The sequence below is a fragment of the Chiloscyllium plagiosum genome, chromosome 17, assembly GCF_004010195.1.
Source record: "Chiloscyllium plagiosum isolate BGI_BamShark_2017 chromosome 17, ASM401019v2, whole genome shotgun sequence".
In the NCBI taxonomy this organism is placed as follows: Eukaryota; Metazoa; Chordata; class Chondrichthyes; order Orectolobiformes; family Hemiscylliidae; genus Chiloscyllium; species Chiloscyllium plagiosum.
Genome location: NC_057726.1, coordinates 65,721,095 through 65,793,183, shown reverse-complemented (window position 1 = coordinate 65,793,183; position 72,089 = coordinate 65,721,095). Strand labels below are relative to the sequence as shown.

Here is a 72,089-nt window from a genome sequence, read left to right as displayed (position 1 = left end):
AAGATGTTTTTGTTAATTTACGACAATATATCCCCCACAAACTGTTTTTTCAGGGGAAATCTAAACCAAAACAGTTGAAGTTGAGTGATTCTAATTTAGTGGATGATGAACTAATGCAGCAGTTCCCATTTGAGAATCTGACAACAAATTAAGAAGGAATAAATCTGAGCATTTCCAAAAGGTTAAAGATCAAATAAACTCTATTTGTTCAGCCTCACACAGCCATGCACAGATTGTAAATTAGCCCATCTACTCGACATGTACACACATATCTTCTCTTACAAACCCCTCACGCATTCAGCAACCACGCGATCTATTGTTACCAGCACTGCCCGGCCTTGTTTCTCAGTCCAAGAATAATCTTTTTTTCAGTATAGGATTCAACCATGTTTTTATTCTCATCAGGAAAGATTCGGCATAATTGTTGATGCAGGAATAATATTCTGACTCGTTTGCTATTCAAAGATTGTGGTCTCCAAGCCTTGAGCTTGACCCTTGGTGCAACAGAGAACCAAGCTTTTCTGATATCACAGCTAAATTTAAATTGAACAAATAAGCAAGAATGCAAAGCAGTGTACTCAAAGATGGGTTTTAATCAAATATTTATTAATCTCTTTGACCCAATCCTATTTAGACATGGGTACCTGCAATGTAATCTTCGTCAATGCTTCTTTGGCAATTTACTGACCTGAGCTAAAGACTGACAAAAATGTGATCTTTAGCTGGCTCAAAATGAGTTTTTTCTTTAATGTGTGGTTTAATGCCACATCAATGAGTCTGAATTCAAAATGAAAGGTGAAGCCAAGAATGATTCTTCAGGGTTAGGCATCATTACGACTAATATACAGTAAAACTAAATTTTACAATGCATGGTAATCAGAGAAAAAGCACAGGTTCTAATATTGTTATAGAGTCATAGAGATGTACAGCATGGAAACTGACCCTTCGGTCCAACCTGTCCATACCGACCAGATATCCCAACCCAATCTACTCCCACCTGCCAGCACCCGGCCCATATCCCTCCAAACCCTTCCTATTCATATATCCATCCAAATGCCTCTTAAATGTTGCAATTGTAATGGCCTCCACCACTTCCCCTGGCAGTTCATTCCATACACATACCACCTTCTGTGTGAAAACGTTGCCCCATAGGTCTCTTTTATATCTTTTCCCTCTTTCCCTCTCAACCTATGCCCTCTAGTTCTGGACTCCCCAACCCCAGGGAAAAGACTTTGTCTATTTATCCTATCCATGCCGCTCATAATTTTGTAAACCTCTATAAAGGTCATGCCTCAACCTCCAACGGTCCAGGGAAAACAGCCCCAGCCTGTTCAGCCTCTCCCTGTAGCTCAAATCCTCCAACCCTGGCAACATCCTTGTAAATCTTTTCTGAACCTTTTCAAGTTTCACAACATCTTTCCGATAGGAAGGAGACCAGAATTACGCTAAATGTCTTCAAGGCAGAAATTGATAAATTCTTGATGTCACAAGGAATTAAGGGCTACGGGGAGAATGCGGGTAAGTGGAGTTGAAATGCCCATCAGCTATGATTGAATGGCGGAGTGGACTCGATGGGCCGAATGGCCTTACTTCCACTCCTATGTCTTATGGTCTTATGGTCTTAAAAAGTAGAGGACCCAGCACCAATCCTTGTGGTCACAGGCCTTCAGTCTGAAAAACAATCCTCCACCACCACACTCTGTCTTCTACCTTTGAGCCAGTTCTATATACAAGTGGCTAGTTTTCTAGTAATCCATGAGATCTAATCTTACTAATCAGCCTCCTATGGGGAGCCTTGTCGAATGCTTTACTGAAGTCCATATAGTTCACATCTACCGCTCTGCCCTCATCAATCCTCTTTGTTACTTCTTCAAAAAACTCAATCAAGTTTGTGAGACATGATTTCCCACACACAAAGCCATGTTGACTATCCCTAATCAGTCCCTGCCTTTCCAAATACATGTACATCCTGTCCTTCAGGATTCCCTCCAACATCTTGCCCACCACCGACGTCAGGCTCATTGGTTCCCTGGCTTGTCCTAACTACCCTTTCTTAAACAGTGGCACCATGTTAGCCAACCTTCAGTCTTCCAACACCTCACCTGTGACTATCGATGATACAAATATCTCAGCAAGAGGCCCAGCGATTACTTCTCTAGCTTCCCACAGAGTTCTAGGATACACCTAATCAGGTCCTGGGGATTTATCTACCTTTACCCGTTTCAAGACATCCGGCACTCCGTCTTCTGTAATATGGACATTTTGTAAGATGTTACCATGTATTTCCCTACAGTCTATATCTTCCATATCATTTTCCACAGTAAATACTGATGCAAAATACTAATTTAGTATCTCCCCCCTTTTCTGCGGCTCCACACAAAGGCCACCTTGCTGATCTTTGAGGGGCCCTATTCTCTCCCGAGTTACCATTTTGTCCTTAATGTATTGTAAAAACTCTCTGATTCTCCCTAATTCTATTTGCCAAAGCTATCTCATGTCCCCTTTTTGCCCTCCTGATTTCCCTCTTAAGTATACTCCTACTTCCTTTATATTCTTCTAAGGATTCACTCGATCTATCCTGTCTATACCTTACATATACTTCCTTCTTTTTCTTAACTAAACCCTCAATTTCTTTAGTCATCCAGCATTCCCTATACCTACCAGCCTTCCCTTTCACCCTAACAGGAAGATACTGTCTCTGGATTCTTGTTATCTCATTTCTGAAGACTTCCCATTTTCCCACCGTGCCTTTACCTGCTGTTACATAATTGAAAAACTATTTCTTCTTTTTAAAGAGTCACGTCTATGAGTGTCAAAATTTATATGCGCATTTCCTGCATATGCTTTCTCAAATATTCATTCACTTCACACACGCTATGTTGTTTATGCCCTATGAGCTCCATGACATCACCATAAGGTTGCACCTTAAGATACTAAAATACGCATATTGTAAATACACACACATAAATAACTTGCTGTTATTTAACATCTTGCACATCCTCAGGACACCACAACTTGGATTTTCTGGCCACAACTTGGGATTTGGGCTTGTTCCAACAAGCACTCCTCCCAAGGTCATTCCTCCCGGGGTCACTGACCGCACACCACACTCCACTCCTCCCCACGGAGTTACTGACTGAGTACCACACACCCTCCATCCTCGGGTCTCTATCAACCTCTGTCCCTCTTTTATTCACTCCTGAAAACCTATCCCTCTATTTGCCACCATTGTAATATCTGTGTGGTCCAATTTCAAAGGTTGTCCTTGTAGGCACCAACGAAGCATTTTGGGGCATTTTTTCTGACTATGTTAAAGTCACTAAATAAATACAACTTGTTGTTACATGTGGTAAAAGATGAAAAAGTGTTGGGATCTGGTGAGATATATCCAAGGATCTTGAAGGAACCTGCAAGAAATAGCACATATCCCAGGAAAGTACAGTTCAAGGTTTCTATTCTACTGTATTAGGGGAAATTTTAGAGCCTTTAATTAATGTCGAAAGTGTCCAGATAAAGAAAAAAAATAATTTGATGCAGCCAAGAGGCATTTCAAACAGAAAGCTGTCAAGCCTGATTGAGTTCACTGAGTGAAGGGAAAACAAGTGTTTGTGTGGACTTTGAGAACAGAGAACAGCCAGGGAATTCCTAGAGGCATGGCACTCATCCACAGATTCAATCAATAAGCACATCGACCTGGGCCCAATATACAGACCACTGCAGCGGACAGCTGGAACTGACAACCGGAAGCGGCAGATACAAACCACTATAAATGCCGGAGGAAACATCACAGAAGCGCTTCACAGGAGGCTCCCAAGCACTGAGGATGTCACCTAGACAGGGGACGAAATGTCTGCAACACAAATTCCCAGCTCGGCGAACAGAACCACAACAACAATGAGCACCCGAGCTACAAATCTCCCAAACTTTGAACTTTGAGAAATATTTTGTCAAGATACCACAAGGCAATCGTTTGGAGAAAATTAAAAGTTGTGGATCTAGGAAAGGTGGGAAATTTGAATAGAAAGCTGCCTGAAGGTTGAAAACAAAGTATGCAGCTGTTCAATAGTTGGGAGTGGGGCAGTTTCAAACTGTGTCCTTAATTTCTTCTATTCACTATCTGATTTGGATTTTAGCCTAGAGGAAGTATTTTTTTTACAAAATGTAAATGATGAAAGTAGGAGCCATTGTAAATCATGACAAAAGAGAGAACATTATCAAGATGTTTTAAAAAAAGGGCAAAATGTTATAATTTTCTGAGAACAATATGTTCTAGAACCTCAAATAAAGCAAAATATTGTGGATGCTGGAAATCTGAAATTCTAACAGAAAATGATAGTGAAACTCAGCATGTCTGGCAGCTTCTGTGGAAAAAAGGAACAGAATTAACATTTCAAGTCTAAGGTCACTTCTTCAGTGTTTTGAAATTGAAATTTTAACTCCATGAGTTTCTCCAGCACTTGCTATTCTAGAACCAACCAGGGAACAAGCTATTTTACACTTAAAGCAGATTAACAAATAAACTCACAGTTAGGCAAGAGTCACATAACATGATAAAATCTCACATTCAGTTTGAGGATGAGAAATTTGGCTGTAAACCTAATGTCTCTGTACCTTGGGGAAAAGCTAGCTATGATGCCAAAGCCTACTGCCCAGGCTGCAGCATTGACCTATTCACAGTGTGCTCTCTGCCATTTTCAGGTTGATTGAATATGGAAGGCAATGCAGATCACATCTTGGTGCAGTGAGTCTCAGGCTCAGTATGGTAATCAAGCCTCAATGTCCTTTCATTCCTGATCCTCCTTGGTTACACATCAGTACTAACCCTCCTCAAGTTTGTACCATTGTGGAGTTGAAGGCATGTAACATACCTTTAAGACAGAGTGAAAGTTGAAAAGCTAGCAAGTACCTGTCATTTGACTGAGTGCACACAGAGTATGCTGGAAAATTTAAAGATGTAACATTTGAGATTTAGCTCAGGTAATGGGTTGTTTTCACAAACATTCAAAGCCAACCAGTTTTAATTATGCCCAAGATACTAAATCCCAATCAAATTGGAATTTTACTGTTTCGGCAACATCAAACCAATGAGGTGATCTGATGTTTTGGGGATAAAAGCAGGCATTTTGGATTGTTAGCCAGAGAAACAGCACCTTCTGCCATTGAATGACTGTTATTCGAAAACATTCTCTCTGAAAGGTATCTTTTTCATATGAAACATCTTGACAGCAGAAGACCGAAGACGACCCAGGAAAAATCTACAGAGGAGGATCAAGACACCTCGCTGATTTTGAAACTTGATATTTTGTAAATTTAATAGCGGCTTTATAGGAGGTAGATAAATTGTTAAGACAAAGGAGGCTTACAATGTAGATAGTTGTTGTTTAATGTTCTCTTTTGCAGTTAATGAACAAATGGTTACTTTTTCTTTAAATAGTGGAATTTGGGTAGTTCTCTGTCACTCATACTTCAACAGATTACGAGGTGAGGTGAGCTTTTCTGTGTGTCTGGTTTAAATTAGCAGGAGGGTTTAGCCCGTGCCGTAATTGTACATAACACCTCAAATTATAGCTGCAGTTCTCATCGTTACCTCCTGAGCTATGGCACTACAGTTTACTCATGCCCATTACAGGTCTGCACATGCTCTTCAGTGAGGCCACAAAGGTTATTACCACTGATGCCCTCCCCTCCGCAGCACCCCCCCAGCAGTATCCCATGCACTATTGTCTCCCCTTCACAATTATTGTCCCCATTGCATCCCAGCATGCTGCCTCCAGAATTAGAATTAGATTTTATTGTCCAGTGTACTCAAGTATAGGAATGCGGAAGTACAATGAAAAGTGTACAGAGTCGCCATTCTCCAGCACCATCAAGGTTACAAAATGAGAATTAAAACAAAAATAAAAAGCAGGAATAAAAGAAACAGAGCCAAAAGAAAAACATCCAGATCTGAAAAAAAACCAAAACGTCATGATTTTAAAGTCCCTTTTCAATATAGGTGTATGGAACACTCAGCTTCTGACGTAGGCACCCTGGCCTAGCCACGGCCTGTACTCTTTTAGAACATAAAACATAGTACCGCAATACAGGCCCTCGATCTTGCACCGACCTGTGGAACCACTCTGAAGCCCATCTAGCCTACACTATTCCATTTCCATCCATATGCCTATCCAATGACCATTTAAATGCCCTTAAAGTTGGTGAGCAATGACCATTTAAATGCCCTTAAAGTTACTACAGTCACAGGCAGTGCATTCCATGCCCCTACTACTCTGAGTAAACTACCTCTGACATCTGTCCTATACCTATCACCTCTCAATTAAAACTGTGTCTCCTCGTGCTAGCCATCACCATCTGAGGAAAAAGGCTCTCACTGTCCACCCTATGTAACCCTCTGATTATCTTGTATGTCTCTATTAAGTCACCGCTCAACCTTCTTTCCTCTAATGAAAACAGCCTCAAGTCTGTCAGCCTTTCCTCGTAAGTCCTTCTCTTCATGCCAGGCAACATCCTAGTAAATCTCCTCTGAAGCTTCCCCATCCTTCCTATAATGTGGTGACCAGAACGGTGTGCAATACTCCAAATGTGGCCACACCAGAGTTTTGTACAGCTGCAGAATGATCTCATGGTTCCAAAACTCGATCCCTCTGCCAATAAAAGCTAACACACCATATGTCTTCTTAACAACCCTATCAACCTGGGTGGCAAATTTCAAGGATCTGTGTACCTGGACACAGATGTCTCTGTTCAGCTACACTCCCAAGAATCTTACCATTAGCCCAGTACTCTGCATTCCGGTTACTCCTTCTAAATTGAATCATCTAACATTTTTCCACATTAAACTCCATTTGCCACCTCTCAGTCCAGCTCTGCAGCTTATCTATGTCTCCCTGTAACCTACAACATCCTTTGTCACTATCCACAACTCTACCGACTTTAGTATCATCTGCAAATTTATAATCCATCTTTCTATGCTCTCATCCAGGTCATTTATAAAAATGACAAACAGCAGTGGATCAAAAACAGATCCTTGCAGTACCCCACTAGTAACTGAACTCCAGGATAAATATTTCCCATCAACCCCCCACCCTCTGTCTCCTTTCAGCTAGCCAATTTCTGATATAAACTGCTAGATCACCCTCAATCCCATGCCTCCGTATTTTGTGCAATAGCCTGCCGTAGGGAACATTATCAAACCCCTTACAGAAATCCACATACACCACATCAGCCACTTTACCCTCATCCACCTGTTTGGTTACCTTCTTAAAGAGGTTGCTGCCACCACTTGCAATCACCAGAAGAAGCTTTGCTGCCACCTCTAATTGCTGGGAAGACTATTTCTGCTGGTGCCACCTTGGATCCTGCTGCCTCCAATCCATTCTGCAGCCAGCTCACTCTTGCTGCCATGCTGATGCTGATAACTCCACCTCAAAAGGCTCTGCACAATGATCTCAGAGGCTGCATAGGGGTACTTGCACCTTGAACTGTACATATTCACCTTTGTGTTGACTCTGCAAGGATGCTCTTCTTGGGTGACAGGGAACTGGTTGGGTCACGCTCTCAGTGCTCATGCAGCATTCACAAAAAAGATGAAAAAGAGCAAAAGGATAAGGAAAAAGAGAAAAAGCAGGTGGGTGTGGATGAGCTCCGGGCTCAGAAGCCCAAATGCAGTCGTGCTACTCTCCCGACATCTTGACTCTCATCCCCTGCATTGGTTTCTCCCAACTTCCCTATAACAGAATTTTACCCTGATCACTCTCTTGTTCATTCAGATGAACCCTGGGACTGACCGTGGCCCAACCTCTGACTGATTTCTGCGTAGCTTCCTGACTGAGATTCCTTAGACAGCCTGCAGGACTGATTGTGGCCTAATCCTCAAACTGTGGCAATATGTACCCCAGCCATGTCTGCCCCAAATGGTTGACTGACTTTGTCCAAACATGAGAATTGATATTGAATGATACCCTTGACTTACTGAAATGGGATGCCTTCACTGATGGTAGCTCCCCTTGTCATTACTGAGGTCTACACGACTTAGACCTTGAGACATGCCCATTTGGTTGATGCACAAGCAATGTGTTTGCCACATAGGCTGTTGCCACATGATGTAGGTTCCAACAGAGAAGTGTGTAATTGATGTGGCAAGGTGCCATACTGCAACATGTCCAACCTCTTGACTGCATCATTGCTGAGAACCATGACAAACTACCCTGCCTTGTGTCTGTACTAAGCAGCACAGAAAGACTATCTGATGGGGGCAATACAGGGAAACTGGGAGCAATGAAGGCACTGAGTCCTAAGAGAGCAAGCGAGCAGGCCTAAGATACAGCCTGGTCTAATCCATGAGCTGGGTGCTTCCATTCACATGTAAAATGTCCTAACAACAGCATGCAATGAAGTGAAATATAATGGTGCACTCCAAAGTGAATTGCAGATGTGCACTGTAAGTGGCTCAAAGATATGCCATGATGATGCAGTGAAGCTGGAATACATTGGATCCAAAAGTCTGTTGATGTGGTTTGCATGTAAGACATGCCCTGATATGTTAGTGCTTGCTATCCAAGACAGTGGTCTGGGGTGCACATGTTGAGCTGGACTCACCAGGTAACAGCTCTGACTTTCATGCCAGGAATCCTCAGCATCTTATTTCTATCCAGCAGGTGAGATAATGGGAAACTGGATATTAACGAGTGAAATTAGGAATTGATGCATACAAATAGTGAGAATCTCGTCTTGCTATCAAACACTTGATTGCAAAATGGGACTGTTTGCTCTCAACATCGAGCAGCTCTTCACTGGCCATCTCATGACAGCTAACATTCTCTCAGAAATCTGACCCAAGTTTTCCATCAACCTGGGTCTGAAAATCTGATGGCGTGGAAATTGTTTTGTATTTCCTTTAAAAACGTAAACTTTTGTGACACTCCAGGTAAAATGGACCTTGATTTTCAGCCTACTACGCTGATGAGTCATAGCATTGCAAAGACAAAGAATGTGAATTAGCTTTATTGTCACATGTACTCAAATGAGTACAGTGAAACGTTTACAAGCAGTCATATTACTTACACAGATACCTAGGTGTAGATTCTTAAGGACAAATTCTTCAGGAAAACAAATTGGAAAAGTAAAGAAATAAATAAAATTTAGCATTACAAATCATAGGAAACGATTAGAAAAATAATGAAATAAAAAGATCAGAATAATAATCTTTTCAACCCAGTCCATGGCTGAACCTAGCCACCAGAAACTGAAAGGGAGATCTCCACTATGCTGGACCCACTAGCATAGAAGTCACCACACATTAGGCGCCAATTCTTTGCCACTGGGCCACCTTGCTGTTGCCGTGGAACCCACACTTGCCCCCCAACTAGGAGCCCCTTGCTCCACTGCTGCTTTGATGACACCAGGAGTCCCCGTTCTGGCCAATAGCCACCAGGAGTCCTTGGTTCTGCTGCCAGGCCAGGCCACTGCCATGTCAAGAGTCCTAGCTGTCACCTTGCTGGCCCCGCCATCTTGAAGTGTGCGCTGCTGCTGGCACTGTCCCAAATGTCAGGAAGATGCCCTCACTGCCACCACCTCCAATCACTGGGAAAAGTCGTGAATGCCACTCTGCACGCGGCTCGGTCTCACTGCTGCACTGATGCTACTGACCAATCCGCTACAGAAAAGAAAAACAAACAAAGAAAAGAGGAAAGAAAAATGGAAGATAAAGAGCAAAAGCAAAAGGGGAAAGAATAGAAAGAAAGCAGATAAGGCCTGGTTAAGACCCCATACACAACCTTCCCACTCTGCCACCATCTTGAATCCGTTTAATGGATGCAATTTTCTAGAGTTCCCTAGATTCTACATAGGTCCCAATTAATTGGAAAACTGCAAACACTATTCAAGAAAAGAGAAAGACAGGAGGCAGAAAAATATAAGCTCATTAGCTTAACGTCTGTCTTTGGGAAAATACCACAATGTAGCCTGGTGGTAAAACAGAAAACACAATATTAGGTGTGCACACGAGCCTGTTGCTTCCATGATGCTGACATGAAACGATTTAAAGACAGAAAAATTCGGAGAGGCTCATTGTCATTTTTCTAAAATGAAAAGTGATCTTATTCAAACTATATTCTGAAGCAGGAAGGGCTTAACAGGCTCTGCCCTCTTGGAGAATCTAGAACTAAAGAGACACAGTTTCCAAATCTATGGGCTCCCATTTCAGAGACAAGGAGGAATTTTGCTTTAGAGTGTGGTTAGCTTTTAGAATTCGCTTCCCCAGAGAGCACTGGAGGCTGGGGACATTGAATATGTTCAAGGCTAAGTTAGACAGATTTTTGACTCAGAAGCGAGTCAAGGTTATGGGGAGGTGGGAGCCAGAGAAGTGGAATTCATGGAGATCAGCTAAGGGCCTTATTGAATGGTTGAAAGGAGATTTTAGGAAGTGTTTCTTTTCACAGAGTTCTGGAACAGATCTACTAAATCTGCGTCAGACTGTACTGATTCCTTGCAATCATTCAAACAAGCTCCTGAGAGCAAAGGACAACACTGAATTAATACCTAAACATCATTATGAGTCTGGACACAATACCCAAAAAGCATCCCACTCAGCTTCCTATGCTATCTCCAAAACCCTTCATCTCCCTGGGCTAATCCACCCAGCCTTTACCCCTCTGGAGGTAATAATTTAGCATGGCCAATCCATCTTACCTACATGAAACAGGAGCACCTGGTGGAAACCCACACAGACTGGAGAGAACATGCAAACTCCACCCAATCACCCAAGGCTGGAATTGAACCCAGGACCCTGATGCTGGGGCTGTAGTGCTAACCACTGGAGCACTGTGCCGACCTGAAATTTTAATTTCTGTATAACTAGATTTATGAAAAGCAATTTGCTGCACATCTGCGAAGAGAATCACATTTGCTTTATGGAACCTCTTTGATTTCCTTAAGTGCTTTTGTGGTCATATGTTGTTTTGTTCTCCTGCTTTGAATCTCATGTGAGATTATAGATACAAGGCTGTTGGATGGAACATATAGGGGAATGGAAAAACTCTGTGGCACACGAAGATACAGCATAGGTGGGATGGGTTTAATTGATCATTTGGTTTTTACCCATATGTCTATTTAACCCAACTTTATCAGTCCTTGGCACATACTTAAAAAAATTCTTTATGCAGGTCTGTAATCATTTGTGCAGATAGATACAGGGTTAGAGTTTTGAGACCAGTTTGATTCTACTTTAGAGTCTTCTGCAGAAGAGTCAGATTGGACTTGAAATATTAATCTTGTTTCTCTGTTGAAGTGGCCAGATCTACTGAATTCCTCTAGCAGTTCTTGTTTTTATTTCAGATTTCCAGCATCTGAAGTGTTTTGCTTTTGATTGGTATGCACATTGCCTGTATTCTTAGCCATTTTCCTTACATTTGAACTTGCCTGACATTTTCTAGTTGATTTAAATTCTTTCCTGCCTCTTCCTTTTTATTCTCTTCCCTTTACATTTGCCCCTATACATGAATGCAGTTTGATTTTGGATTAATTTTACATATAGTTAAGATTGATTTTGTTGTTGTTTCTTAAGCTATGGCTACTGTTGCCTCGGAGCGAACTTAAGTGTTTACAGAGTAACATACTTTTAAAAGATCACCATCAACAATGATGCAAACATTTCTTTCAAAGTGTCAATTAATTCAAAATTGAAGTTGTTATTATAGATCTTCCCAGTTGCCAAATCTCTGAATTACCTGTTGATGGATATGAACCTTTGTTACTCTGTTGATTGAGTATGACTTATACAAGTCAAGCAGGCTCCAGTGACTCACATTGACGGCAGCATTTTCAAATCGAGTGGGACACTTGCATTCCATTATGTAATTGCTCTTTTGGCCATGAAAATGATAAAATAGCACACAGAAAGAAATATTTGCATTTTTATAGTACCATTCACATCCAGAAGACACCCCAGTGTGCCAACTGCCTTTTAAGTATAGGCATTGTTGCCATGTTAGGGATACATTATTAAATTACAAAAAATTTCATGAGACAATAGCAATAAATGGTGGTAATGAATATAGTGAATTAAAAAAAAGCTTATATTATTACATATAAAGTTTGAAATGCTTCATGAACGGCTAAAGTTACACTGAGGAGAGGTCTTTCAACTGCCTGGACTGCGGCAAATCCTACAAAGATTCCAGAGAACTGAAATCCCATCAACGTGGGCATCACTCTGACAAGACACAGTTCAGGTGCAATTGCTGTGGAACTGAGGTCAGGGATCATCTCAGCTCACTGCACACCAGCGAGTTCACACTGGGTAGAGGTCACTAATCTGTACTGAATGTGGGAAGGGATTCACTCAGTCATCTGGCCCTACTGAGCTTACAAGTAATTGCAGTGGATGGATTTTGCTGTTAATCACATGCAGGCCTGAACCACGATCAATAGGGCAATTTTCCTAATTAACTAACTAATATCAGCCCAGTCGCAGGGGCTAATACTCAGCATAACAATCAGCTTTGGATCACAATGTTGTCCAACCTTTTAGTTCGAGGCACCACGTTTCAATTTTTCTCTCTTTCTCACTCACAGGCCCGGTGAGCAATTCTGGGGGAAAAAAAAAGAGACACTGAAAATTATCAAAGCAACACAAATGGATACCATTCCCGTGCTTTCCCACATCTGTGAGACTTTTTAATATCTCTCACACAAAATATTTCCTTTTCAAAGGGCTCCGCCCCACCACTTCCCTGGTCTCCTCCTTTCTCACCTCCAACAAAAAGTGCAAGGAGCTCACGGAGCTTCTTTGCCACTGAAATGGAGACAATTCAATCAGCTGTCTGTCTTCGCTGCTTCACTTACTTCCAGTAGCCCGTTATGGGCCACGCTGTCTTTGAATTTCCCATTTCCTGACTGAATTTTGAACATTCAGGAAGTTCAATCACATTGCAGCTGACAAACTCAAAGGAGGATATTTTGTTTGAAGAGTAAAGGTGACAAAGTAAAGCACAGCATAGTAGCATCGCTGCCTACCAGCATGAAGGACCCAGGTTCAATCCCAGCCTCAGGTGACTGTCTGTGGAGTTTGCACATTCTCCCTGAGTCTGTGCAGGTTTCCTCTGGCTGCTTCCTCCCACAATCCAAGGGTGTGTAGGTTACGTGGACTGGCCATGCTAAATTGCCCCATAATAAGGGATGTGCAGGCTAAATGGGTTAACCATGGAAAATTCAGGGTTATACTGTAGTGCAGTGGGTTTGGATGGAATAAGTTTCGGAGGGTTGGTGTGGACTCAATGGGCCGAATGGCCTGTTTCTGCGCTGAAGAGATTCTATGACTAAACAAGTCAAGACCAACTCAGTAACATAAGAGGAAAAAGATAAAACACTATGAAGACAGAGGTTTTAATTTAAAGTTGCTGATTGCAAAGGCTATAGAGTACAGAGTCAAAGACATAAGGTATTGTTCCTCAAGTTTGTGTCGAGCTTCACTGTAAGCTTCCACTGGCTCAATAACTCATTTTCATTTCTCTTCAGTTCTGATAAAAGGTAGTCTCTCTGAAACATTAACCCTGCTGCTCTCTTCATAGATGCTGTCTGACCTTTTGTGCCTTTCTAGCCTTGTTTTTGTGGGAAAAAGTAGGCACTGTTTGCTGAAACCCTGACAAGATGAGCCCAGAACCCAGGAAACTAGATAGGATTGCGAGTTGAATGGAGGATGTTTAGGTGATTTAGGCAAACTGAGGGAGTGGCAAAACACATGGCAGATGAAGCACAATGTGGCTAAGTGTAACATGAAATGCTGCAGTGTGAACAACAGAAATGTTACCTGTAGATTAATTCAATGCAAAATTCTGTGGGTACTGGAAATATGAAATCATAAGTATTGGAGAAACTCAAAATGCCTGGCAGCATCTGTGAAGGGAGAAAGAGAGTTAATGTTTTGTATCAATAGATCCATAGGTCAATAAGTTTGCAGATGACACCAAAATAAGAGGTGCAGTGGACAGCAAAGAATGTTACCCCAGAGATCAATAGGACCTTGATCAGATGTGCTGAGGAGTGGCAGATGAAGTTTAAACTAGATAAATGCAAGGTGCTACGTTTTGCAATGGCAAATCAGGGTTAGACTTATACACTTAATGATAAGGTTCTGGGGAGTGTTGCTGAACAAAGAGTGCAGGTTAATAATTCCTTGAAAGTGGAGTTGCAGGTAGATAAGATAGTGAAGAAGGCGTTTGGCATGCTTGCCTTTACTGGTCAGTGCATTGAGTATAGGAGTTTGAAGGTCATGTTGTGGTTGTACAAGACATTGGTTAAGCCACTTTTGGAATACTGTGTTCAATTCTGGTCTCCCTGCTATAGGAAAGATGCTATTAAACTTGAAAAGGTTCAGTAAGGATTTACAAGGATGTTGCCTGGGTTGGAGGCTGAATAGGCTGGGGATATCTTCCCTGGAGCAATGGAGGCTGAGAGGTGACCTTATAGAGGTTTATTAATTCATGAGAGGCATAGGTAGGTACTCGGGGTATTCTCCCCAGGGTACGGGAGTCCAAAATTAGAGGGCATAGATTTAAGGGGAAAGATTTAGAAGGGACCTAAAGATCTGTCTTTTCATGTAGTTGGTGGTATGTGCACGGAATAAACTGCCAGAGGAAGTGGTGGATGCTGAAACAATTATAACAGCTAAAAGGCATCTGGATGGGTATGAATTGGAAGGGTTTGGAAGGATATGGACCAAATGCTGGCAGATGGAACTGGATTAGATTTTTAGATTTTATTGTCATGCATACTCAAGTGCAGAAGTACAGGGAAAAGTGTATGATTTTACCACACACAGTGCCATCTTAGGTACCAAAGCACAAAAAAACTTATGTAAAAAAGTAGTAAGAGAAATGAGACTTAGAAAGGTGAGCATTATTTCACAGAATAGTAGATAAATAAAGAACATAATAACTTACATTAAAGTCTTTCATAGGTTAAACTAGGAAAATAATTGAATAAGTTAGAAGTTCAACAGTCTTGATGAGTCCTCCACTTATCCTCCTCTGCCCTGTCTGTTCTCACTGCTGCAAATACCACTGCTACTGCTGAAACTGCTGCCTCTCCGATCTCTCTCGGTGCCTCAAGTTACATGTCCGGGTAGGATCCACTCACATGCCAAGCCAAGACACTGTCATGAGCCACTGAGAGACCAGCAACAGACAACCAATTAGACTGAGCACCGGCGAGAGATGAGGCTGGAACCCACCACGAGCCACTGAGACATGAGGTTGAGAGCCACCACGCTACCAAGAAACCAAGCTTGCCAAGAGACCAAGCTTGCTCCCACTGCAAGCTGCCGAGAGACCAAGCTGGGACTCACCAAGCGCTGTTGAGAGACAAGGCTAGGAGTCTCCAAGCTGTCGAGAGACCAGGCCAGACCCACCACGAGCCAGCAAGAGACCAGGCTAAGACCCACTGAGAGACAGAGGGGAGAAAGAGAGAAAAAAAAGGGGAAAAGAAAAGAATGAATTGAGGAACTCCCGTTGGAGTATCCTACTCCGCTGCCAGTTTGACTGGAACAATTCAATTTAGGATAGCTGGTTGGTGTGGATGAGTTTGATTGAAGGCTCCGTTTCTGTGCTGTAGATCTCTGCGACTCTGAGCAATAGAGATCTACAGCACAGAAAAAGGCCTTTGGCACATATTGTCTGTACTAGTCAGAAACATCGACTAACTATTCTAATCCCATTTTCCAGAACTTAGCCTATATACTTGTATGTTTTGGCATCACAAATGTAACTCTAAATGCTTCTTAAATGTTATGAGGGTTTTTACCTCTAACACAGGCAGTCAGTTCCAGATTCCCACCAGTCTTGGCAGAAAACATTTTTCCTCACAGCTCCTGTAAATCTTCTGTCCCTTCCCTTAAATTTATGTTCCCTGGTCACTGATCCTTCCATTGAGGGGAAACTTCTACCTTATCTATGCCCCTCATGATTTTATACATCTCAATCATGTGCCTCTCAATCTCCTCAGCTTTAAGGAAAACCCAATTTGTCCAATCTCTGTTTATAATTCAAACTTTCCAGCCCTTGTTTGCTTGTTGTTCTTTTTATGGTTTATTCCCTTTGCCTCTTAACTTACCACTGATTCTTTGCATTATCTCATTACAAATTGGTCCATACCTGGGATATTATTTTTTAATCTCTACCATAAAATGTTCATTTTGTAATATGTTACACACTAGACCTGAACATTCTTTATAAAGCTGGCTCTACTGTCAATAACAGTCATTAGTTGCACCATTATTTCTCCGTGTTTATCTCTGTTTTCCTCACAGGAGTTGACATGGCAGAGTGTGGGGCATAGGAGTGTTAAAAAGGAGCTGGTCAAAATGCTTCTGCATACACTCACCACACCTCCCTCTACAGACCACCTCACCTCTCAAACAACATAGTACAGGATGGGCTGAAGCGCTAGACTTGTTGATAATATTCGACAGCTGTGTGACCTTAAATAAGTTCTGTGAACATTGCTGTACTTGCTGAAGCCAGCAAAATCAGTGTGTTTTTCTGTGCCTTGCTGTTGGAGAGATCGTTTCGTTCCAAGTCGTTGGACTTCACATTGGACCGGGATCGTGAATGGTGCCAGGAACAAACTCGGCCTGTAGAAGATACAGGGGATCCTGAAGGGCGTAAGGCTCATTGTCTTTTTCCTCTCTTTTTCATTCTTTTTATTTCCTTAATAAATGTTCCTTTCTTTTTTGTCTTTGATCATTACTTAAATATTCATTTTTAAGTAAATTGCTGTTGATGAATCTTCTCTTAATTACATTTAACTGAAACTGAAAAGAACTGTTTGGATGCGCTCTGTGATTCAAGACAAACTTCGTTCCCCTCTCAACAACCCTAACTCCCAAGACAACCTCTGCACTACCCCTCCCTCACACCCTGCACTCCAATTTCAAACCTCAGATGGGCCACTATACCATCACCTCCCTCTTCCCCTTACGGCCCACAACAATCCCACATCTCTGCTCGCCCCATTCCCATTTTAATCCCTGCCCTACATTGACACATTAATACACCATCCCTCCCTGTACTGTCTCTTCCCATACGCCACCTCCTCGGAGGTGTCACGTCCCAAAATTTCCCCTTACCTTAGTTTTGAAGTCCCTTGAGAATCCTGACCATAGAATAATGTCTTATATTGGTCAGTTCTATCATTTGGATTGGGTTGTGTTTGTAGTCTGTTCCAACTGTCTGAAACCAATGTCAAATTATTTAACACATTAGAGAATTTGAGCAGTAGTTAACAGGTTCAGTTAGAAGTACATGTGCTTGAAGATAGAGGTTGTGATGTCCCGTTTCTTGCTCTGTGTACAGTTCATCCTTGTTCACTCCATATGTACCTACTAAGGTGCTGATTAGACTCAATGAGGAACCTGCTTAAGAATCTAAGCAGGTAGCCAAAGGAGATAATGCCTGATTTCACATTACCAGAGATGTGGGTGTAGGTTGACAGTTAAGATGAGTGTAAAATGTACCCCATTCATTCCTGTGTAACAATACAGAGCCCAGGTATTGCTGTATATCACTTATATTCTTGTGACTCGTATATCAGTCATATACATAAACAAGCAAATTACATAACATGGGGGCAGTCATTGAGGATTTTTGAGTAACAGTATGTACAACTGTTTGGTTTCACTGGAGAAATTCTGAAAACAATGTTCAATAAAATGTGTTGATTGCTTATCTGGACTGGCTGAAGATACTTCAGCAGTATTACTAAAGAACCCACCATAGACAGGACCCTGGGAGACTAAAGAACTGTGTGAATACCACAGCAACTGGATTGGTGGTTGGGCACTGCCAAAGAGCCACAGGACTGGCGTAGTTGATTGATCCAGTAGTGGATCAGAGACTGGGGTGCAGAGTGACTTGAATGTGCCATTTCTCTGCTCAATTGCTTTGAGTGTGGAGCTTATTCTGAAAGTATGGGTGCAGATTCACAGAGCCACGTGGCTGAGACTGCAGCACAATAAAAACTTTTAAAAAGACTGGAAGCTTAAAAAAACTGCTTCTAAAAGAAACTGCAGCCCATGAAAAAAAAACCTGACAGAAAAAGCAGGCTGATGTAAAAGGAAAGCCTTTGAAAGAAAATGACACTTCCAATCCATGAATAGGTATTGAAGTCAGCAGATGTAGAACAGGAACTTGCATTATTTCATCTATGGTTGCAATTGAGATTCTTGAATTAAGAAGTGAGTGAACCTCCAAAATTAGTTTAAATAGAGCATGAAGGACAGCACTGGATTGACACATTCAGGATTAATGGGTGAGAGTCTGAAGGATGCAAATAAGATATGGACACCCTAGAAGATCAACTGAAGTTAATAATCAACTTCCACAGGTTAGAGCTAATGACATATCAGCATCAAGATGATTCCACTGACCAAATTATGTCAAGGTGTCAAACAAAAACGTAGGATTACCACCTTTTCAGTTATTCAATTTTCAAACTGGATTCTAGAACTAGTCATCATGTTTACCCCAGAACAGGTCTTTCAAAAACACCTTCTACAGAAGGGTACTGTATTGATGCATTATTTCACTACAGAAGGAAATTTGAAACTATCATGGTTGCACATCAACATTACAGTTTTTGGAGATGTGGGAGTGGGCCATGACAGTTGTAACAATGTAGTGTAGGTATAGGAAGCCTTTGGTAAATGTGGCCTGCCCCACACAATTTGCACATGTTTTGTGCACCAGAGTCAGTGTAGCGTGTGTGTGGCACGCAAAACATGTGGTATGCTGAATCAATGGGTAGGGCGATGGCAGAGGCTGAGCTTGGAGCGTGCACCAGGGAATGGTGTGAAACCACATGCAAAGGAACACAGCAACCACATCAAAGGCATGCCAACATATATCAGCAGAATTCTAAGCATATTTAACTGGTTGGTGAGGAAGTGAAGTATTAAGAGCATTGGGTACAGCTTGAGCAAGCACACCATATTGTCAATGTGGATTGACATATTGATGCTGTTGGGCAATCTGAGACATTCACATTAGGATATTACTGCAGAAGAGTGGTAAACATTTGCTGAATATAAACATTAACATGGGAAAATATGCTAATATCTTGCTTCCTTCCACATTGTGAAGAAATTAGGAATCTATGGCACAATCTACAGGTTAGGTGGATTGCCTATATTGGTTCACCAATCAGTTCATTGGAAAGATAACCGTGCATAACTGTTGTGTGAAGCTCTCAGTAAAGTCAGTGGAGATAGTGGGACCATAGATGACCAAGGAAGTTAGGAATAGCATAAAAGCAAAAGAGAAAGCGTATAATGTGGCAAAGGGCAGTGGGAAGCCTACAAAGACCAATGCAGAAAAAAATTAAGGAGGGAGAATATTAAATAGGAGGGTAAACTAGCCAGTAATATTAGAAACAATTGCAAGAGATCCTGTAAATAATGAAGGGCAAAAGAGTGGCAAAAGTGGACAGTGAATCACTGGAAAATGACACTGGAGAAGTAGTAATGGTGAACAATGAAATGGCTGAAGAACTGAATAAGTACTTTCTGTCAGTCTTCACAATGGAAGACACGATTAATATACAGAAAATTCAAGACAGTGGTAGGGGGTGGGGGGAATAAGTATGGTGGCCATCAGCAAGGAGAATGTGCGAGAAAAACAGAGGTTTGAAAGTGGATAAATTAGCTGCAGCAGATGGGCTACTCCCCAAAGTTCTGAAGGAGATAGCGGAAGAGATAGTGGAGGCTTTACTAGTGATGTTTCAGGAGTCACTGGAGTCAGGGAGGGAAAATCACTAATTTAACCCCACTGCTTAAGAAGCATGTAAGGCCACAGACTGGAAATTTAAGGCCGATTAGCCTGACCTTAGTCATTGGTAAGATTTCAGTCCATTGTGAAGGATGAGATTTATGAATACTTGAAAGTGCATGGTAAAATAGGGCAAAATCAGCATGGCTTCATCAAGAGGAAGACATGCCTGACAAATCTGTTAGAATTCTTTGAGGAAGTACCGAGCAGGTTAGATCAAGGATAACCAATGGATTTAATCTATCAGGACTTCCAGAAGGCCTTTGATAAGGTGCCACACAGGAGGCTATTGAGTAAGATAAGTGCCCATGGTGTTAGAGACAAGGTACTAGCACGGATAGAAGATTGGCTGTCTGGCAAATAAGCAAAAGTGGAGATAAAACGGTCCTTCTTGGGATGGAAGCCGATGACTCGTGGTGTTCCACAAGGGTCAGTGTTGGGACCACAACTTTTCACTTCATACATTAGTGATCTGGATGAAGGAACTGAGGGCATTCTGGCCAAGTTTGTGATGAAACAAAGATAGGTGAAGGGACAGGTAGTATTGAGAAGGTAGAGAGTCTTTAGAAAGATTTAAGTCAGGTTAGGAGTGTGGGAAAAGTAGTGGCAGTTGAAATACACAATGTGGGAAAGTGTCAAGTCATGCACTTTGAGTAGGAAGAATAAACTATTTTCTAAACGGGGAGAAAATTCAGAAATCTGAAGTGCAAAGGGACTTGGGAGTCCTGGTCCAGGTTTCTCTTAAGGTAAACTTGCAGGTTGATTCGATAGTTAGGAAGGCAAACACAATCTTGTCATTCATCTCAAGAGGACTAGAATGTAAAAGTAGGGATGTACTTCTGAGGCTTTATAAAGCTCTGGTCAGACCACATTTAGAATACTGTGAGCAATTTTGGGCCCCATACCACAAAGGATGTACTGACCCTGAAGCAGATCCAGAGGAAGTTCACGAAAATGGTCGCAGGAATGAAAGGCTTAACATATGTGGAACATTTGAGGATTCTGGGACTATACTCGATGGAGTACAGAAGGAAGGGTGGGGGGGTGGGATCTGATTGAAACTTACAGAATATTAAACGGCCTAGACAGAGTAGATGTTGGCAAGATATCTTCATTGGCAGGAGAGATGAGGACCTGAGGGCACAGATTGAGAGTAAAGGGAAGACCCTTTAGAACTGAGATAAGGAGAAACGTCTTCAGCCAGAGAGCAGTGAATCTGTGGAATTCATCACCACAGAAGGCTGTGAAGGCCAGGTCATTAATTATACTTAAAACAGAGATAGGGGAGTTCTTTGTTGCCAAAGGGATCAAAAGTTATGGGGAAAAATAATGAGGTGTAAAAACCTCTCAGCCATGATTCGATGGGTCAAATGGCCTAATTTCTGCTCCAATGTCTTAGAGGTTTTGTTCAGGGGTCCCAACACAGTAAGTGAGTGGCAGCCTCTGATACCAGACCAAGAGCTGGGATATGGATAATCAGCCACTTGGGGTGGTCAGGGTTAGATTGCTCTCCTCATAATCGATGATGAACCAAATATTCTGCAGTCCACCACTCAGCTTGACTCTTTCTAACCTTTGAGTTGTTTTCCTCCTGGAAAGAAAGAGAGCAGATATTACAGGAGCTGGAAGTTATCTTTGGTGCAGATGAGGGAGGTCTCCTGAACTGAGTGAGTAGGCAGGGAGAGACTGTGATGTCAAAGGTTTGGATGGGTGACAGCAAGTGGGGAAAATGTTGCAGGCAATAGTGAATATGGTAGAACATGAGGATTGGTAGGAGATGGTTACAGTAACAAAGACAGAGACAATGTGATTATATAGTATTAGAGAGGGCTGGCTGAAAGAAGAAGGTCATTGACCTTCTTTCCATGCTGCTGGTCATTTCTCCAGATAGCTGAGACTACACTGATCTGAGAGGAAACCTCAGACTAGGCTGGCATGATCTGGTCCTGCAGCTTTCACTGTAGGTCCTGGGGAAAGAGAATGTATTGCATCTCAACCAGCCTATTTCAGCAGGACCTCCAGATCTTTGTCCACAAGAATGGGTGCCAATTTCTCTAACTTATGTCCAGGGCAAACGTCAAGAATTGTGCAGCTCCACACAATGGTGCTGGTCCAGACGCACAACAAGCTTTTAAAGATAGTTTGGGTGCAAGGGATACCAGTCTTTTCACAGCTATCGCTGACAGCAAGTTTTTGGAAATGGTGCATAATAAGATAGGGGGAAAATAAAATAAGTTGGATGGCATCACCTGGGCAGGGTAGACACTTAATGAGGCAAGTTTGGTAAGATAAGGCGAGAAATCTCACTCAGCCTTGTGGTGTGTACCTTCAAAAATAAAAGCACAATGAACTTACCCAAAAAAAAATCCAAGTTTAAGCCCAAACTAAAGTATTCTCCCCATGTCTGAATGGGTTTCCTCCGGGTGCTCAGGTTTCCTCCCACAATCCAAAGGTGCCCAGGTTAGGTGAACTGGCCATGCTAAATTGTCCATAGGTTCAAGGATGTGTAGGTTAGGTACATTAGTCTGGGGTAAATATAGAATAATAGTGTAGTGGAATGGGTCTGGATGGGAAACTCTTTGGAGGATCGGTGTGGACTTGTTGGGCCGAATGGCCTGTTTCCACACTGTAGGGATTCTATGAAGATCCACACTATTTCTATTTTCCATGAAGATCTTTGTTTGGTAATGCAGAGACATGTTCAGGTGTGACAGTGGGCAATACTGAAGTCCCTCTTGTCTTACCCTTTCATCCAGAATGCGTTGTAGCAGCTCCAGACTCAGAACCAGAGTATTCACCGCTGCTCTTCCAATTAAAACAGCTATCTCTGAAGAGATTTTCATTGATCCTTGACAGTCCCTGAATGGGTTCTTTGAAGGACTTTGTGACATGATCTTCTCCAACATAGAAAGTATGTGTTATATATGAGGATTAACAGAATATCAGTTACTTTTATGGGCGGCACAGTGGTTAGCACTGTGGCCTCACAGCGCCAGAGATCCAGGTTCAATTCCTGCCTCAGGTGACTGTCTGTGTGGAGTTTGCACATTCTCCCCATGTCTGCGTGGATTTTCTCCAGGTGCTCTGATTTCCTCCCACAATCCAAAAATGTGTAAGTTAGGTGAATTGGCCATGCTAAATTGCCCGTAGTGTTAAGTGAAGGGGTAAATGTAGGGGAATGGGTTTGGGTCGGTTGCGCTTCGGCGGGTCGGTGTGGACTTGTTGTGCCGAAGGGCCTGTTTCCACACTGTAATCTAATCTAAAAGGTGGTAGCGTTTTGATGAACACCACCACGATGCAGAAGCCCACTGGCCACCTGCCTATTCAGAGCTCCGAGCTTTGGGATTTTTGTTACGAGTCCTGTTCTTTTCACTTCAGCCTTTGCCATTTTGAATGTCTGATTCAGGGAGAATTGTGTGATTCCCTCAATGTCTGAAATGATGCAAAATGGTTGCTGGGAGTTTAAACATATCTAGTTTTAATCAGGACGTCTTTAGTTAAATTTAGATTAGATTAGATTAGATTACATTACATTACAGTGTGGAAACAGGCCCTTCGGCCCAACAAGTCCACACCGACCCGCCGAAGCGAAACCCACCCATACCCCTACATTTACCCCTTACCTAACACTACGGGCAATTTAGCATGGCCAATTCACCTAACCCTGCACATCTTTGGACTGTGGGAGGAAACCGGAGCACCCGGAGGAAACCCACGCAGACACGGGGAGAACGTGCAAACTCCACACAGTCAGTCGCCTGAGGTGGGAATTGAACCCGGGTCTCAGGCGCTGTGAGGCAGCAGTGCTAACCACTGTGCCACCGTGCTGCCCACTGCCCCCGTGCCGCCCACAAGTTTGCATTCAGAAATGCCATTAAATACTTCCATCAATAATGTTAAGCAGGTACTTGGGAAGAGATGTAGTTCAAGGCGTAGTCCATGACACGAGCGGATGACTGATGAACAGACTATCGCCTGATCTGAGCCAGGATCAACATAAATAAAGTCCCACTGCAGTAGTGCTGCAAAAAGTTCAACATTGAGGCACTCAAAGACCTGGAAAAGATAGCCTCATACAACCAGCTCCTCTCCACAAACCTAGTAACCCTCACAACACATGTCACAGGATTCCAACAGCCTCTGCTCCGCTTTAAAGGCCACTATCAATGTCTGCAAAAACTCAAGTCGGTCACTTAACCTGGAAACACCCCAAGACTGGTTTGATGACAATGATCAGGAGATCCAAAAACTGATAAGCCAGAAGCACATGGCATTTCTGAATGCAAACTCAGAAGAGAAAAGGCAGGCCTACAGGTGACTGAAGGCAGAGGTCCAACAATGATCCCGCGACATAAAGAACAGATGGTGGGTGGAGAAAACACTGGAGGCCCAACGAATAGCCAAGAACCATGATGTGCAGGTTCTTCTGTCCTGTTAGACCACTATGGACCAAACACCCAAGGCTCAACATCACTGCTGACCAAGGACGGAGTGATCCTCATCAAAGGTAAAGAGGTCAATAAACAACACTTGGGGGAGCACTTCAGAGATCTCCTCAGCCAGTGCTCTATCATCGATCTGAGCACCATTGACCACATTCCACAGCAGGCTACATGCCACAAGCTCAGCAATACCCCAGCCCTGCATGAAACAGAGAAGGCCATCTGGCAACTTATGAACAACAAGGCTGCTGGAGCAGACAGTATCTCTGCTGAAGCATTGAAGTGAGGAAACAGAGAGCTCCCGTTGCATTTTCACATCCCTGTCTGCCTTATCTGGAAGGAGGAGAACATCATGGGACAACTCAGTTGTCACAGTTGTGAACATTTTCAACCAAAGGAACAAGTCTGACCGTGGTAACTACAGGGGAAGCACCCTGATGTCGCCCTTAGGAAAATCATTACCAAGGTCCTCCTCAACTGTCTCCTCCCTGTGGAGGAGGAACTCCTCCTGGAATCACAGTGTGGCTTTTGGCCACAGAGAGGCACAATGGACATGGTTTTCACCAGGCGACAGCTGCATAAGAAATGCAGAGAGAAGAACCTAACCCTTTTTATGGGGTTCTTAGATCCTATGAAGGCATTTGACATCATCAACCAGGAAGCATAATGAAGTGTCCTTTTCCACTTTGGCTGCACCACAAACTTGGTCACCAGCCTTTTCCTACTCCATGACGACATGGAAGTTGTGGTAATGACAAATGGCTCAACACCAACCCATTCCCCCTTTGGACTGATGTCAAGCAGGGATATATAATTGCCCCAACACTTCTTGATCTACCTTGCCGCATTGTTTCAGCTCACCGCTGAGCAGCACCCTACTGGGGTAGAGCTTACCTTCAGAACCAGCAGGAAATTATTCAACCTCCGCTGCCTTCCAGCCAAAACCAAAGTCACCCCAACCATTGTCATTGAGCTACAGTACACAGATGATGCTTGTGCATGTGCAAACTCAGGACAAATTCCAGACCATCTTCTGCACATTTATATAAGCAGATGAGAGCACGGGTCTCACGCTGAAATCTCAAGACAAAGGTTCTCCACCAACCTGGACCAGCATTGAGGAGTAAACCCCTTATCAACAAGGTCCACGGGAATGTCTGAGAGAACGTTGGCCACTTCCAATACCTTAGGAGTTTCCTATCGATCAAAGCAGTTATTGCTGAAGAGATCCAGCCCTACCTCCAGTGTGCTGGCCCCGCCTCCAGTGTGCTGGCCCCGCCTCCAGTGTGCTGGCCCTGCCTCCAGTGTGCTAGCCCCGCCTCCAGTGTGCTGGCCCTGCCTCCTGTGTACTAGCCCCGCCTCCAGTGTGCTGGCCCCGTCTCCAGTGTGCTGGCCCCGCCTCCAGTGTGCTGGCCCTGCCTCCAGTGTGCTGGCCCCGCCTCCAGTGTGCTGGCCCCGCCTCCAGTGTGCTGGCCCCGCCTCCAGTGTGCTGGCCCCGCCCTGGGCTGCCTGAGGAAATGGGTGTTCAAGGACAACAAGATCAGATCCAAACCCACGCTCATGGTATACAGAGCTGTGGTAGTTCCCACCCTCCTATAGTCCACGTCTCAGAGCAATATCTCCAGCAGGGATCTCAAGGATATGGAGCATACCACTGACGTTGCCTGCGTAAGATCCTATGAATCTGCTGGGAAGACAGACACACCAAAACCAGTGTCCTTGACCAGGCCAACCTCCTCAGCATCAAAGTACTGACCATCGCATGCGACGGGCTGGGCACCATATGACAGAGTCTAGATTGGAGTGGTGCTGGAAAAGCACAGCAGGTCAGGCAGCATCTCTCCACTCTGCAGGCACCTTGCCTCTATTCCTGATGAAGGGCTTTTGCCCAAAACGTCAATTTTCCTGCTCCTCGGATGCTGCCTGACCTGCTGTGCTTTTCCAGCACCACTCTAATCTAGACTCTGGTGTCCAGCATCTGCAGTCCTTGTTTTTAACCATATGACAGACAAGACTCCCCAAGCATGTGCTCTACTCCCAGCTTCAAAACGGAAGGTGATCCCCAGGTGGACAGAGAAAATGCTTCAGGGATACCCTTAAGGCCTCAATGGCAAAGTGTGGCATTCCCACAGATACCTCAATGACTGACCCAAACTGTCCAAAATGGAGGAGGCACATTTGAGAAGGTGTCATGCACCTCGAGACTTGCCGTCAGGAAAAAGCAGAAGCCAGGCGAAAACAGCGGAAGGAGCACCAATGCCCCACTCACCCCATCCCATGACCACCTTCTGCTCCAAGTGTAGCAGAATCTGCGGAAGCCGCATTGGACTGTACAACCACCTATGGACTCACCTTGAGTGGAAGAGACCCTTGTCTGCAAGGGTCAGCCAATGATGATGGGTTCAAGGGTTTGCTGCTTATTGAAATTGGCGGCTAAAATAAAATTGTGACCTCAGTGGTCAAGTAAGAAGCTTGATCTTGTTTAGCACAGCACTTCTTGCTCCACACCGTTATTGTCATAAAGAACGTAACAATGAACATTGCTAAAGTGTTTGAGAAAATTCCTCATGTAGTGGCTGTTCCAGAAGATCAAATCGCATGGAATCCATTAGTGAGTTGGCAAGGTGGATACAAAATTGGCTTGTCCATAGAAGACAGAAGGTGAAGAGGTGCTTTTCTGACTGAAGGTTTGTGACTAGTGCTGTTGTTCTTTGCAATGTATATGAATGATTTGGATTAGTAAGTTTGCAGACAACATGAAAATTGGTGGAGTGGTGGATGGTGAGGAAGGATATCAAAGGATGCAGCATGGTGTAGATCAGCTGAAAGGTTGGGCAGCTGAATGGTAGATGGACAACTGAGAGCATTTTGGCAAGTTTAATGCAGGAGGAAAAGTATACTATGAATGGCTGGACTCTTGGGAGTCTTGACATAGAGGGATCTTGGAGTCCAAATCGATAGTTCTCTGAAAGTGGAAATACAGTGGAGAAGGTGGTAAAGAATGTTTGCCTTCATCAGTCAGATGGATATAATAATTGGCAAGTCATGTTGCAACTATATAAGACTTTGGTTGGGGCACATTTGGAGTACTGTGCACATTTGGAGTACTGTTCTGGTCGCCGCACTAAAAGAAGGATGTGGAGGCTTTAGAGAGGTGCAGAAGAGGTTTAAATAGATGTTGCCTGGATTGGAGTATATTAGCTATAAGGAGAGGTTAGACAACTTGGATTGTTTTCAGTAAAGCGTTGGAGGGTGAGGGGCAACCTGATAGAAGTATATAAAATTATGAAAGGTTTGGAGAGGGTGGATAGTTGAAGTCTCTTTCCCAAGTTGGAAATATCAAATTCTAAGGGGAATATGTTTAAGGTGAGAGGGGAAAGTTTAAAGAAAATGTGCGTGGAAAGTTTTTCACACAGAAGGTAGCATCTCCCTGGAACATGCTACCAGGGGAGGTGAAATAGCAGCAAAGTATAAGAGGCATTTAGACACACATGAACAAGCAGAGAACAGAGGGATGAGTATCATAAGCAGGCAGATGGAATTAGTTTACAATAGAATCATGGATGGCACAGACATGGTGGGCTAAAGGGCCTGTTCCTATGCTGTACTGTTCCATGTTGCGATGCAGTTGCATTAGTGCTATCTTTCAAATGACAGATTAAATCAAGTCCCTCACAGGTAGACAGAAAATTCCCATGGCACTGAAGTGGAGGGAATGTCTCCCCATTGTCCTGACCAGTAATTATCCCTCAATCAGCATCATTAACATGTTGCTATACATTTATATCCACCATATTATTAGGGGTCCAGTGATGAGGTTACCATAGAAACTCATGGTCATGTACTTTTTTAAATCATAGGATCCCTACAGTGTGGAAGCAGGTCATTTAGCCCATTGAGTACACACTGACCCTCCAAAGGACATCCCACTCAGATCCACACCCCTCCTACCATAAACCCCTGACTCTGCATTTTCCTATGGCTAATCCACCTAAGCTATACTTTTTGGACTGTGGGAGGAAAGCTTGAGCCTCCTGTGACCTTTGATTATTGACACCAGCTTTTTTTGCCACTTTTATGCGGGCAGTATTTCTATAGGTCAGTCAAAATTAGAAGGAGCCCATAAAGAAATCCAGAAATGACAGAATGTTGTCACACCAGCTGTGATTGTAAATGATGCCCTATTTAACTTGGAACATCAGGTTAAACTCCTGGGGTTTACAAACTAAAGGGTTGGGCGATGGCCTAGTACTCCTATTGTTAGACTAGTAATCCAGAGGCCCAGGCAATGCTCTGGGGGCCAGGGTTTGAATACTCACCATAGCAGATGGTTGACTTTGAATTCAATAATAATCTAGAAGTAAGAGTTTAATGATGACCATAAAACCATTGCCAATTGTCGTTCACTGATATCCCTTAGGGAAGGAAATTTGCCATCTTTACCAAGTCTGGTTGACATGTGACTCCAGACCCACAGCAATGTGACTGACTCTTGACTGCACTCTGACTAATTAGGAGAAAGCGAGGACTGCAAATGCTGGAGATCAGAGTCAAAACGTGTGGCGAACTCTATTTTGATTTAGTCCCTACCCTCCCCTTCACTGTTTGATCACACAGCACTGCCCTTTGATGTGAAGGGCACTGCTTGTCACTGGACACTCGGGTGTTTTCCTATCTTCCTGGTGGTGGAAATTGAATAAAGATTTGTGCACCTTATGTCTGTCACTGTGTCTCACACCTACACACACACACACACACCATGGGTGCTGGGGAAAAATAAGCACTACAATAAAAAAGAAAAATAAAATCAAAACGTGTGGCACTGGAAAAGCACAGCTGGTCAGGCTGTATCCGAGGAGCAGAAGAGTCGACATTTCGAGCATAAGCTCTTCCTCAGGAATGTCAATAAATGTTGGTTCAGCCAGAGATGCCCACATCCCATGAATGAATTAAAAAAAAACACTTGAGAAGGTATGGGATACAGGGAGATTTGACTATCTGGATTCAGAATTGGCTGGCTGACAGAAGGCAGAGTGGTTGCAGATGGAAAGTATTCTGCCTCGAGGACAGTGTTGAGTGGGGTCCCGCAGGGCTCTGTTCTTGGGCCTCTGCTCGTTGTAGTTTTTATAAATGACTTGGATGAGGAGGTTGAGTAAATTTGCAGATGACACAAAGGTTAGAGGTGTCGTCGATAGTATAGAGGGCTACTGTAGGCTGCAGCGTGACATAGACAGAATGCAGAGCTGGGCTGAGAAATGACAGATGGAGTTCAACCTGGATAAATGCAAAGTGATGCATTTTGGAAGGTGGAACTCGAATGCTGAATATAGGATTAAAGACAGGATTCTTGGCAGTGTGGAGGAACAGAGGGATCTGGGTGTGCAAGTACATAGACCCCTCAAAGTTGCCACACAAGTGGATAGGGTTGTTAAGAAAGCATATGGTGTTTTGGCTTTCATTAACAGGAGGATCGAGTTTAAGAGCCGTGAGGTTTTGCTGCAGCTCTACAAGTCCCTGGTGAGGCCACACTTGGAATATTGTGTCCAGTTCTGGTCACCCTACTATAGGAAAGATACAGAGGCTTTGGAGAGGGTGCAAAGAAGGTTTACCAGGATGCTGCCTGGACTGGAGGGCTTGCCTTATGAAGAAAGGTTGAATAGGCTCGGACTTTTCTCTCTGGAGAGAAGGAGGAAGAGAGGAGACCTGATCGAGGTGTACAAAATAATGAGGGGAATAGATAGTGTCAATAGCCAGAGTCTTTTCCCCAGGGCAGCATTGACTGGTACGAGAAGTCATAGTTTGAAGATATTAGGAAGAAGGTATAAAGGAGACGTCAGAGGTAGGTTTTTTTTTTACACAGAGTTGTGAATGCATGGAATGCGTTACCATCGATGGTGGTGGAAGCAGAGTCACTGGGGACATTTAAGCGACTGATGGGCATGCACATGGATAGCAGTGAGTTGAGGGGTGCGTAGGTTGTTACTATATTTTACATTAGGATTAAATCTCGGCACAACAGCATGGGCCAAAGGGCCTGTTCTGTGCTGTACTTTTCTATGTTCTATGTTCAATGAAGGAAAATATTCATGCTTATGACAAATGAATCTACGACATTATTTGCAAGGTTGGACTATTAATAGACAGAGTTTGTTTTTCTTATTTTAATAAAATTGAATAGCCAAACATATTTTCATCAATATTTATAGTTAAAATTCCTGCATTTTATTCAGTATAATTGATTTTGGGAATTTATAGTCTAATTTACCCATTAAAAATCACAATTACAGAATCAAGCATTACAAAATGCTCTGCCAACATTGTTAATATAAATATTGAAAAATTGTCAGACGTTACTTCATATAGTTCTATTGAATTGTATTACTTAGTGAAGATCAGGTTCACTCTGGATATTTCAACAATACTCATTATAGGATGTTCCAGGGTACTAACACATCATTTAGCTAATCAAGTTTGTGTTTTGTTCATATGAACTGTCCCATCAAATACCTTGCCCAGTCAAATTTTGAATATTCTACTTTTGTTTTCAATTTAACCTATTTTTCTAAACAACTTGTTCAGAGATGTTATTGCACACTTCTGGAGCAGGTGGGACTTGAACCCAGATCCCTCAGTCCAAAGGTAGGGACATTACCACTATGTCACAAGAGCCCTTTGGTTATTCTACTTTATAAAGGACTGTGATTGGGAATACCAGTGTTACTCTTGTTGTGACACAGTTGGGAAACATGTACTGATAATTGAGTCCCACTGTTCCACAAACAGTAATAAATTTGTAACTACCCAATTAAACCAGCAGGTGATCAATTTGCCTGACTGTTATTCAGGACAAACATGAGTCACATCAGTTTTCACCTTTAACAGCAGAATAACTATTACAGCTTATTGTAACTTCATAACATATTCTTTAACAAATGTTAAAACTGGTTTACTAATTAAAAGAAAAAAAATTTCAATTTTTAGAAGGGAAATCAAAAGAACGGAATATTGTTTAAATGGAGAAAAACTGCAACACAGGAATTTGAGAGTGAAAAGAGAAGAAATCATGAAGTGACAAGGTAAATCCAAAGCATACTTTGACAAACGAACATGTGCAAACAAACCATGATATGAAGCTGGAGATTGGGTTTGCATCAAAAAGAAAAATCAAAACTACAAGTTTTCACCATGTGTATCTGGAACAAAGCAATTCAAGGTGTTGCTTGATACCAATATCTATCGATTGGATACTGACACAATGTGAAAAGCCATTAAGAAAATATATTCCATTTTCCAAAGAGCAAATGTGATACTATCTCCTTCGCTAAGCTGTCATGCAGAACCACAACCAAATTCTCAGAGTTCAGTGCGGTCATCCATAACCTTCAGATCCCCCAAGGCTATTTTTATATTTAGAAAATGCATATACTCCAAACTCTAATTCAATATACACATTGTAAAGACTACATATATTTTGTTTGGAAATATAAACTGGAAAAAAGTTAAAGTTTTGGCTGCGTTGAAGAGAATGAAGAATTTGCTTTTTATAATTCAAAGAGAAGTGGAATTGTGTGATTACTTATTGGTTACTCAAAGACATACTACTCTGAAGAAGTTGTACTTTAACACTTCTATAGAACACACAATGTGTCCTTGAAAAAGAAAACTGCTCAGTAAAAGCATTCCTCGGCCAGGGCATGGAATACAAGAGTCGGCAAACCATGTTGCCGCTACATAAAGCCCTTGTTAGGTTACATGTGGAATATTGTGTGTAGTTTTGGTCACCACATTACCAAGAGGACATGAAAACTTTGGAGATAATGCAGAGAAGGTTCACCATAGAGATGCAAAGCACAGAACCAGACCCCTTCAGTTCAATTCGTCCATGCCGACCAGATATCCTAACCTAATCGAATCCCATTTGCCACCATTTGGCCCATATCCCTCTAAACCCTTCCTATTCATATATCCATCCAGATGCCTTTTAAATACCAGCCTCCACCACTTCCTCTGGCAGCTCATTCCATATATGCACCATTCTCTGAATGAAAAAGTTGCCCCTTTAAGTCCCTTTTATGTCTTTCCCCTCTCACCCTAAACCTATGCCCTCTGGACTCCCCCATCCAAAAGAAAAGACCTTGTCTATTTATCCTATCCATGCCCCTCATGAATTTATAAACCTCTATAACATCACCCCTCAACCTCCAACGCTCCAAGGAAGACAGCTCCAGCCTAATCAGCCTCTCCCTATAGCTCAAATCCTCCAACCTTGGCAACATACTTGTAAATGTTTCTGAACATTTTCAAGTTTCACAGATAGGAAAGAGATGAAAATTGCATGCAATATTCCAACAGTCGTCTAACCAATGTCCTGTACAACCGCAACATGACCTCCCAACTCCTATACTCAATGCTCTGACCAATAAAGGAAAGCATGCCAAATGCCTTCTTCACTATCCTACCTACCTGCAATTCTACTTTCAAGAAGCCATGAATCTACACTCCAAGGTCTCTTTGTTCAACAACACCCCAGCACCCTACCATTAAGTGTATAGGTCCTGTGCTGTGCATTTGCTTTTCCAAAATGCAGCACCTAACATTTATTTAAATTAAACTCCCTCTGCCATTCCTCAGCCCATTGGCCCATCTGATCTGGATCCTGTTGTACTCTGAGGTAACCTTCTTTGCTGTCCACTACACCTCCAATTTTGATGTCATCTGCAAACTTACTAACTATATCTCTTATGTTCACATCCAAATCATTTATACAATTGACTAAAAGTAGTGGATCATCACAGGCCTCCAGTCTGAAAAGCAACCCTCCACCACCACACTCTCTTCTACCATCAAGTCAGTTCTGTATCCAAATGGCTAGTTCTCCCTATATTCCATAAGATCTAACCTTGTTAACCATCTTCCATGAGGAATTTTGTCAAACACCTTACTGAGGTCCATATAGATCACATCCACCGCTCTGCCCTCATCAATCCTCTTTGTTGCTTCTTCAAAAAACTCAATCAAGTTCATGAGACATAATTTCCCATGTACAAAGACATGCTGACTATCCCTAATTACTGCTTGCCTTTCCAAATACATAGAAATCCTGTCCCTCAGGATTCCCTCCAACAACTTGCCCACCACTGATGTCAGGCTCACTAATCTATAGTTCCCTGGCTTTTCCTTACCACCTTTCTTAAATAGTGACACCATATTAGTCAACCTCCAGTTTTCTGCCACCTCACTTGTGACTATTGATAATACAAATCTCAGCAAGGGGGTCAACAAACACCTCCCTAGGTTCCCAAAGAGTTTTAGGGTACACATGATCAGGTCCTGGGCATTTAGCCACTTATATGCATTTCAGGACATCCAGTACCTTCTCTTGTATAATATGGACATTTTTCAAGATGTCACTGTCTATTTCCCAACATTCTATATCTGCCTTGTCCTTTTTCACAGTAAACACAGTTATTGGCTATGAGGAAAGGTTAAAAAGACTGGAATTATTTTCACATCTACCACTCTGCCCTCAATCCTCTTTGTTACTTCCTCAAAAAACTCAATCAAGTTTGTGAGACATGATTTCCCACGCACAAAGCCATGTTGACTATCCCTAATCAGTCCTTGCCTTTCCAAATACATGTACATCCTGTCACAATTAAACTGCCTGCACGTATTTGGACAGTGAATTTCAGATTCTAACCACTCACTCGATGGAAATGTTTTTGGTTCTTTTCCAATCATCTTAAATCAATTCCCTCCCATTCTCAATCCTTCTGCTAAAGGAAACAAGTTCTCTCCATGTCATGATGTTGAAAACCTGTGTTAAGACTCCTTCCAACTTCCTTTTCTGATAGGAGAAAAGGTCAGTTTCTCCAATTTATCCTTGAAAGTCCCCCATCCTGGCAAGCACTTTTGTAAATCCTATCTGCACCAACTCTAATGCTTTCACATCCTTCTGAAAACATGGTGCCCAATATTGGAGATCTTGGTATTGACAAAATCAAACTAGTGTTTCATAAAGATCCAGCATAACATGCTTGGTCTTGTATTCTATGCCCCATTTTAAATTCCCTTACCCATCTTTGGGTGACTGTCTGTGTGAAGTTTGCACATTCTCCCCATATTTGTGTAGCTTTCCTCTGGATTCTCCAGTTTCCCCCCATAGTCCAAAGATGTGTAAGTAAGGTGGATTAGCCATGGGAAATGCAGGGTACAGGGAAAAGATGGCATGGGTAAGCTGCTCTTTGGAGAGTCAGCGTGGACTCAATAGACACCCTCTATGTATTTTAATCACTGTCTCAATCTGCTATCATCAACAAGTTGTGAACATATACTCCTAAGTCCTGTTGTTTCTGCAATACATTTAGAATTGCAGCCTTCATTTTAATACGTCAGACATGACCTTGCTTTCCCCTGTAAATTTCTTTTGGTCCCTAATTTGCTCCACTTCTCCTTTTAATCAGCCGCTTACTATTTATATGCCTATGGAAGACTTTTGCATTCCCTTTTATATGAGCTGCGAGCATCATCTCATACTGTCTGTTTCATTTATTTCCTTTTTAAAAAAAAATTTGGCCTCAATGCAGCCTAATACTCACATATATTGCCAACCTGATAACTGCCAAACACATACTTTTTCTGCTTTATTCTATTGTCTATCTTGTTCATCAGTCAAGCAGCCTAGCCTTTGTTTCTCTTACCTTTCCGCTCTGTGAGAATATATCTCAACTGCAGCCAACCTCTTTTTAAAGGCAGCAATTTTGCCTACCAACCTTAGATCTAGCCAAGGTGAACTTGAATCAATCTCACATACTATTGAGATTGGCCCTCCCTCAAATAACTACTGCTACTCTGATTGCTCCCTAGCTAACCTAAATCTCATGATTGTATGAACAATTTCCCCTAAATTTTCCCTGATTAATACTTGATTCCCTTGAGCTACCTCATTCCCATTGCCTCCTTTCTCATTGGATTGGGAACACATCAATTTAGAACATGTTCTAGAATACACTCCACAAACTTACACCTTCTGCTATTGCTATCTATTGGAATAATGTCCCTCATTATAACCAACAGAAAATCTTGCATTCCCTTTGCAAATTTATTCCAAGGAAGAAATTTATATTTCTTCTAGAATACACCCCATATTGTAATGGTGTCGCAAAGATTTCTTAGCTCTAACCAAATATATTCTATTTTTGATCTCTTTAGGATATCATCTCTCTTCAGAAATGTGCTGTCCTCCTTCATCAATATCACTACTCCAACTCTTTGAGGTTTTCGGACGCAGTGGGTAGTACTACTGCCTTTGATTCGGATGCTTCAGGCTCGAGCCCCACCCCAGGACTTGACAGTACATTCTCAATTCAGCCAAACAGGTTAAGAATCAATCTGCAAATACATCTCACACACCAATGACAGACAGTAACAGCAGGAAAGATTCCTGATTTGCCACATGATGAAATGGACGTTGAAGCTTTTACCATCACTACTTAAAGATCCAAGATACAACATGCTTATTAAAATTTTTGGTACATTATTTGTGTCATCCTCTGTGAAGACAGAACCAAAAATATACATTTAATTGGTCCACCATCTCTTTGTTTCTCATTATAACTCATCTTGTTTCTAACTGTAAGAGGCCTATTCTATTGTCTATCTTGTTCATCAGTCAAGCAGCCTAGCCTTTGTTTCTCTTACCTTTCCCCTCTGACTAATCTTTTTTTATTATATAGATTAGATTACTTACAGTGTGGATAACAGGCCCAACAAGTCCACACCCCCTATACCTAACACTACAGGCAATTTAGCATGGCCAATTCACCTAACCTGCACACTTTTGGACTGTGGGAGTAAACCAGAGCACCCGGAGGAAACCCACGCAGACACGGGAGAATGTGCAAACTCCACACAGTCAGTCGCCTGAGGCGGGAATTGAACCCCGGTTTCTAGCGCTGCAAGACAACAGTGCTAACCACTGTGCCACCGTGCTGCCCTTTTAGCATACTCAACAGTTTGTATGTTCCCCACAATCTTACTCTCATTCTATATTTTCTCCAGCTTAATCAAACCCTTTGTCCCCCTTTGTGGAAATCCAAAGTGTCCCCAATCCTCAGGTCTGCTGCTTTATTGGGCCAATTTGAATGTCCCTTCCTTGAATCTAATACAGGTACTATCCCCAATTTCCCCTGTTAGTTAAGGTTGAGCCACCTTTGCTGTTTTATTTTTGTGCTGGACAGGAATAAACAATTGTTGCACTACCTCCATGCACTTTTTAAATGTTTGCCATTGTGAGTCCATCATCATCCCTTTAAGTAACACTGCCCGATACATCAAAGTCAGCTCACACCTCATACTGTCATAGTTCCCTTTAATTAGATTCAGGACTCTAATCTCAGAATCAAATCTGTCACTCTCCATTTTAATGAAGAATTCTATCACATTAACAATACTCTTCACCAGGAGTTTAAAAATGTGTTGCTGGAAAAGCGCAGCAGGTCAGGCAGCATCCAAGGAGAAGGAGAATTGACGTTTCGGGCATAAGCCCTTCTTCACCAGGAACCTAGTTTGCACTGGGCTTTATAGGTCATCAACTTATTTTTCTAACCAACCTGTTCAGAGATGTTATTACACACCTCTGGAGCAGGAAGGAGTTGAATGTAGGCCTCCCAGTCCAGGAGTAGGAACACTACTACTGTGCCACAAAAGGGCCCAAACACTCTTCTCCAAAGGGCCTCACACTCTTTTCTCAGCTGCTGGGGTGAAGCTAACGTATTTTTCTAATCAACTTGTTTAGAGATGTTATCACACACCTCTGGAACAGGTGGGACTTGAACCCAGGTCGGTTGGTTCAGGGGTAGGGACACTACCACTGCACTACAAGAGGGCCCTCCAAAGGGACTCACAGAGCTAGATTGTCAATTATTCCTAGATTGCCAATTATTCTTTTCACATTACACAATACCAAGTCTAGGATAGCTTGTTTTCTCATTGGTTCCTCAATGTGAGGATCCAGGAAACCAACTGCATCACATAAACACCCCATATCATCCCTTCCTATTACCTCACCAAAAAATTCTAGCAAGTTAATTAAACATGATTTATGCTTAATGCATTACTTGTTTTCCTTAATTAACCTGCATCCGTTATTGTGACTGTTCATTTTGTCTGGAATTATTGTCTCTAAAATCTTCCCATTCGCAGAGACTAAACTATCAGACTTATAGTTTCTGGTCTTTTCATTGGATCCTTTATTTGAACAATGGTGTAGCATTTATAATACTCAAGTCCTCTGGCACTGTCACTGTATCTAAGGAAGATTAGAAAATTATATTCAATGTCTTTGTGATTTCCAACGTTTTCCTCCTTTTCTTGTATGAATCGCATCCAGTCCTGGTGACTTATCAATCTATCCAATAGTTCTTCCTTATCCATTTTAGATCCTTTTATGAGCTATCTCTTTTCTCACCATGATTTGCACTGTACAATCTACCTTAAAAAAATACAGATGCAAAGTGTTATTTTAACATCTCAGCCAGACTCCTATCACGATCCTCTTGGTCCCTAAATGGGTACATGCTTCCTGTTATTTTTAATATTTATGTGTCAATAGAAGGCTTTCAGATTTCCTTTTATGCTGGCTGTTTTCACACTCCCTTTTTGCGAATCTGAGTTTTTTTTTGTAATTCCCCTCTGAATCTTCTGCATTGTGGATTCTCCATTTTATTGACGAATGCATCTGTCATAGGCATCTTTTACTGCTTCATTTTAATCTTTCTCTTTATCAATCAGAGGCATTTAGACTTCTCTTCTCTATCTACCTTCCTGATAGGAACATACCTTAAATATTCACTTTAAAAGCAGCCCACCAATCAGTTACCAAAAATCAAAAGAACTCCAGAAGCTGTAAATCAAAAACAAAAACAGAAGTTGCGGGAAAGGCTCAGCAGGTCTGGCAGCACTGTGCAGAGAAATCAGAGTTAAGGTTTTGAGTCTGGTGATCCTTCCTCAGAGCTCAGAAGAGGTCCTTCAATCCATCAAGTCTGTACCACCTAAGTAAACTACTACATATACTAGTAGAAAATGAGGACTGCAGATGCTGGAGATCAGAGTTGAGAGTGTGGTGCTGGAAAAGCACAGCCGGTCAGGCAGCATCCGAGGAGCAGGAGAATTGACATTTTGGGTATAAGTCCTTCATCAGGATTCCTAATGAAGTGCATATGCCCGAAATATCGATTCTCCTGCTCCTCCATGCTTGACCTGCTGTGCTTTTCCAGCACCACATACTGTGTACACTCGTCCCACATTCCCTCACTCGGCCCATAGCCTTGAATGTTGACACTTCAAGTGCTTATCTAAATACTTTTTAAAGGTTGTGACATTTCCCGCCTCAATTACCCTCCCAGAGTACATTCTAGTTCACCACCATCCTCTGCATGAAAGAAGTTTTCTTCAAATCCCTTCTAAACTTCCCAATTTTCACTTTAAAATTATGTCCCTTTGTTATTGACCCTTTGACTAATGGGAACAGCTGCTTTATATTTACCTTGTCCATGCCCCTCATAATCTCATGTACCTCAATCAAATCCCCCATCAACTTCTCTGCTCCAAAGAAAATAACCCAGGCATCTCTTCACATCTCCATCCCAGACAACATCCTTGCTTATGAAATACGCTCTTCAAGAAAAATCTATATACTACAAATACAGTCTACATATGGAGATTGATTAAGCTACATGGTGAGAGATTATAAAAGGAGATTGTGAGGGAGAGAGATCATGGGGAGAGGTCACAGAGTGGAATCACATTATAAGATCATTGAGGAGAAATTGTGAAGGGAGAGATCATGGGAAGATCTCGTGTTTGAGAGATCATGAGGAGTGAATGCAGGAAAAGCATGGAGAAGCATTGTAGGGAGAGATCATAAGGAAGATCGCAGAGAAAATCTAAAAAAATGCCCCCTAATTATAAACACATCTATCAAATGTCTCCTTAACCTTCTCTGCAATAGCTATCCAGTCTCTCCACATTAAGTGAAGTCCCTCACCCGTGGTACCATCTCCTCTGCACTAGTTGACATCCTTTCTAAAATATGGTGGCCAGAATAGGACACAATACATCAGATAAAGCTAAAACTGCATTTCAAAATGATTAAACATAACTTGCTAGCTTTTGTAATCTTTGGAATAGTGAAGACTGAGGGAGTTCTTGATGAACAATGCACGGATTTGATATGGGATAGACATAAATTGAATGCTACCACTATTAGAGTGCCACAACTAAAGGCCAGCAAATTATGGTAGTCACAAATAAATCTAATACAGAGTTCAGGAAAATTGTATTTATCCAGAGAGTGGGGAGAATCTGGAATCCTCTATCATAGGAAAGATTAGAGGCAAGTACTATGATGCATTTAAGAGGAAACTTGATGAACACAAGATAAAAATGAGAGTATTCTGATAAGGCAGGAGACGTCATGTGTTGAAAATAAATATTGACAAAGAGCTGATTGGTCTGTTTCATGCTGGAAATTTTATGGGTATATAAATGATGTGGGTAATGAAGAGAAATTTGGGGAAAAAATGTGACAACGAAAAGATATGAAATTCACAATGTTGAGAAAAAAAGTCTGATTTCCCCTTAAGGTTTCAAAAGCAAGATCAGGATGTTGTTAGGATCCAATTTCCATACATCTGCATTTCATTACGAGCTAATCTCGCTTAATTTCTATGAAAGTTGTTATTCCCAGGTAGCAGAGAGAAACTAGATCATACCATTCCTGACTGTAAGTCAGAGCAGATACTTAGCGGTTGCAGCTCGCTGGCATCTACTTTGGGCCTCTGTATCATTCCCCAACATTTCATGGCACACCCGCTGGGCAACAAACAACTTTACCCTTCATCCGTGAAGGATGGCATTGGCAAAGCACCACATCAACATGGGACATCTTGAAGGACCTGATAATACACTTCAGCATGTCGATACTGCATTTTGGAGCTCATTATACTATAATGCTCCTGTCATGTTGCTCTTCCTAGGCTACACACATCCATTCAGCTCAAGGTCTGCATTCTTAGCACTTACTCAGTTTGCATTTACTTGAATGCTCACAGCATTTTTGCCATACCTTTAAGAGCATGTCTGCTTCATTGGAACTTCTAGTCTAGGGAGATTGGGCCATGATCTATCCTGTAGGTCAAGTCCAATCCGTCTGGGGATAACAAACAAGTTAGCCAGGAAGCTGGGCAGGAATCAATCAGGAGGTTGTGTCATCCTGAGTTGGGGTTGTTGTCCAAAGTCTGTCCGGTAGGTATGCCATGGTCAATTCTGGGGTTTGGGTGGTAGACATCAAGGGGGTGTTTGCAGGGTACAGTGCATGCTATGCTGGAGAAAGTGGGAAACCCAACTATGGGGATTGGAACCAATACACAGAAACACACAGGGGACAATGACTTTGAAAGTTATGGGGCAACTCCAGGTATAAGGGTGGGAGCCATTATAGCTTGGGAGGTATTACAGGATGGTATTGTATTGGAAAACATCCTGGTTTTGATTGGGGAACAGTGGATAACCATGTTGAGCATGGATATTAAGTAGGCCTGGACCAGGGGAAAATTGCAGATATTAATAGGTAAAATAAAAGGTTGGTTGGAAACATGGGGTGACTCAAAGCTGTTGGGGTTGATAGCGATGATTATAACAGAATGGAAAATGAAGGTTTCACGGGACACTGAGAATAACAGACAGAGCAAGAAAATTACTCTCAAGTGCATAGTCTGGAAATTTTGATTGTGCAATATAGCTGGCTGTGTGGGTGAGTGGAGAAAGTTTGTTTTGAATTGTCTATGGAGCATGGTCCACATGAGTGCTATGAGCCCCTTCAAGGGTATTCGCATTAATCAGGCAGTCAGATTCAAAATGACACTCATCTGCCACTACATCAATCAGCATGTGCAGTTCATGCATTGTCCAACAATTTATGACAGAATACATAGAGAGTAGATCTGCTGTCACAGCAACAGACAGTCAGCGTATAGAAATCGAGTAGGCACAAAGATGTCAGCAAGCCCAGAACCACTATCATCTAATGGATGCCTCCACATGAAGACGTCACAGCAGAAAGTCCCCTCATCATGTGGAGGAGGTTCAGTTCATCATTCTCAGTGCTAATTTCTGCAGATGATCTGACCTAGTTTTTGCCCCAAACTGAGGATGTCACTGGATTTTGTTACAGAATTGTAGCATCTGCTTGATTAGGATATGTACTGTCAAAGGCCTTCCCAACCCAGTGTCTGTCAAGATGAAAGCAGCACACACTTTTTATGTGACAATTTCCAAGGATCCACTGTGGACAGGTGTGGAATCTCCCAATCCTTAGCCCACAAATGTATCAAGGCTGTTACTGATGCAACTTATGCAAGATCTCACTGCTTCATCTAATTTCCCTATGAGACAATACCATAATCCAGGCTTCCCTCAAGCACAGGAGCATTGTAGACTGCACATGCATCTCTTGACAGCATCATATCATTACATGCTTCATTTATCCAAGTCATCTGTGATCATTACTGCCACATGTTAGAAGTCTGCATCACTTGAAGTTGTCATGATACCCATGTGCTAGATAACGCTCAGGTTCCTGCTTCATTCCAAGGGCTGGATGCCATATAAAGATGGTTGTTTGGAGACAAGGGCTAACCCCTTCATGATTATTCTGTTACGTAACCCATGACTGAAGCGCACGCTGAGCCCAATCTTACACTATGGCATCATGGAGCTGATGATAGGGCTCCTGAAGAGGCAGTTCAGATCCTTGGATTGATCTAGGGGCGGCCTTGTAGCACCAAGTCTGTCACCTAATCCTTCCATGTTATATTTTTCACAAGTGGAATAGGCAAACAAGGGATGTGATGGGCACTGAATAACTGGGGGAGTGGCAGTGGTCTTCTGAGGAGAACGATAAGGACACTGAGCAGAAGGCATATCATCTTACCCATGATAGTCGTGCAGCATCAGATGTAACAGGATTTCTGAATCCCACCTCCAAGAGATCTTGGGTGAATTTCATTAACTGTAAATTTGCAGCTTGTCTAAAGACAAACAGATCCAGTTTATTTCCAAAAGAAAATGCAGTCTTTTTTTCAAAATTTGTCCTTTCCTTAGTTTTCTGTCATTTAATAAAAGTTAATGTTACCAACTGCTTGAAGGGTGCAAACATATGATGCTTTCACATTCAAGACTGACATAATATTATGTTCAGATAGATGTTAGGGAAAGAGTAGTATTATTTCAGTCTAGATTAGAGTGGTGCTGGAAAATCACAGCCGGTCAGGCAACATCCGAGGAGCAAGGAAAATCAACGTTTCGGGCAAAAGCCCTTCATCAGGACTCCTGATGAAGGGCTTTTGCCCGAAACGTTGATTTTCCCTGCTCCTCGGATGCTGCCTGACTGGCTGTGCTTTTCCAGCACCACTCTAATCTAGACTTTGATTTCCAGCATCTGCAGTCCTCACTTTTGCCTAGTAGTATTATTTCAGACAGGGTTCTAACATCATATGGTACAAAGGAAGGATAGCTTCTGTCACTTAATTCTTGGTCTATAGCTAAAATGACAGTCGATACAATAGGTGATGATTAGAGAATGAGGTGATGATTGAGAGGGTTTTAAACTAGAGGAGGTGGGTGGGTTCAAAGACAGCTGATATTTAGGCTTACAAAGCAAAAGTATATGGCAGGGCAGCTATTTGGATAATGGATCCCACAGTGGGACAGAGCACAGAAACATAAAAAAATCCAGAAAATAGTGTCAAAGGGAAAAAAAGGATAAAAAGCCCACATTAATGATTCTTAAATACAGGCAGTATTAAGACCAAAACAAATGAATTAATAATATGTATATAAGTTAGAACAAAGAAAATTGTAGCACAGGAATAGACCCTTCAGCCCTCCAAGCCTGTGCCGATGCAGATCCTCTATCTAAATCTGCCGCCTATTTTCTAAAGATTTGTAACCCTCTGCTCCCTGCACATTCATGTATCTGCCTAGATACATCTTAAATGACGCTATCATTCCCGCCCCACAACCTCCGCTGGCAACGCGTTCCAGGTGCCCACCACCCTCTGCTATAGAACTTACAATGTATATCTCCCCTAAACCTTTCATCTCTCACTGTGAACTCATGACCCCTAGTAATTGAGTTCCGCACTCTGGGAAAAAGCTTCTTGCTATCCATCCTATCTATACCTCTCATGATTTTGTAGACTTCAATCAGGTGCCCCCTCAACCTCCATCTCTCTTCATAGCTAGTGCCCTCCATACCAGGCAACATCCTGGTGAACCTCCTCTGCACCCTCTCCAAAGCATCCACATCCTTTTGATAATATGGTGACCAGAACTGTACGCAGTATTCCAAATGTGGCCAAACCAAAGTCCTCTACAACCGTAACATGACCGGCAAGCTCTTGTACTCAACACCCCGTTAAATGAAAGAAAGCATGCCATATGTTTTCTTGACCAATTAACTGATCTGCGTTGCCACCTTCAGGGAACAATGGACCTGAACATCCAGATCTCTCTGTATGTCGATTTTCCCCAGGACTTGTTCACTTACTGTACAGTTTGCTGTAGAATTGGATCTTCCAAAATGCATCACCTCACATTTGTCTGGATTGAACTCCATCTGCCATTTCTCTGCCCATCCCTCCAAGCTATCTATATTCTGCTGTATTTTCTGACAGTCCCCTTCACTATCTGCTACTCCACCAATCTTGGTGTCATCTGCAAACTTACTAATCAGGCAACCGACATCTTCCTCCAAATCATTTTATATATATCACAGACCAATGGTGGTTCCAGTACGGATCCCTGTGGAACACCATCGGTCACAGGTCTCTATTTTGAGAAACTCACTTCCTCTACTACTCTCTGTTTCCTGTTGCCCAGCCAGTTCTCTATCAATCTAGCTAGAACACCCTGGATGCCATGCGACTTCATCTTCTTTATCAGTTTACTATGGGGAACTTTATTAAACGCCTTACTAAAGTCCATGTATATGATATCTACAGCTCTTGCCCCCCCCATCAATCAAGTTTGTCACCTCCTCAAAGAATTCTATTAGTTTTGTAAGACATAACCTTCTCTGCACAAAACCATGCTGCCCATTACTGATAAGACCATTTTCTTCCAAATGGGAATAGATCTTATCCCTCAGTATCTTCTCCAGCAGCTTCCCTACCACTGATGTCAGGCTCACTGGCCTATAATTTCTTGGTGCATCCCTGCTACCCTTCTTAAACAAAGGGACAACATTAGCAATTCTCCAGTCCTCCAGGATCTTACCCGTGTTCAAGGATGCTGCAACGATATCTGTTAAAGCCCATGCTATTACCTCCCTTGCTTCCCTCCGTAACCAGAGGTAGATCCCATCCAGACCAGAGGACCTGTCTATCTTAATGCCTTTTAGAATACCCAAAACCTTCTCCCTCCTTATGCGACTTGATCTAGGATATTCAAAGATCTATCCCTAACCTCAACTTCTGTCATGTCCCTTTCCTTGGTGAATACCGATGCAAAGTGCTCGTTAAAAATCTCACCCATCTTCTCTGACTACATGCATAACTTTCCTCCTTTCTCCTTGAGAGGACCAACCTTTTCTCTAGTTACCCTCTTGCTCTTTATGTATGAAAAAAAGAGTTTGGGATTTTCCTTAACCATGTCTGCTAAAGATATCACATGACCCCTTTTAGCCCTTTTAATTCCTCCTTTCAGATTGGTCCTACATTCCCAATATTCTTCCAAAGCTTTGTCTGTCTTCAGTTGCCTAGGCCTTATGTGCGCATCCTTTTTCCTCTTAGCTAGTCTCATAATTTCACCTGTCATCCATGGTCCCCTAGCCTTGTCATTTCGATCCCTCATTTTCACAGGAACATACCTCTCCTGCACTCTAATCAATCTCTCTTTAAAAGCCTTCCACATATCGAATGTGGATTTATCTTCGAACAGCTGCTCCCAATCTATATTCCCCAGCTCCTGCTGAATTTTGCTATAGATGGCCTTCCCCCAATTTAGCACTCTTCCTTTAGGACCACTCTCGTCTTTGTCCATGAGTATTCTGAAACTTATGGAATTGTGATCACTATTCCCAAAGTAAACCCCTGCTGAAACATCAACCACCTGGCCGGGCTCATTTCCCAACACCAGGTCCAATATGGCCCTTCCGAGTTGGACTATTTACTACTGCTCTAGAAAACCCTCTTGGATGCTCCTTACAAATTCTGCTCTATCTAGGCCTCTAACACTAAGTGAATCCCTGTCAATGTTGGGAAAATTAAAATCCCCTGCCACCACCACCTACATCTTTCCATATATTTACATATTTGTACCTCTATCTCATGCTCTCTGTTGGGAAGCCTGTAGTACAGGCCCAATATTATTGCTACCCTTCCTATTTCTGAGCTCTGCCCATATTGCCTCACTGCTCTAGTCATCCATAGTGCCCTCCTTCAGCACAGCTGTGATATTTTCTTTGACCAGTAATGCAACCCCTTTTACCTCCCTCTTTATCCCGCCTGATGCATCAATATCCTGGGATGTTTAGCTGCCAATCATGCCCTTCCCTCAACTAAGTCTCAGTAATAGCAATAACATCATACTCTCAGGTACTAATCCAAGCTCTAAGTTCATCTGCTTTACCTACTACACTTCTTGCATTTAAACAAATGCACCTCAGACCACCAGACCCTTTGCGTTCATCATCTGTTCCCTGCCTACTCTTCCCCTTAGTTATGCTGACTTCATTATCTAGTTCCCTATAGGGTTTAGTTACTGCTTCCTTACTGTCCTCTAACCTCATTTGGTTCCCAACTCCCTGCCACATTAGTTTAAATCCTCCCCAACAGCATGAGCAAAAGCATCCCTAAGGACGTTAGTTCCAGCCCGGCCCAGATGGAAACCGTCCAATTTGTAATAGTTCCATCTCCCCAGAACCGGTCCCAATGTCCCAAAAATCTGAACCCCTCCTTCCTGCACCATCTCTCAAGCCATGCATTCACCCTACTTATTCTAACATTCCTACACTGACTAGTTTGTGGCACTGGTAGCAATCCTGAGATTACTACCTTGGAGGTCCTACTTTTTAACTTGGCTCCTAACTCCCTCAATTCTGCTTGTAGGATCTCATCCCAGTTAATCAGTATGATCTTGTAACCATTACAGAAATGTAGTTACAAGGAGATCAAAGTTGGGGACTAAATATTCGGGGATATGTGCCTTTTCAAAAAGACAGGCAGGAAAGAAAGGATGATGGTGGGGTAGCTTTGTTAATGCCAAATAGAATAAATACTGTAGCAGGAAATGACCTTGCTTCAGAAAATGTAAAATCCATATAGATGGAGGTAAGAAATAAGAAAGGGAAAACTGAATTGCCTACTTCTGCTTCTATGCCTTATGGTATTATTAAAATAGCATATGCATTTACAGATGTGATGTTTTAGTCCAGTGAAGTGACACCATGCCACAATGGTTCATTTAGATGTCTTTTTTTCCCCAATGCCCTCCCACCACATTTAGGTTTAGTCCTGGAATCCAAAAGCAGAGTGGAAGGAGCCAGCCCTCTGGTGGACCTGTTGAACTTTAGGGTGGATAATTCTGAATGTCCTGAGAGGAGACCTCTGGTGGTGGTGGGGGGGGGGGGGGTGCGGGATGGGGGCAGTGTCTGATAACATATACGTTCCCACTTGTCCCTCCATTTACATCAAAGTTGAGGTAAAACAGATTACATATTGATTGCACTAGCCTGACTGGATCAACAAGATTTTTTTAAACCTCTTTAAAAAAATGACTCAATTTAAGTGGAATTTCCTTCTGCTTCTTTTCATTGGTATGTTTAGACATCCCTGGCACATGACCACCCAAATTCATCTGAAAAACTTTAATTATTTAGTAACTCCTTAAGCTCCTCTGGAAAAGGATTAATAATTAAACTCAAAGCTGTGGGAATCAGGGCAAAAGAATCAACAGGTACTCAGGCATAACAACAAGAGGAAACAATTCAGCTTTCAACTCTACCCTATCTTTCAATTAGCTGTCAGTTGATCTGTATCTTAACTCCGCCTTTTAATCTTGGTTTCATGACTTTTTATATGCATGCTGAAGAAAAATCTGAGTTACAAAAGCTTCAGTTGAATTCTTGCTTCAACAGATTTTTGGGGTCAGAGTTACAGATCTTCACAACACTTTGTGTTGAGAAACATTTTCTGACTTAATGACTCAGTTCGAACTTTTGTGTTATGTCCTTCTGGCCTCCACCAGAGGAAATATTTTATCTCCATTGATTTGAATAAGAAACTGGATAAAGATAGAATTTTTTGTACTGACTGGTAGGCTGCTGTTAATATGAGGTGTAGGGTGGCAAGGGGTACTTAGTCTAAAGTCCAAGTCTCATTTGGAGTTGGAGAAATTTATCAATTTTGAATCCAATATTCATGCTGCTCTCACCATCACTTGGTCCTTCTCAGACTCCCCTATCCCTTTGTCTACATCTCGTTTTCCATTTCTGGAGATAGGGTGGCCACTGATATCCACTGAAACCCACCGACTCCCAGTTACCTGGACTATACATCCTCACACCCTGTTTCCTGTAGGGACTCCATTACATTCTCCCTGTTCCTCTGTGTCAATTGCATTTGTTCATTCCTTTCGTTTATGGAACTTTGATCCTCTAAGAGTCAACATTGAGTTCAATAACTTTAAAGTCTGACTACACCATTCCATGTTTATGGAACAGAGCATTGAGTATAGGAGTTGGGAGGTCATGTTGCAGCTGTACAGGACACTGGTTAGGCCACTTTTGCAATATCGCGTGCAATTCTGGTCTCCTTCCTATCGAAAGGATGTTGTGAAACTTGACAGGGTTCAGAAAAGATTTACAAGGATGTGGCCAGGGTTGGAGGATTTGAGTCTCCTTCCTATCGAAAGGATGTTGTGAAACTTGAAAGGGTTCAGAAAAGATTTACAAGGATGTGGCCAGGGTTGGAGGTTTTGAGCTACAGGGAGATGCTGAATAGGCTGGGGCTATTTTCCCTGGAGCATAAGAGACTGAGGGGTGACCTTATAGAGGTTTATAAAATCATGAGGGGCATGGATAGGGTAAATAGACAAGATCTTTTCTCTGGGGTGGGGGAGTCCAGAACTATAGAGGGCATAGGTTTAGGGTGAGGGGGGGGAAGATATTAAAGGGACCTAAAGGGCAACATTTTCACATAAAGGGTGGTGCGTGTATGTAATGAGCTGTCAGAGGAAGTGATGGAGGTTGGTACAATTACAATATTTAAAAGACATCTGGATAGGTATATGAATAGGAAGAGTTTAGAGGGATAAGGACCAAGTGCTGGCAAATGGGACTAGATTAGGTTAGGATATCTGGTCAGCATAGACGAGTTGGACTGAACGGTCTGTTTCCGTGCTATACATCTCTATGACTCTAGCTCACCACCACACCCATAACATGGGCTGTTTTCAGCACAGCCTACCCATTCTCTCCTAATTTCAGCTCTAATTATCAATTATTCAGCTTCTCTTCTGTCCTGGTTTGCTATCAATGATCCTTTTGTCTGCCTATCCTTTCATATCTCTCGCTCAGGGCTCCATCTCCTCCCATCACCCCAATCATGTCTTCAGCACAAATACCACTTTTTCTGCACACAAGTGCTGTGTGAATCTCTGGTCCCTGTTAATTAAGGGAAACATTGGGCTGAGTACAGATACAGCCAAGAGCACTGCTTACCTGTGACGGATTTCTGACTGTTCTGAGATAAAGCACAGTAGATATGAACTTTCTACTACCTTGGAGAGGAAATTCTCCTTGCTTAGTTGAACACTGGTGCTGCCAACTTTCTCTTAATGTGTATCCATTGGTAAATTTCCCTCTGCAGTCTCACAAGTCCAGACTCAAGATCCAAGTTGATCATGGCTATCGGGCACAAGGCATTACTGGTAAAATCCAGTTATTTTGCCAGTCCTGAATGTAGTGGTTTTTCTGGCATTTCAGTCATGCCACATCATTGAATTCTCCTTTAGTGTCAACTCTTTGGCAGACGGCAATGGTTGAAGGTCTTGCATGATCTGGAAGGAGAGATCAATTCCAGAGTGAGACACAATCTGAGTGAGTATATATTTCTGGGATTTTGAAGCAGCATGGGAATTCAGAACATAGAACATTACAGCACAGTACAGGCCCTTCAGCCCTCGATGTTGTGCTGACCTGTGAAACCAATCTGAAGTCCATCTAACCTACACTATTCCATTATCATCCATATGTTTATCCAATAACCATTTAAATGCTCTTAAGGTTGGCGAGTTTACTACTGTTGCAGGCAGGGAATTCCACACCCTTACTACCTCTGACATTTGTCCTATACCTATCACCCCTCAATTTAAAATCATGTCCCCTCATGCTAGCCATCACCATCTGAGGAAAAAAGCTCTCACTGTCCACCCTATCCAATCCTCTGATTATCTTGTATGTCTCTATTAAGTCACCTCTCAACCTTCTTTTCTTTAATGAAAACAGCCTCAAGTCCATCAGCCTTTCCTCGTAAGTCCTTCTCTTCATGCCAGGCAACATCCTAGTAAATCTCCTCCGAACCCTTTCGAAAGCTTCCACATCCTTCTTGTAATGCAGCGACTAGAACTGTACACAATACTCCAAATGTGGCCACACCAGAGTTTTGTATAGCTGCAACATGACCTCATGGCTCCAAAACTCAATTCCTCTACCAATAAAAGCTAACACACCATAGGGCACTTAACAGCCCTATCAACCTGGGTGGCAACTTTCAGGGATCTATGTACATGGACACTGAAATATCTCTGCTTATCCACACTACCAGAGCCAGGAGTGTTCCTGTTACTCCTTCCAAAATGAATCACCTCACACTTTTCCACATTAAACTCAATTTGCCACCTCACAGCTTATCTACATCCAATCTGTAACCCGCAACATCCATGGCACTGTCCACAATTCCACCAACCTTAGTGTCATCTGCAAAATTACTAACCCATCCTTCTACGTCCTCATGCAGGTCATTTGTAAAAATGACAAACAGCAGTGGTCCCAAAATACATTCTTGTGGTACACCACTAGTAACTGAACTCCAGGATGAATATTCCCCATCAACCACCACCCTCTGTCTTCTTTCAGCTAGCCAATTACTGATCCAAACCATTAAGTCACCCTCAACCCCATGCATCCGTATTTTGTGCAATAGCCTACCATGGGGAACCTTATCAAATGCCTTACTGAAATCTTTATACACCACATTGACTGCTTTGCCCTCATCCACCTGTTTGGTCTGTTACGACACAGGGTAAACCCTCCTGCTTAATTTAAACCAGCAACACAGAAAAGATTTATCCTATGGAGTAATCTGTGAAAATTTGAGAGACCAAGAATTATCCCAAAGGTCACTATTTAAAGTAAAAATTAACAACTTTATTTCTTAAAGTATAACTGAGAATAATTAACTAACAATTATTTACAACTCCTTTCTCTAACCTGTTTTTTACCTTCCCCTTATACAATACTAGTCCGATAAAATCCCTGATTAAGATTTACCAAAAATTCAAATTTCAAAACCAGCTGGTCGTCGAATCTTCTTTTTATATCTTCCTCTGTAGAGATCCTCTCCAGGTCAGTATTGATGTTTTTCTCTGTGCAAACTCCTTCTCTAGACAGGTACCGCTCAGTGAGTTCTGACCAGTAACCTACATTTGTTGGTCTTTTGGCAGTTCTCTCCCAACAGTTCAATTTTTCACGATCTTTTACCCCCAAAGCATTGGATTGTGTCATTGGCTTTTAATATTGCCAATATACTAAAGTTAAACTTGATTGGAGTTTGGTATTTTTTGGGGGTATCATTTACACTGATTGGCCTAATTCAAATTTGTTTTTGTTTCCAGGCAAACAGCCTGGAACAGCTGTTGGACCACATGTTACATTGTACCTTATTCAGAACACTTGGTACTGTCAGGTGGTTCTACTAGCTTTTAACTCTCTTAAAGGTACAGTACATCGACATCTTCATAACACCTTCCCACTAAGAAAAAATGAACCATCATAATGAAGAGATGGCTTCATTTTCTTTTTCTATTCTTTAAATACATTACCCTAATATACTGATAACTTTAATCTAAGGTCACCTTTACTTCTTCCCATATAACTGTATAAAACATTAAATAAATACAAATCTCATCTAAACGTTATCAGTTAAATCAGCGATAACGAATCTGCGATTACATTCTTATGACCCGCAACATGTACGATTTTTAAATTACAAGTATATAACATAAAACTCCAATGAAATAATCTCGTATTCTTGTCTTTAAAGATCTCTAAGAATGTAAGAGGATTGTGATCTCTGTACACAACTGTCTTCGACTCATTGTTTGTGACATTCACATTAAACTGTTGTAAGGCCAGTACCAATCTCTTTTACGATCGTGGAGTATTTCCTCTGGTGGATGTTGAGCTTCTTTGAAAAGTAACCAACTGGCAGTTTAATCCTATCCTCATCTTCCTGTAGGAGTACAGCTCCAACACCTATGTCACTAGCATCGATGGTGACTTTAAAATGTTTTGAAAAGTTTGATGTAGCAAAAGCCGTTTTGGTAGTTAATATTGATTTCAAATGGTCAAATGCCGCCTGGTGTTTTTCTCTCCACCGAAACTTTGTTCTCTTCTTCAGCAAATAAGTTAACAGTGCTACTACGCCGCTGAAGTTTGGAACAAACTTCCGATAGAATACGCTGAGTCCTAAGAATCGAAGCACCTCTTTCTTTGAGGTTGGTCGTGAAAATTCCTCGATGGCCTTCGTCTTTGCATTCCATGGGGTCAACCTTCTATGACTGATGTTATGTCCCAAGAACGTCACCTCTGCTTTCGCGAATTCTGATTTATTTAAGTTTATCACAGTTTTGCTTCTCATAGTCATTCAAAGAGCTCTGCCAACTGTACTATGGAATCTTGCCAGGACTTACTAAAGATCACTACATCGTCCAAATAGACTGCACAGTTTGTTAACCCAACCACAACTCTGTTCATGAGTTTTTGGAATGTGGCGGTTGTGTTCTTCATTCCAAAGGGCATCACTTTAAACTGATATAGCCCATTTGGGGCAACAAATGCAGAAATTTCTTTCGCCTTCTCTGATAAAGGTATCTGTCAGTAACCACACACTCTGTCTAAATAGGTCATGCAACTGGCTTGTCTGACCTTCCCGATACAGTTCTCCAGTCTAGGAATTGGATATGAGTCCAACTTTTTAACAGCATTGACCTTCCGATAATCCACGCAGAATCGTTGAGTCCTGTCTGGTTTGGGAACTAAAACAATCGGCAAACTCCACTTGCTCTGGCTTGGTTCAATGATGTCCTCGTCGATTAAGCCAATAGGGGTGTTCTTTTATTGGAGCATTAGTCTTCCCCATCTGATTCTTACATATGTCCTTGTACTGCAGTAACAAATCTTTCAGCTGCGATCTATGCTCCTCAGACAGATAGCTTACTAACCTGTCCCACTCCTCAAGGACTTCTTCATTTTTTAATCTATTTTGAGGCACATCAAACTCCACATCATCTGGATTTGATTCGTCACTCTGCGGGGCAATAACTAACATCTGTTTCTCCAGTTATTTCTCTCTAGTATTATATGATTTCAATATGTTCACATGACATACCTGATACCTTTTTTTTCTATCTGACATCTTTACGAGATCTGACATCTTTACGATAGTTCACCTGACTCAACTTTTTCTGAATTTGATAGGAACCACTAAACCTGGCTTTGAAGGGATCTCCTATCACTGGTAACAGTATTAATACATCATCCCCTCAGGAAAACGTTCGAGCCTCAGAATTTTTATCTGCCATCTGCTTCATTCTATACTGTGCCCTCCTTAGGTGCTGTTTAGCTCTCACCTACTCGATTTAATCTCTCCCACCCCTCCGTTACATAATCTAAGTGTTACTGCCAATTTTTCTTTAATTAATTTCAAAGGGCCTCTCACTTGATGCCTGAATATTAACTCGAAGGGAGTGAACTGAGTAGATTAGTTTGGAGCATCTCTGATGGTAAACAATATGAATAGGTTATCTTTATTCCAATCATTTGGATAATCCAACAATATGCTCAATACATGGTCTTCAAGGTCTGACGCCACCTTTCTCAAGCCTTCTGGGATTCAGAACGATAAGCACTGGATTTAGCTGTATACTTAAGCTACACATAACCTCCTTAAACAGCCTAGCAGTAAAATTTGACCCTCGGCCCGACTGAATTTCTCTGGGTAAAAAAGCTCCTAACACCTCTACCACCTTTTTGCCTTGATACTCTGGAATGGAATTGCCTCAGGAAATCTGGTTATGCACAGCCATTCTCGTTAACAAGTACTGGTTCCCACTTTGAGATCTCGGGAGGAGACCTCTACAATCAATTATAACACGTGTGAAAGATTCTTCACATGTGGGAATTGGCAACAAAAGTGCTGGTTTTATTGCCGCCTATGGCTCACCTACCATTTGGCATGTATGACATACTCAACAAAATTAACCATATCCGTGTGCATTCCAGTCCAATTAAAATGTTTTTGTACCTTAGCCTGAGTCTTTTGTACCCCTAGGTGACCTCATGTATGTAGTTCATGTGCTACCCATAACACCTCCTGTCTGTATGCTACCGGCAACACTATCTGATGCACTTTGGCCCATTTCTTCTCTGCACTAACCTGCCATGGTCTCCATTTCCATTTTAGGATTTTGTCTTTCATATATTCACCTTCAGGAATTCAGGGATATTCACCTTCCTTCTTTTCAGAGTACGCATTCACATATATATCTTTCATCATCTTATCTTGCTATTGCGAGTCCCTTAGCCTTTCAGGACTAAACATTTCTGTCTGACTCTCTGCCAGTTCAGGTTTTTCCTGCACCATTACATTACTCAACAAAAATTAACCATATCCGTGCGCATTCCAGTCCAATTAAAATGTTTTTGTACCTTAGCCTGAGTCCTTTGTACCCCTAGGTGACCTCCTGTATGTAGTTCATGTGCTACCCATAACACCTCCTGTCTGTATGCTACCGGCAACACTATCTGATGCACTTTGGCCCATTTCTTCTCTGCACTAACTTGCCATGGTCTCCATTTCCATTTTAGGATTTTGTCTTTCATATATTCACCTTCAGGAATTCAGGAATATTCACCTTCCTGAATATTCTCTGCCTTCTTTTCAGAGTACGAATTCACATATATATCTTTCATCATCTTATCTTGATATGGCAAGTCCCTTAGCCTTTCAGAACTAAACATTTCTGTCTGACTCTCTGCCAGTTCAGGTTTTTCCTGCACCATTACATCAAACAGGGTATCCGCTAACCGAACTCCAACTCCTTCATTTTTCTCTTTACTTTTTGCTTCGTGCTGCGACTTATGATAGTGGAATATTGTTACCACATGGTCTGGGAAAATACCAGGATATTTCTGTTTTAACTCTTCAGTTTCTTGGTCTTTCTTGGGCTTCTCCACAACAAAGGATGTCACTCCGACATTAAATCCTGCCAAATCACTCCAAAGAACAAACTGAATTTCTGGAACTGATACTCCATCAGTCACTCCCACTGTAACATCCCCAGTCTTGAGTTGGCACTCCAACCTGATCTTACATAGGGGAACACTAAATTTCTGTCCATCTATCTCACAAATTACCACAGTCTTGGGTAATAGATCAGAAGGAGTGCATATTCGCTCATCCCTTATTATCAGCGCCTATATCTCTCAAAATTATGACTTCTCGTCCTTCTCCTCCATTCTTGCTGAATAAACTTTATCCACAGAAGCAAATTCTTTGTAGAGATTAAGTACGAACTCCATACCCAGCCCCTCCCTAGGCTGTGCACTCTCCAGCAGCTCTTCTTGGGGTCTCCTTTACTACCTTCACTAATACCACTGGCTTAGCTTCTTTTACCACATCTTTTCCCACAGTGCCTTTCTTTAACGACCAGCACTGTGACTTTACGTGTCCCACTTTACCACAGTGGAAACTCGTGAGGCCTTTCACCTCTTTTCCACCCTCTTGGGCTTCCTTTTTATTTTGGGTTTTGTGGTAAATTATTGCCAGTGCTCCCTACTCTTGGTTTCATAGTGTAGGATCTCCCCTTCTCCCAACTTCTATCCCTCACAGAATGAAATTCTGGCCAGAAGATTGTTTTTTGCACCAACATGTATTCATCTGCTAATTCTGCTGCCCTTATCATTTCCTGAGCTTTCTGTTCTTCCAAGTCAATTCTTATCATCTCTCCAAGTGAGATTTTTTTAAAACTCCTCCAGCAGAGTAATTTCTTGTAGAGCCTCAAAGGTCCAATCTATTTTCAAAGCACACACCCATCTATCAAAATGACTAAGTTTAATTCTTTTGAGCTCAACATAAGTCTGACCTGGTGCCTTTTTTGTGTTTCTAAACCTCTGTCTATATGCTTCTGGTACCAATTCATAACCACTTAAAATAGCCTGTTTAACCTCTTCATAATCTCTTGACCCCTCATCTGACAGCACGGCATATAACTCACCAGCTCTCCCTACTGGTTTACTAGTATTACCATAAATCCTCGGACCACTCCATCTGCCTAGCCAATTTTTCAAATGAAATAAAAAAAGTTTCAACATCTTTCTCATCAAAATGTGGCAGAGCTTTGATATGTTTGTATATATCATTACTTTCTCTTTTTAATCTTCATCCGGTTAACTTGACTTTGCTGACTAAGTTGCAACTTCTCAAGTTCAAATTCTCTCTATCTTTCTCTCTCCCTTTGTTTATCTTCTGACTCCATTTTCCTCAATTGTTTTTCTACCTCTACTGCATTTGTTTGTTTCTCTGACACACCTAAGTGTTTGAGTAATTCTCTTACAATTTCAGCTTTACTTTTTTCCCTGGTTAAACACAAATCTAATTTATTTGCTAAATCTAAAAATACGGCCTTTTTCTTTCCTTCTAAATTTTCTTGGCACATTTGAAAATCATCTTCAAATTCCAGAACCTCTTTAGCAATTTTAACAGCCATTTCTCTCACTTTTAGTTTAATCAACCACAAGTCACCAAAGGTCAACAAATTGCCTCACTTAGGTCTTATTTAAAAATCTAGGACACTAATCTGCAGGTGTTTACATCTGCTAATATGTTTCATACCCCCATTTCTACTCAAATCTGTCTAAACCAATTCAAATCACAAATCCAAAACCCAAACTGTTCACATCGTGGACAAGAGCCCCCTAAACTGTTCAAATACCAACAAAGAGCCCCCAAACTGTTACGACACGATTTAAACCCTCCTGGTTAATTTAAACTAGCAACACAGAAAAGATTTATCCTGTGCAGTAATCTGTGAAAATTCGATAGGCCAAGAACTATCCCAAAGGTCACTATTTAAAGTAAAAATTAACAACTTTATTTCTTAAAGCATAGCAGAGAATAATTAAACTAACAGCTATTTACAACTCCTTTCACTAACCTATCTTTTACCTTCCCCTTATATAATAATAGTACAATAAAATCCCTAAATATGATTTACCAAAAATTCAAATTTCAAAACCAGCCGGTTGTCAAATCTTTTTTTATATATCTTCCTCTGTAGAGATGCTCTCCAGGTCGATGCTGATGCTTTTCTCTGTGCAAACGCCTTCTCTAGACAAGTACCTCTCAGACAGTTCTGACTAGCAATCTACATCTGTAGGTCTTGTGGCAGTTCTCCTCCAAATTGTTCAATATTCCCCAGTCTTATACCCCCAAAGCATTGGATTATGTCATTGGCTTTTAACATTGTCAATCTACTCAATTCAAACTTGATTGGAGTTTGGTATTTTTGGGGGTATAATTTAAACTGATTGGCCTAATTCAAATTTGTTTTTGTCTTCAGGCAACCAGCTACCCTAGCTGCTGGACCACATGTTACATTGTATCTTATTCGGAACACTTGATGCTATGAGGTGGTTCTGCTAGCTTTTAACTCTCTTAAAGGTACAGTACACCCACATGTTCATAACAGGTCACCTTCTCAAAGTAGTCAATAAAGTTTGTGAGGCACCCTTCACAAAACCATGTTGACTACCCCTACTCAAATTCTTCCTTTCAAAATGATTATAGATCCTATCTCTTTTAATCCTTTCCAACACTTTACCAACAACCGAAGTAAGGCTCACTGGCCTACAGTTACTAGGGTTGTCTCTCCTCCGCTTCGTGAGCAAGGGGTCAACACTTACTATCCTCCAGTCTTCAGGCACTATTCCTGTAGACAATGATGACATAAAGATCAAAGCCAAAGGTTTTGCAATCTCCTTCCCAGTTTCCCAGATAATCCTAGGATAAATCCCATCCAGCCCTGGGGACTTATCTATTTTCATACTTTTCAGAATTGTTAACACCTCATCTTTATGAACCTCAGTGTAGAGGGGAAGCGTACTTTTTGCTTTTTTCAGTCTATAGTTTTTGTATGATCTTTTAAACAGGATAAATAGAAGCTAAGATTTGGGGCCTGAGCATAAAACATCCAGAGTTACCACAAGAATACTGCAAATTCATTAATTGATAATAAACTGCTAATTTGACTATTATAAGTTACTTTCAGATTAATAAATAGGAGAAATATTTTACAGATTAAAAACTAAAAGTGCTTTTGGAAATGTAATAAAAAGCTTAAGATCTAAGTAAATAAAATAGAGATGCAGGGTCAGATAATGTATTGTACCTGCATAATATGGAAGCTGATGGACCCCACTGTGGTTCGTAATGACCACATCTGTAGCAAGCATTGATTGCTTGGGACTCCTGCTCTGATGTGATGAGCTGGTGTCTTAGCTTTGTACACTGTGACACATTAGGAAGGGGAAGAGTTACCTGGACACTGTTTCAGGAGGCAGTCACACCCCTTAGATTAACCTAAATTGAGTCAGTGGTTGGAGACAGGAGAGTGCAACTATGAGTGAAGTCAGTAAAGGAATCCAGGAGGTAGTGCTGAAGTAGCCTTAGCTCTTGAGCATGTCTAACGGGTTCGAGATTCTTCCTTTTTGTGTGAACAAGAGCGGGGGTTTTAGGGAGGATAAGTAAACTGACGGTATTACAGGGAGCCATTCAAGAGTGGTGAAAAAAGAGAAATTTAGTTGTAATTGGGGATCGTAAAGTCAGGGGAATAGATAGTGTTCTTTTGCCTGAAACGTTGATTTTACTGCTCCTCGGATGCAGCCTGAACTGCTATGCTCTTCCAACACCACTAATCCAGAATCTCTTTCCAGCATCTTCAGTCATTGTTTTTACCCAGTGTTCTTTGTAACCAGGATCAAGAGTTCTGAAAGCTGTGTTATCTGTAGGTCAGAAGGGATGTGGCAAGCACTGATGTCAACGTTGCATGTAACTAATATCTCACAGTATGAATAAATAAGCTGTACCTTATTGGGAAAGGTTAGAGTGTCACAGAGATCTCTCCCACTCTGTGCGGTAAGGAACTCAGAATAAAGATTGATTTGTGCTACTAAACATGGGACTCAGACTCTGCTTTAAAATCCCTCTCCGACATATTTCAAGACTGAGAAACCTGAGCTGGGAACAACAGTGTTTAACGTAAATAAAGGGAATTACAATAAAATGAGGATAGAGCTAGCTAAAATAAACTGGGTAGATAATTAGCAGGAATGGCAGTAAGCAAGCAGTGCCAGATGTTTAAGGAAGTAATTCCTAAGTGTTAACAAAAATTCATCCAGTAAGGAGTTATCGTTCTCAGAGAGGGATGAACCAACCATAGCTACACAAGGAAGTTAAGGAGGGCATTAATTTGAGAGAAAAAGCAAAAAATGAGGCAATTGGCAATGAAATCCAGGAAGATTTGGGATGGGTGGAGGGGATAAATTCAGAACCCAGCAAAGGAGAAATAAGAAGATAATAAAGAGAGAGAAAATAAACGATGAATGATTCCACATGGATCACTGCTGGGACTGCAACTCTTTACAATATGTATGGATAACTTGGAGAAAGGAAGTGGAAGTGAATGTATTGCAGCCAAATTTGCAGACACAAAAATAGGTGCAAAGGCAGGTTGCGAAAGGGAGAAAAACAGTTTACTGAGAAATTTTATAGATTAAATAAGTGGGCAATAAGTTGGTAAATAGATTATGGAGTAATGTGGAAAAATGTGAAGTTGTTCATTTTGGAAGGGAGAGCAAAATATTATTTAAACGGAGAAAAATTTCAGAAAGCTGCAACACAAAGGGACTTGGGGTACATGTACACAAAACACAGAGGGCTAGCACACAGGAACAACAGATAATCTGGAATGTTAATGGAATGTTGGTCCTTATTTCAAGTTGGTTGGAGTATTAGAGTGGGGAAGTCTTCCTGCAACTGTAGAAGGTGCTGGTGAGATCACATTTGGAGTACTGTGATCAGTTTTGGTCCCTTTATTTGACAAAACATATGATTTCATTGGATGCAGTTCAGAGGAGCTTCACTCTGGTTTGTTTGTTCACTCATGGGACTTGGGCATAGCTGGGTAGGTCAGCATTTATTTCCTGTACCTAGCTGCCCTTGAGAAGGTGGTGATGAGCTGCCTTCTTGAACTGCTTCAGTCCATGTGCTGTAGGTAGCTCCACAATGCTGTTAGGGAGGGAATCCCAGGATTTTGACTCAACAACACTGAAGTAATAATGATATATTTCCAAGTTACGATGGTGAGTGGCTTGGAAGGGAACTTGCAGACTTCGGTATTCCTGTGTATCTGCTGTTCTTAGCCTTCCAAATGGAAGTGGTAATGAGTTTAAAAGGTGCTGTCTAAGGTTCTTCGGTGAATTTTTGCAGTACATCTTGTAGATAGTACACACCTGCTGAACATCAGTGATGGAGGGAGCAGCTGCTTGTGGATATGGCACCAATCAAGTAGTTTACTTTGTCCTGAATGGTATCAAGCTTCTTGAGTGTTGTTGGAGCTGCACCCATCTAGGCAAGTAGGTAGCATTCCACCACTCTCTTGACTTGTGCCTTGTAGATCATGGATAGGCTTTGGAGAGTCAGGAGGTGAGTTACTCACAGTAACATTCCCAGCCTCTGACCTGCTCTTGTAGTCACTATTGATATAGTAAGTCCAACTGTGTTTCTGGTCAACCTCTCCAGGATGTTGATAGTGGGAAAACTCAGTGAAGGTAACATCATTAAATGTTAGGGGTGGTAGTTACATTGCCTCATATTGAAGATGGTCATTGCCTGACTGGGATTATCTTATGAGGAAAGGTTAAACAGGTTAGGACTCTACTTATTGTAATTTAGAAGAATGAGAGTGATCTCATTGAAACAAACAGGATTCTTAAAGGGTTTGTCAGGGTAAATGCTAAGAGGATGTTTCCTTCATGGGAGAGTCTAGAACCAGTGGGCATAGTCTCAGAACTAAGTGGTATCAATTTAAGACTGAGACAAGGAGGAATTTCTTTTCTCAGAGATTTGAGAGCCTTTGGAACTCCTTACCACAGAGAGCTATGGGGGCAGATCATGTGTATAGTTAAGGTTGAGATAGATTCTTGATCATAGGGGAAATCAAGGGTTGGGGGAAAGAGCTGAAGTGTGGATGTGAGGAGTGTTGGATCAACCAAGATCCTACTGAGTGGCGGAACAGGCCCAAGAGGTCAAATGGCCTACTTCTTTTTCAATTTCTTAAGTCTTATGGATCCCATCAGGACATGGAAATCTGGCTTATTTGTTGGAGCATTAGACCAACTATTCAGATCTATTGTGGCTCTCCACGTACTACCCATCCCCAAGATCAGGCAACTCAGTACAGACTGGGGACTTTACAAGTGACATTTTTCCCTGGCACATACTAGGCAGAAAATTATCCTATTGGACCATTAAAGAGAACAGACAACTGTAAATCAAATCATTTTAACAGCTACTTGGTTGTTATTAGTTACCTACTGTTGGAACAAGTGGATGTTTATAGTGAAAGGCAAAGGAAAATTACCCAGTGCATTGAGAAATGCAGTCTGTGACCGAATCTGATGATTCATAATAAGTTTAAACATAGTGTTTAATTTCTTGGAACTGAAAAGCCTGCAGGTGTTTAAAGCCTCAGATTATAGGTGAATAATGTGACAGTGTTTTCTAAAGTTGCATTGCCCATGAAGTAATATTAACTCTCAAAGGATTTATGATCAAAATTGCCTCCAGGGCTGTGACAGAGCAGATAAATTGAGGCATTGTGGTGATAGATGATGTTACAGAGCTTGAGGTTAAATGGTATGGTAAATATCTGGACAGAATTAGCTCAAATTGGTCATGTTGCATGCCAAAATTACAACTGGCCTGGATGAGCCTCAAGCACTGATCAGAAAGCAAAACTTATTTTTAACTTCTTCATGGAATGTGAGCATTGTTGGCAAGACCAGCACTTACGGCACAGCCCTTTGAAAAAGTGATACTTTCTTGGGCTGCCACAGTCCATGTGATGTTGGTAAACCCATAGTGCTTTTAGGGGATAGTTCCAGGACTTTGCATAGTTCCAAGTCAGAATGGTGCCTGTTTTGGAACGGAACGTGTAGGTAATGGTGCTCCTATGTGTCTAATCTCATCACTAATTGTCCTTGAGAAGGTAATGGTGGGTGGCACAGTGGTTAGCACTGCTGCCTCACAGCACCAGGGACCCAGGTTCAACTCCCACCTTGGGAGACTGTCTCTGTGGAGTTCGAATATTGTCCGTGTGGGCTTTCTTTGGGTACTCCAGTTTCCTCCCACAATCCAAAGATGTGCAGGTCAGGTATGTTGGTCATGCTAAATTTCCCATAGGGATAAGTGCATTAGTCAGGGGTAAAATGTTGGGGAATGGGATTGGGTGGGTTACTTTTTGGAGGGTTGATGTGGACTTGTTGGGCTGAAGGGCCTGTTTCCATACTGTAGGGAAACTCCTTGTCCTTTTAGGTGGTAAAGGTCCCAAGTTTAAAGAGTGTTACTGAAGCAACTTTCGCGAGTCACTGCAGTGCATCTTGTAGATGGTACACACTGTAAGTCGATGGTACAGAGAGTGCTAGGGTGGGTGCCAAGCTAAATGAAGTTTGAACTACTTGAGTGTAGTTGGAGTTGCATCCAGTATTCCAGCACATTCAATTGTGAATTGGAACTATTCCTTCACTATCGCTATGTTAAATTCCTGGACATTGCTTCTCAACACAACTGTGGGTGTACCTGAATCATCACTATTACCTTCTCAATGACAATTAGCAATGAGAAAACAAAACTGGCCTTGCCAGTGGAGTCCACATTCCAAGAAGGAATAAAGAAAACTCCATTAATCACAGCTTGCTAGCTTGGAAATGCCCCTTTTATTTCTACTCTCTGTTTATCTGTTAACCAATCCTAATACATGCCAAAAACTAACCCCAATTCAGTGAGCCCTAATCATGTATAACAATCTTTTATATCACACCTTATAAAATGCCTTTTAGAAATCTGAATATACCACATCTTTTAGCTCCCCTTTTATCTATCATGTTAGTTACATCGTCAAAAACTTCAAATAAATTTGTGAAAGATGTTTTCTCTTCAATAAAACCAAGTCAATGTTTTGTGTTCATACCTTGCTTTTCCACGAACCTTGTTAACAGCTTCTTAGTAATAGATTCTAGCATATTCCCAATGACTGATGTCAGTCTGCCTAGCATCTGATTCTCTATTTCCTCTCTTCTTTGTTGAGTACAGATGTCATATTTGCGAATCTATAATGACCCTTCTGAAATTTAGAAAATTGTTGGTAACTCACAATTAATACATTTACTACCTCTGTGGCTATCTCTTTTTGAATCCTAACCTATAAGCCATCGTGTCGTGGAGATATTTTAGTTTTTAGTTTCTCAAGGACATTCCCTTTTACTGATACAAACTATTTGAGATTCCTCACTCTTAGTAGCCCCTTGGGTTTCCACTAATCATTTTCTGAGAGCGGGGGAGTCCAAAATTACAGGGCTTAGGTTTAAGGTGAGTGGGGAAAGATTTAAAAAGGACCTGAGGAGTGACTTTTTCACATACATGGTGCTGCATGGAGCATGTATGGAGCCAGTTTTTGGAAGAGGTGGTGGAGGCTGGTACAATTACAACATTTAAAAGACATCTGGATGGGTATATGAATAGGAAGGGCTCAGAAGGGTATGGGAAAAATGCTGAAAAACAGGACTAGGTTAGATTGGGATGTCTGATCGGCATGTATGTGTTGGACTGAAGGGTCTGTTTCCGTGTTATGTGACTCCTTTTCTGGTGTCTCCTAGTTTATTTATTATGCCATGTCCTTATCCATGATTATAATTTTCTTCATCCGTGCCTCCAAGGGATCATCATTTGCTTTTGCCATTCTTTGTACATACTTGTAGAAATTCATAATGACTTTTAATTGCTTTTTCATACTCAGGAACAGGAGCAGACCATTTAGCCCATTGAGCCTGCTTTACCATTTAATACTATATGGCTGATTAAACACTACAATGCCTTTTACCCTCACTCTCCCCATAAACCTTTATGCCATTCATTTCAAAGGTCAAAACCTAAAATACCATAATCACAGCCTGGTGTTTGTAATCAGGTCTGCCAGGTGGACCTCAAAGAATATGAGTTCCCTGACTGGGGCTGTTGATCTGGTCTAATCAGTGAACCCTGGCTGACAGCTAGAAACAGGAGTGTCAGAGGTTCTGTTCACTCTGAGAGCCGGCTCTGAGGAAGCTGGATCAGTGTTAAGGACTCACCAGGTGTAAATAAAGAGTGACTTGGTGACAAGATACCAGGATCTGTGGAGTGATTTCAGTGACAACAAGAGAAAAGCACATTCTTGAAGAAATTCACTCACAATTGTCATCTTTGAGTTGGGGGCAAGCACTTCTGGCATCATGTCCTTATTTGGGGAGTTTGACTCAATCAATCTTGCCATTGAAGACTGGGCCCAGTATGTGGAAGGAATGCATTGTTTTTTTTCTGGGCAAATGACACTGAGGCAGATGAAAAGCAACGAGTAATTCTCCTGACAGCTTGTGAATCCACAGATTTATCAGTTATTAGGAGCTTAACTTTCCCTAAGGCATCAGATACGAAACCTTTCCAAATGTTGATGAATTTAGTTAAGGAATACTATGATAGCAAGCCTCCTTTAATTCTGAGATGCAATCAGCAACTTGAGAACTGAGGAATCCATGTACAGACATTTGACTAGGTTAAGATGACTGGCAGAAGGATGTTACTTTGGCAAGTTGGCGGTGGAGTTTGCCTTCTGAGCTAGAGTTCATCTGCTCCATTTGTTTCTTTTTATTTCCTCACCCTTTTTGTGTTTTTCTTTTTACCTTCTGTCTTTGGGCAGCATCGGCAATGTCCAGAGTGTAAGAAAGTGTGAAATCCCGTCCGCAGTGTGGACTTGACTCCTGGCACATCCGGTCTGGAGCAATTGTTATTCTGAACTCTTATTTCTCTAGTTTTATAATTTATTGCTAGACTTATTATTTCTTTATTTTTCTATTTTTTTTCCCTTAAGACTTTGTACTTAAGAATCTGTACCAAGGTATGTTGGTACCTAAGATGGCACCATTAGTGGCAACTTGGAAACTTTTCACTGTACCCAGCTGGACTTCACACAGGCATAACAAATGGCTTTATCATTGGAAAATGTGGCAAATGGAACATATGAGTTGTAGGGTGTTCTGATGTAAGTGGACACCCTCGCCAGTCCAAATGAGCTTGAGAAACAACACTTGAGTAAAGGCAATTGCATAGCCTCACTCAGGATATATCTTGAAAAAAGGGACTCTAGTCAGCCTACAGCAAAATAACCAAAACAAAGCCAAGCCTCAACCTGGATCCAGACCAGAAAGACAATGTAGTTGCTGCTAGCAGACCTGAGACAGCAAAGGAGTCCTACTAGACCTAAACTGAGTAAGAGAACTCATAAGCCCTCATTCAGCCGAGTGCACACCCTGGAAGCTGGTTTGGAACAGTTATATTGCTTAGCAACATCCTGATCAGAATCTTTACAGATTAAGGGTACAACTTTGGTTCCAGCCAGAAGCAGCTGGTTCAGTTACCACTGATTGTAGTAAAAGACTCAGGCCCAAGTTTGATGTGGCCAAATTGGTCCAGAAAGATTCGCCTACATTGACTCAACATTTTCTCGATTAGAAAATGGCTGCCTGAGTGAAGTCCTAATTAAATACCCGAAAGGTTTTCAGGAAGGTCTAGGGACTGCCAAAGGAGTCAGGGCCAACTTGCATACTGACCAGGAAGTAATTTCACCATTCTGCAAGGCCCACCCTGTGCCATTTACCTTGCAGGTAGTGGTAGAAGCAGAAATCAGAAGGCTGGGAAGCAAAGGAATCATCAAACAAATCCAGGTAACAGAATGGGCAGTACAGTCATACAGATTGTGAAGATTGACAGTTTGGTTTGCCTTTGTGTGGATTTTAAACAAACGTAAACTGTTTTTCGGAGGGGAATAAATACCCAATCTCTCACTTAGAGATTATACACTAAACTGGCGAGGTGGGGGGGCTGTCCTTCACAAAGCTGGACATGAGCTATGATACTCGCAATTGCAGAGGATTCTCAGAAATATGCTTCAATCAATACCCATATGTATTTGTACCAATATATGAGACTGCCATTCGAGGTCTGGCCAGCCTGTGCAATTTTTCAGTGGACAATGGAAAATATTTTACAAGGTCTTCCGCAGGTCACCACTTATCAAGATGACATGCTAACAACAGGGAAGACCAATAAGGAACACTTAGAGAACTTGGACACAGTCCTTAGATGTTTCTCCCAGGTGGACATACACCTAAGAAGGGGAAACCGTGTCCTAGGCACTCCAAGTGATTGACTTGGTTTACAGAGTCGACAAGACTGGGGTTACACATGTTGAAAGATAAAGTGAGGGTGATCAAAGGTGCCCCAGCTTCCAGGTCTGTATTGGAGCTTAAGTGTTTCCTTGGGCAGGTAAAGTTTTACAGAAATTCATACATCACCAGGAGTCCATTCTAGCACCGTTGCATTAACTTTTAAAAAAAGGTCAGTGTTGGGGAGGGCCATGAAGCCAAACCATCCCTTTCATGGAAGTGAAGAAACAGCTATCATCCTCTATGGTGTTGGCACATCTGATCCCAGGCGAGATCTGGTATTGACATGCAATGCCTCCCCAAACAGCATCAGGATTCTATTAGTTTATAGGTGGCCCAATGCAGAGGAACGTCCAATAGTGTATGCATCCAGGACTTTGGCTAAGGCAGACTGTAAATGTTCCCAGATAGAGAAGAAAGGTTTGGTGGTCACATTTGAAGTCAGGAAGTTCCATCAAAACTTTTGCAGATGTAAATTTGTAATAATAACGGACCACAAATCCTTGCTGGATCGACTTAAAGTGGACAAGGCAGTGCCGCCCATAGCTTTGGGCCAAATTCTGGGTTCTAATATTGTGTTTAACTACAAGTTGGAACACTGTTTGAGAGGCCAATTAGCAAATGCATTGAGCTGCCTCCGACTGGCAGATACACCACCAGTGACACCACCACTGGAAGAGTCCCTAAAGGTTTTAAATTTTCTGGACACACTTCCAGTCACTGCTGACAATATCAGACTTTGGACGCAAAATGGTCTGGTTCTGGCAAAACTGAAACAGCTGGTAGCGAGGGATATCAAAGGGCTGTTATAACCAGAATTAGATCAGGAGAGGCCTGATCACAGTAGAAGATTGCATATTAATACGGGGAGAAAGAGTGATTGTCCCGAGCAAAGGTCACTGCCAGATACTAGGTGAACTCCAACAGGGTCATCTAGGTGTTTCCAAAATGACAATATTGGTGAGAAGTTAAGTCTGGTGGTAGAACTGGATGCAGACATAGGTGCGTGGGTGGGACAGTGCCCAGAGTGTCAAGAAGGACAAAAATTACCATCAGGCGCTCCCCTACACTCACGGGAATAGCTGGGTAAACCCTGGACTCCGTTACACATCAAAAATGCAGGTCCTTTCATGGGCTTAATGTTTAGTCATTATTGAAGCCCACTCAAAGTGGTTGGACATACGTAGAGTTCATTCATCAAACACGGGGATGATAATGGAAAAACTGTGCACATCTTTTGCAATGCACAGACACCTGGAAGTGTTGGTCACAGATAACAGGTCATCATTTACCAGCAGGGAATTTGAGTGTTTCCTAAAGCCGAATGGTATTTATCAGAAAAGGGTAGCTCCAAACCATCCATCACCCAACGGTCTGGCAGAAAGACCAGTCCAAACTTTGAAGGTAGGTTTAAATAAACAACCTACAGCTTCACGAGATACCTCCCCTAGTTCCTATTGGATTCTAGGACCATTCCCCATGCAACAAAAATAAAATCTCCAACAGTGTTGCTAATGGGTAGAAGACTCCACACCAGGTTAAATCTGATTCCCTGGACCTAGAGGGTGAAACTGCATTAGGAATGCCAATTCTGGACAAAAGACTCCCCTAAGCGAGAAAGACAGTTTACTCCAGGGGACGAGGTTTGGCATAGGAACAACAGGAATGGCCCTTCATTGGTAAGAGGCATGGTCAATACAAGGACAGGTCCAATGATGTAAAAGGTTGGGTAGGTGCAACGGTCCTAAACAAGCACATAGACTATATGAAAGCTGCAAACTCGCAAACAGTGCGGAAGCAAAATGTGACCGGCTCTTTGACTGCCTTTCTGACTGCTCTGGAATCCATGGGTTCTTCCTCTCCATAAAGCATTCAAGATACCTCAGACTCTGAGATGGTCACGGTGGATGTTGCCACCTCTGACACCTGAAGAGGAGAATGAATTTCTTCCAAGATGCTTCAAGTGCAAGAGGCAAGCTGCTGTGCATTATTTAGGCAAAAGTGAGGCCTGCAGATGCTGGAAACCAGAATTTAGATCAGAGTGGTGCTGAAAAAACACAGCAGGTCAGGCAGCATCCGAGGAACAGGAAAATCGACATTTCGGGCAAAAGCCCTTCATCAGGAATGAAGCCCTTCCTGATGAAGGGCTTTTGCCCGAAATGTTGATTTTCCTGCTCCTCAGATGCTGCCTGACCTGCTGTGTTTTTCCAGCACCACTCTGATCTAAACTGTTGTGCATTACTTGCCGCCCGTATTAGAGGCAGAGTTGGAGGAACCTGACCCAGTGCGAAAACATTTCAGGAGGAGTTACGACAAAACACCGGGCTATGTCTTTGGATTCAGCGATGTGGGGGGGATGTCATGATTGTAACGAGGTCAGCCAGGGGAACCTCATAGAATATGAGTTCTCTGATTGGGGCTGTTAATCTGGTCCAATCAGGGAAGCTGGATCAAAGTCAAGGACTCTAAACCTGTCAATAAAAGGTGACTTGGTAATGCAATACTGGCCTCTGTGCAGTTATTTCGCACTGGTTGATTCCACATCATATTGTTCCAGAAAGTTGCATTTCATAAACCCATTCTCCAAAGTACGCTTGCCAATTCGATTTGTCAAATCTGTATAAGGATTGAAGTCTCACTCATCGTATTTGTAATCTTTTTGTTATAAGACCATCTATTTCTTCATTAGTTCTCTGTGCAACCACATAGCCAATGTTTTAAGGGAGCTTTAAACTATTCACAGTAGTATTTTCAGCCCTTTGTACCTTATCAGCATCCGTACTCAGTCAATTTTCTAATTTTCTGAGTTACCAACAATGGTGCTTTCAACTGTCAAGGTCCTAAGTTTGGAATTTCCTATCCAAATCTCTTTGCCTTTCTTTCCTCTTTTTAAGCTCATTAAAATTGTTTGACTAAGCTTGGTCATCTGCCCTGTAATCATATAAAGATTCTTGGGTGCTTTAAACAGACAAGGACGGAAACCATACTGCGTTAAACTAATAAACATTTATTAATAATCTGAGCAGCACATTCCATCTATTGAGCAGAGGTCATACTGTAAACTTTTTCACTGTTTTGTATCTTAATTATTAGAAGTGAGTATTTATATTATTTTAGTTTCAGGCATTCTAGTGACTTAAAACAACTCTTTCATAGTGTTAACTATTAAAAGTGTGCGTTTTCAGTGCTTTGTTTTAACTGGCACCTTATAAACCAGCGTACTCGACAAACCGACAAAATGTATCTACCTTAAATACTAGATGTTTACTGTATTTTCACAATTATTGTGATGTCCGAGTAGTCAGTTGAAGTTGTGAGTGAGAAGGCTCTCTGCCATTAAATTTTATTTAAGGCTATATTGTGTTATTATTTAAGTGATTTATACTGTAAATATTGTACATCAGTGATATATACATCCCCTACATTATCTCTGTTACTTAGTGTGCGTTTTTACATTGATAGTGTGTACCTTTGGATCAACCAGAATATTTGATCAACTGGCACACTCCTGGTTCCATAAGTGCCAGTTCATAAAATGTTTTCTGTATATTATGCAGAATACAGGTATTCTACCTACTAAAATAAATAAAATTGTTTTCTTGGCTTAGAAGTCTGGGAACCTGTTTAGTAGTGACACCATATACACCACCTATAGCATGTGACCTAGAGAGATTTAGTCATTCATTTGTTGTCAGCTTTTCATGCTTGTCTTTTTTGCTGCAACAAAAACAGAAATTGCTGGAGAAACTCAGCAGGTTTGGCAGCCTGTTGAAGGGCTTTGCCTGAAACATTGATTCTCTTTCTCCTCGGATGCTACCTGACCTGCTGTGCTTTTCCAACACCACACAGTCGACTCTAATCTCTAGCATTTGCAGTCCTCACTTTCGCCTAGCAGATAAAATTTGTATATTATACTTTATTACTGCATCTAGATTGATATTTTGTCCAGATGAAATGTATGACTAAATTTGCATCAAGTTGTCCAAGTGATCTATTTTGAATCTGTTTCCCAACTTGCATTTAATCAAGTTCATGAAGCTAAATCCACAGTCACAGTCAGTTTTTGATGCCTGAAACATTACACAAATTTCGAGAGTGGATATTTTTTGATACTGGTCATCCTTTCCGATATAGTCCATCAAATCACTGAGTACCTGCATGGAAGTAGTTTTGACTATTTCCAAAACCATAAATTTGAAGTCAGAGTATTGTTCACATAACCTTGTGGCTATACTCTCATCATAATTTGGTATAAGAGAGGAATATTTTGACAACAGCCACATAACATTCTCTTTTCCGAATTCAGTTGTCTTGGCGATTTCGGCCTGATCCAATGCAGGGCAGTCCATTAATTCCTCTTCTGGAAATCTGTTTGCGACATGGTCTTGTCAACGAATAATGTTCACAACCACGAGGCCAGTCTGATTTCTCTGCTGTACTTGAAAGCTGAGATCAATGAAGGGGCCCCTATTGTTGCCCATTATGGGATTAACTATCCTGGTGGAGGTTAAACTACAGAGGCCACTGGTCTTCAAGAGTCATTGACGTATTAAGGTAAACATTTGTCAGCACAGCATTCCCTGACTGAAATATCATTTGGGAGATCAGATAGGCAGCTTTCCTCTGTAGATACTGGGGAGACAACTTGCATGGCAACACAATGGATGCAAACAGCCAACATGAATGTATCATCAACATCTTAAATTCTCATCCTTAAATTCTTTCCATGGCCTTATCTCTGCCTATCTGTATAATCTCCTCCAGCCCCACAACCCTCTGAGATTTGCACACATCTAATGCTGCCATCTTCTGCATCCCCTAACTGCTCCACCATTGTTTGCTCTCTCTTCAGTTGCTTCATCTTAAAGCTCTGGAATTCCTAATTCTCCACTTTGCTTTCCTTCTTGCAGACAATCCCTAAAATCTACCTCTTTGACCAAACGTTTGGTCAAGTGATTTAATGACCCATATCTTCCACAGTGCAATCATTATCGGATTATTAGAATGCCATTTTACTTGAATAGTTGATAGTTATTACTGATGGTAACGAGAGGAATTAGCTAAACTGATGTGGTTCCATTGCTGTAAAATTACAGTACATGGTCACTGTGGACAGCATGAGTTCTACATTCTAACTTGACTCTGATCAATCCCACATATTGACGCGGTGAATAATATTGTTCAACCCAGCCACACTGACTGAAGTAAGTTGCAAAATCTCAAACTTCAATCGATTTGCTGTTAGCAGCAATGGTAAAAATTTAACAAAGAGGCATTGCCAGAATGAAAGCTCATTCCCATTTTGCTAACCAAATGGAATGTAAAATGTTGGCACAAAGTTTGACCCAATTGTTTACAAGTAACATTGCAGTATCTTCTTTTGAGCACTGTGCCAGACTGGAAACTCCCTTTCCAATTCATGAATGTTGCGTGTCTACTTCTATTTTATATAGTTCACATTTCACATTAATTTGTTTCTCAGTCGGTTTGGTTTGAAAGGGAGTTATTCGCTACTTGTTTTATACTGATTCTTGCTTCAGGAAGTCATTATGAAATGAAGAATTCTAAATGTTATTTCTTTTTAAGGCAAACGCCTTGGGTCCAGTTCAAAAGGAAAGTTTGTAGCCTTCTAAAATCTCACCAAAATAGCTATTATTTATCCCTGAGTCTAGGATCACAGTCCAAACCAATCTACAAGAAGCATTAATGTAACAATCTATAGTTCTATTCTATGATTCCCTAAAGGCATATCAATTGAGATGTAGGAATTCCTGGCTGTTTTTCTCCTCTCAATCTCACAGACTCCAACAGACTTCCCTACCTGAGATCAGCTAATTTAAAGCATTGCAAAAATCACCCTTTTCTTTTTTTCACTTTTGTTTATTTTGGATAGTG

At 41.8% G+C, this 72,089-nt stretch overlaps 1 long non-coding RNA gene across 1 annotated transcript; it reads left to right on the top strand.

The window, feature by feature from the left end:
• The first annotated feature begins 16,604 nt into the window (after positions 1-16,604).
• On the top strand, positions 16,605-35,874 carry LOC122558693. The gene is made up of 3 exons (XR_006314228.1): positions 16,605-16,657; positions 31,241-31,335; positions 35,471-35,874. It is a non-coding gene; the product is annotated as an uncharacterized LOC122558693 (long non-coding RNA).
• Positions 35,875-72,089: the final 36,215 nt, after the last annotated feature.